Source organism: the organism of the source record quoted next, unplaced genomic scaffold (genome assembly GCF_019419815.1).
Source record: "Pyrus x bretschneideri cultivar Hongxiangsu unplaced genomic scaffold, Pyrus_bretschneideri_v1 Contig9, whole genome shotgun sequence".
NCBI classification, from domain to species: domain Eukaryota; kingdom Viridiplantae; phylum Streptophyta; class Magnoliopsida; order Rosales; family Rosaceae; genus Pyrus; species Pyrus x bretschneideri.
The window spans coordinates 1-69465 of NW_025999831.1; the positions used below are offsets into that span (position 1 = coordinate 1).

The 69465-nt window shown below is 36.1% G+C and overlaps 8 protein-coding genes and 1 non-coding gene across 13 annotated transcripts; 7 read left to right on the top strand and 2 right to left on the bottom strand.

Moving 5' to 3' along the window:
* Window positions 1-73: 73 nt before the first annotated feature.
* Window positions 74-9158, bottom strand: LOC103953992 (mitochondrial Rho GTPase 1-like). Of its 2 annotated transcripts, XM_018649097.2 has the most exons (14): window positions 8819-9158; window positions 8631-8703; window positions 8239-8428; window positions 8024-8109; window positions 7765-7954; window positions 7569-7650; window positions 7189-7397; window positions 6782-6851; window positions 6153-6248; window positions 5970-6026; window positions 5064-5354; window positions 4591-4658; window positions 4173-4328; window positions 2487-3123 (listed from the first exon to the last, which is right to left on the bottom strand). In XM_018649097.2, exons 5-11 carry the CDS (start codon window positions 7812-7814, stop codon window positions 5157-5159), a joined length of 762 nt encoding a protein of 253 aa, XP_018504613.1. In that variant the 5' UTR covers window positions 7815-7954; window positions 8024-8109; window positions 8239-8428; window positions 8631-8703; window positions 8819-9158; the 3' UTR covers window positions 2487-3123; window positions 4173-4328; window positions 4591-4658; window positions 5064-5156. The 2 variants fall into 2 exon arrangements, 1 of the variants encoding a protein (XP_018504613.1); XR_007255423.1 differs by lacking the exons at window positions 4591-4658; window positions 5064-5354; window positions 5970-6026; ... (7 more) ...; window positions 8631-8703; window positions 8819-9158 and adding exons at window positions 74-682; window positions 1370-1434 and having other exon boundaries at window positions 3073-3123; window positions 4173-4580.
* A 164-nt stretch (window positions 9159-9322) lies between these two features.
* LOC103944385 (GPN-loop GTPase QQT2) lies at window positions 9323-12167 on the top strand. 2 transcript variants are annotated; one of them, XM_048576617.1, is made up of 6 exons: window positions 9323-9572; window positions 9694-9835; window positions 9955-10181; window positions 10549-10839; window positions 11379-11584; window positions 11722-12167. In XM_048576617.1, exons 2-6 carry the CDS (start codon window positions 9733-9735, stop codon window positions 11990-11992), a joined length of 1098 nt encoding a protein of 365 aa, XP_048432574.1. In that variant the 5' UTR covers window positions 9323-9572; window positions 9694-9732; the 3' UTR covers window positions 11993-12167. The 2 variants fall into 2 exon arrangements, with proteins under 2 accessions (XP_048432574.1, XP_009353104.1); XM_009354829.3 differs by having other exon boundaries at window positions 9324-9561.
* An 867-nt stretch (window positions 12168-13034) lies between these two features.
* On the top strand, window positions 13035-14097 carry LOC108867028 (15.7 kDa heat shock protein, peroxisomal-like). The gene is made up of 2 exons (XM_018646730.2): window positions 13035-13199; window positions 13527-14097. Exons 1-2 carry the CDS (start codon window positions 13091-13093, stop codon window positions 13907-13909), a joined length of 492 nt encoding a protein of 163 aa, XP_018502246.1. The 5' UTR covers window positions 13035-13090; the 3' UTR covers window positions 13910-14097.
* A 2725-nt stretch (window positions 14098-16822) lies between these two features.
* LOC103944450 lies at window positions 16823-18041 on the top strand. Its single transcript, XM_009354915.3, has 2 exons — window positions 16823-17065; window positions 17149-18041. The coding sequence occupies exons 1-2, from the start codon at window positions 16898-16900 to the stop codon at window positions 17992-17994; spliced, it is 1014 nt and encodes a 337-aa protein (XP_009353190.2). The 5' UTR covers window positions 16823-16897; the 3' UTR covers window positions 17995-18041.
* Window positions 18042-23964: 5923 nt separating this feature from the next.
* Window positions 23965-25245, top strand: LOC108867029. Its single transcript, XM_018646736.2, has 2 exons — window positions 23965-24276; window positions 24359-25245. The coding sequence occupies exons 1-2, from the start codon at window positions 24109-24111 to the stop codon at window positions 25202-25204; spliced, it is 1014 nt and encodes a 337-aa protein (XP_018502252.1). The 5' UTR covers window positions 23965-24108; the 3' UTR covers window positions 25205-25245.
* A 10689-nt stretch (window positions 25246-35934) lies between these two features.
* On the top strand, window positions 35935-36706 carry LOC103944384 (inactive protein RESTRICTED TEV MOVEMENT 2). The gene is made up of 2 exons (XM_009354828.3): window positions 35935-36157; window positions 36235-36706. The coding sequence occupies exons 1-2, from the start codon at window positions 36046-36048 to the stop codon at window positions 36618-36620; spliced, it is 498 nt and encodes a 165-aa protein (XP_009353103.1). The 5' UTR covers window positions 35935-36045; the 3' UTR covers window positions 36621-36706.
* Window positions 36707-37819: 1113 nt separating this feature from the next.
* LOC103944449 lies at window positions 37820-39661 on the top strand. Its single transcript, XM_048576603.1, has 3 exons — window positions 37820-38298; window positions 38381-39101; window positions 39179-39661. The coding sequence occupies exons 2-3, from the start codon at window positions 38489-38491 to the stop codon at window positions 39526-39528; spliced, it is 963 nt and encodes a 320-aa protein (XP_048432560.1). The 5' UTR covers window positions 37820-38298; window positions 38381-38488; the 3' UTR covers window positions 39529-39661.
* An 8718-nt stretch (window positions 39662-48379) lies between these two features.
* Window positions 48380-48486, top strand: LOC125473621. Its single transcript, XR_007255458.1, has one exon. It is a non-coding gene; the product is annotated as a small nucleolar RNA R71 (small nucleolar RNA).
* A 13492-nt stretch (window positions 48487-61978) lies between these two features.
* Window positions 61979-67053, bottom strand: LOC103944383 (5-methyltetrahydropteroyltriglutamate--homocysteine methyltransferase). 3 transcript variants are annotated; one of them, XM_009354826.3, is made up of 11 exons: window positions 66895-67053; window positions 65526-65879; window positions 65342-65429; window positions 64725-64852; window positions 64224-64615; window positions 63974-64137; window positions 63696-63776; window positions 63442-63608; window positions 63233-63338; window positions 62703-63155; window positions 61979-62607 (listed from the first exon to the last, which is right to left on the bottom strand). In XM_009354826.3, exons 2-11 carry the CDS (start codon window positions 65873-65875, stop codon window positions 62239-62241), a joined length of 2298 nt encoding a protein of 765 aa, XP_009353101.1. In that variant the 5' UTR covers window positions 65876-65879; window positions 66895-67053; the 3' UTR covers window positions 61979-62238. The 3 variants fall into 3 exon arrangements, with proteins under 3 accessions (XP_009353101.1, XP_009353102.1, XP_048432420.1); XM_009354827.3 differs by lacking the exon at window positions 66895-67053 and adding an exon at window positions 66682-66814; XM_048576463.1 differs by lacking the exon at window positions 66895-67053 and adding an exon at window positions 66286-66412.
* Window positions 67054-69465: the final 2412 nt, after the last annotated feature.

Genomic DNA, 69465 nt, shown 5'->3' on the forward strand with positions numbered 1-69465 from the left:
TACCTTCCCAACCTAGCCCGCAGCTGATGGTTTTTTTGTAAATAGCGTGAAATCGGGGGGCAAACAATTGACTGTAGCCATGAACAGTGCCAATTCCCCTCCAACTTTAGAATAGACTAGAAAATGTGCCCGCGCGTTGCTGCGGGACTTGAATGTATCACCTTGAACAGCATGAATAAGATAAATTTTACCTGAACAAATTCAACACAATCATGAATGAAGAAAGGGATAGATGAGTGAATGAGGTTAGTAAGATATGCAGCTTCATTTTTATATACATTCAACTGAGCTGACATGAAAAGACATTGTACCATGAACAGGACGAAACTGAACGTTTTGGTTCCCTAATAAACAGAAGTAACATACAGTTCACACAAATCTTGCCCTTGTAGTCAATGTGGCAAAATATATATCATGTAGATTAGGCAACATAAAAACTGTTTCGTTCTTATTCTAGCATCTAAGTTTTCAAGCACAAACGTGCAAAGCAAAAAACATGCAGGACGCCTGTTACCGTAAGAAACAGAAGTAACATGCAGTCCACACATATTTTGCCTTGCAGTTAAGATGGAGTTTCGTTCTTGTTCAAGCAGCTAAGTCTTGAAGCAAAAATGTTGAAAGCCAAAAACATGTAGAACGCCCTGCAGCAGTCGTTCTTGTTCAAGCAGCAAAGTCTTCCGCACTATAGCAAAGAAAATAAATCAGAGTTTAAAAGAATATCACGCGATGGTCCTGTTTAGAATCACAATTTACTCCCCAATTTCCACCTAACTCCGAACAAACAATATTGATAAATCTTTATCATCACCTTTAACAAAACAGATCACAGCGAAAAGAAAAAAAAAAGTTCCTATGCAAACAAATTCTTCTGGATGTCCAACTTAACCCATCTATGAGAAGGCAAGCAATCGGACGTGCATTTAGACCAAGGAAAATAAATTATACAACTAAAAACATCAACCGATTCTCCTGAAGAGAACACACACACATGCCAACATATTATTCACCAGATTCTAAGCTTTCATTTTCGTTCTATACCGTTCGTTATCTAAACTTATAATTATCAAAACAGCAATAGAATAATAGAGCAACCTTCAATCATTTATCAAAACTGAATTAATTAAACTTCTGCTCAGCACTCCGTTAATTTTAATTGCAACTCTCGTTCTAAAAATTAAAAATTTTGCATTTGAATAATCAAACGCACTTACACATTACATTCCTTTTATTGGTTCTTGACACAATACATTTTAGGATTCGATGTTACAATAATATCACTGAAACATGAATCACGATAGATATAGAAACCAAACTTGCACACAAATGTTCGACTGAATTCAGAACCATTTAATTCAACATAACAAATTACCTCACATGCTTGCTCCCCTTCTGCTCTCATATCGTTGGCTGCGCTTCTAAACGGTTAATGAAGTCCTAAAAACAGAACAACAAAAAACGTTTACCTTTCCAACATTTCAACATATGGTTTTGGCAGGTATAACATTTCAACATAAGCATGACATAGAAAGACAGAAATCCACATGTCACTTTGTTTTTTCAGAACCAACAAAAAGGGCAACTATAAGAGAATGTAACCAATTTTAAACAGTAAATCAGTCTCCCAATAAAGGAGAACATAAGCATGACATACAAAGATCGAAAGGCAGATTTAATTTGGTTTCCTCAAAAGCAACGAAAAGGAGGCTGAATCAGATCAAATTAAACAAAGTGAAAACCAGATAGACAAAGATTAGAAATTTGCTTGCATCTCTATCATATCCCGCATTTCCTTTACAAAATAAACAATCATGAATACAAAGCACATGAAAATTAGCAAACCAAAAAAATTGTTAAAATACGTTCTGGAATCGGTCATCTCACAGTATGCTTATCTACCCTGTTTTTGCTTAACTACGTTTTATTTAGAATTATGTTCAGCGCACTTTTGATGCATTATGCTTGGAATCTGTGACTGATTTTATTGTTATATTGGTTATTGTACTGTTCATTTCATTGTAGGGCAGACAGGAAACATTAAAATAGTAATGAAGCTCAGAATATTCGCTAAACACCAAAACCCACATCACATGCCCTCTACCCGACAAAGATAAATTAAAAACTACAATACAATGCTGAAAAACTAAAGTAGCCAGAAACCAAAAGATCTTAGTGACAACTTGCACGGACATTACAAAAATGCAGGACTCAACACACTAAAACGTCTAGAAACTCGAAGTTATCGCTATTTGGTTATGAAGATAGATATATATCACCAGGAAACCCAAAAAATGGCCAGGATTTGCCAAAATTTGTAAATCAAACACATATGCATCAACTCCTTTTCCTCTGTTAGTCTGTTATCATCTCACATGCCACACTATTCGAGACTGGATCAATTCGATCACAGCCAAACTGCCAGTATTAAACTTAAGGAAGTACCAATCAAATGATCTAAACATTGTGTATTACAGATCCAAGGCAAAAGTGGTAATAAATAAGATAATTTCAGCTGTCATTTGCAATTAAAATTGAACAATGCTTATTCCCAAGGAATATCTGACAATGATTGCAGCAATCAAATGTGCGTTCAATTGAATTAGCTATGTATTTGAGGATTTGGGAAAGGTTTTTTGAGAGTAAACAGACGTTAATTATTAGCTATGTATTTGCTTAACAAACAGTAGCTGAAATTGCTATGTATTTTTCAATGGGGAATTTAAAAACCAATCCCAATTTGTCATTGCTCAAACAAATTGGAATTTCAGAACCAATCTCAATGATCAAATTAACGAAATATTTCTTAAGCTAATTTAGAAAGGCAAATTGCAAGATTTTGAAGGAATTTGAAAAATGAGGGAGAAAAAACCAAATTAGAAGGTCGTGCCTTATCTCCCTCACAAAATCAATCGCACAAAAACCATAGCTTTTGATGGAATTTCAAAACCAAACAAATCTCAAAGATAAAGTTGTCATGTAAACATGTCTAACACAAATTTCTCAATTATTAACACTGCTCTTTCTCAATTATTAAAAACATAAAGATCAAAGTCAATTGGGTGTATAATTATATACCTCATCATGCCAAGCAAAGCAACCAACTTCTGCCTCCAACGACCCAAAATTCTGAAAATTCCAAAAAATTTAATTTAAAAAAAAAAAAAAAACATAAGAAAGATAAAACCCAGCATAAGAGAAATCTACAAACCGGATGCCAGATCATCAAAAGATTAAAAACCACTCAGAATCAATTAGCAATTGAGTCTAAATATGAGAATTTGTGAATTTGTTCCATAGGATAGTTAACAGGATACTATGATATCAAAACCAACACTGAATAAAATCAAGCAATGAGATTGCGATGATATAACGTCATTTCCTTAAAGCTTCATATACTAACCTAAAAAAGAAAATATGGGAAGAATAGACTGCCTCCATTGGCCCTCCAAGTCTCCTAACCACCAAACCACCCGTCTAGATGCATTTGCCTGTTCTTTCCCACAATTCTTAGAGATCAAATAGAACCCTCGGATTGACTGGGGACAATATGGAAATCCTTTTTGAAGCCGTAATACAGGAAGACATGAATAATTTTGACATAAAGACACAAATTGTTGAGGGAGGATGTAAAGCTTCTGCACGGAAGGTTTCTACTCTTGTACATCTAAAAAAATTAAATGAAGCAAGAGAAATTCAACAAAAAACTTGATAACCCTCGCCCAAAAGAACTCACTAAATTCAAAGCATACCATCTACACTGAGTCACTAACATACATTGCTCAGTTAGGACTCTGTTATACTTATCATCCTTGATCAATGTAATCATATATTTCATAGCTACACTCCCCATTGACATACACTAACATAGCATCTACCTTTTTGCTGACTTTATTTGCTCAGTTAAGCAATAGCCAACATACACAATCTGACAATCATAGCAGCTACAGCAATCATCCATAAATGGGCAGAAATACAAATACTATTATATTGGGGTTTGGAACAAATAAACCAATCATCCAATTCGAATGTTGTTTGGAACAAATACACTAACCATTCAATTGAAATGGCATTTGGCACAAATACATTTTTCCATTAATTGGATATTCAATCAACTGGGATTAAAAAATGATTACCAAACAAAAGCCAATTTTCTAAAGAAAATTAGTGTTTTATACCTGCCAATTCCAAAGGCCTGTATAAGCCCAAAATTGAGGGATGGTGACATCTCCAATTTGGAGTTGGGGATCTGCATTTCCTGCAATTCCATAGTGTACAACAGCTTTCACCTTGAATAGGGTTTGTAGTAATTGAGTTGAGATGCCTGCATTGAGCTTTTCACAGGTTTCTACATCAATTTTTTTCCAGCAGGTTTCTACAGAAAATACTTCAATAATATTGAATGATACGGGAAATAAATGGTTAAGATTTACACTAAAAGATTTAATAATTGTCGAATCTAACGGATAATACACTTGTAGTATTGAAGCCAGACACTGTTTCTACATCATTTATTAAATACATTATCTATGATATGCACTGACCAACGAAATTAATCAAAGTAAAACAGATGGTCATCTGCATAATTAAACATACCATGCTCAATCCAGTCATAAGAATTATAACCTTTTTGTCTTCCAATCGTCCAATTCGAAACCTTCTTCCTGTCAAATTGAGTATGTAGAATTTGGTCCAAAGTTATTTTTCTTTCAATTACAATATTCTATGTATTTATAAATTTCAGAGCAGAACGTGCAAAGGCAAGAAAAGCAGCAACAACAACAAAACTCATATAGACCATGAGCTATAAAGATAAACATTTTAGCAAATGATACTGATTTCCGCATACTCATTATTCTCCATATACACTCGTGTTTATTTTGGTCATTTGAATTGAATAAAAAAATATAAAAAAATAAAAAAGACAAAAATTCAACAAAGGTGCAGCATAAGAAAATAGTGTGAGAAATCAGTTTCTTTTAGGAAATATATGTACATATCACTCAAAGAACACCCATGTAATTATACAAACTTAATGAATATATATATATATATAATTTTATGCTTACCAGCAAAATCCAAATACGGTAGCCTCTGATCAGCCACAAAGATTGTAGATTGAGGTTATAACCAGAGATATCTTTGAAAAAGGCAGATCAGATTCATGAGGAAATAAAAACTTTATGTTCAAATACGAAAAGCAAATCAAGAAACGCAAAAACTTGAGAACTAATCGAAACCCAATAGAGAAAAACGAAAATCCAGAGAAACCCACTAACCTGTTCGAAGAGTGACAACCATGCAAACATTCCCCATTTTGACAGGAAGAATAGCAGAGTGTGACATAACCATTCTGAAAACTATAATAGCAGGTTTCCAAATCATTGAAGATAATAAATGAATAGCTAGACATTGAGAATCGTTTTCTTCATTAATTAAACAATAGAATGTGTACAGGGCATAAGTCAAGTTTGCTAATATAAATATCCTCATTATAAATATCACTAAAGCGTGCACATACATTGTGAGGTTTGCCAATATTTTCAGCTATTTCCAAGTGTGTGCTGGTTTGTTTTTTTCCTTTCAAATATGCAGTTCTTTTCATTTGAGTGTAGATGTTAATATTTCTACGATTCAAGTGCCATTTTATTTCTTCACTTGGAAAAAGAACTAAGCCTTTTAAAGTGGCCGTGGTGGAAAGTAACTGGATACGGTTGTATAATTTCTTGACTCACTGCACATTTTGTACCTAAAATTTCCACTTGATTATGTTTTAGCCTCTACCTATTCTCTTCCTTAATTTGGTTTTGCCTAACCAAAGTCTTTTCCTGTTTAAGGACGTGCGCCCTATGTTATTTCCTTCTCCACTGCATTCTCATCTTGCTAAAATTTATAACATCAAACCATCAGAATCTCAACCCATAATCAGTTTTACCCGCCCACAATAAATCAGAATCCTCAAGCCAACAACTTACATTTGATTCAGGAAGTAAAGTGACTTGTGCATATACTTCATCAGTGTCTGGTTCAGCCTATAATTCAGCCGAAAGAAACATATTATTCCCTCGCAAAGCCCAATAACTTGAGTACAAAAGAACCAGCTAAACAATTAAATCCAGAATTCTTAATTTTCTTTATAAGAGCAGCCACCACACTACCTTCAATGATACATTGACAACCCGACAAAGAATCTTCGATGCAAGATTATACACTGGCATCTGCTGATCAGCCAGCTGATTAGTCGATGCCTCCACCTATTTTTGAAACCAGAAATCCAATTGACAATTAGTGATAAAACCCAGAAACACAACCTAATATTCATCAGCTACAAAAACCCAAATAAATAAATAAATAAAAGACTCAAATTTCTATGTAAAAGCGAACATATTTTGACCCCAAAACAAAGATGTCATAGATGGAGGAAGAGAGAAGCGACAAAAAGGGAGAGATACTAACTCAACCCCACCATCTCTTTGCAGCCAACACATTCATTCCCTCAACCCTACCCTCAAATCTTGTACCCAATCAACTCTCTTTCTGTCCCCCTAATCGTGCACCCGCCGTCACCTTCTCTCTGCAACCAACCCCCTCTCCTATCTCCCCCAAATCACACCCCCACTCTCTGCAGCCAACCCCCTCTCCTCTCTCCCCCATATCACACCCCCACCCCCTGAAGGCACTGACACCAGACCACCTCCCTAGAAACCGGCCCTAAAAACCCATACCCATACCTCCCTTACCCGTTACCTTTCTCAAAGCAAAAAGTGTTATATATGATAGTACTGACCCCAATCTGGTTAATGACATTAACTGCATAACGCTCACCAGTAGGTATAGTCTCACTCTTTGAGAAAGGCCTGAGGTCAAAATTGGCAACAACAAATTAACAAAGCCAAATGAAAGAATAAATCTACCGTCACCACAAATATTTTCTAAAATGGAAGATAGACCAGAGTCAAACAGGAAAGGGATAGCAGACACAGTGAGCTTTGTCTCAGTTTGAAAAGAAAATTGGGTAGTTTCAGGAGCAAAATAGTTCATTTGTGTAGAACTATAACAGCATCTGAGAGCTAGGAAGTTATCACCCAATAAATTTTGTTATACCAAAGATTCAGAAAATGGGATTAGGTATGGTGGTACCCTTTCTCTTCACATTTATAATATACGGAGTATAGTGAAGGGGGAAAGCCATACCTTCCTATGAATGAATTTAAAAGAGGGGATTTTCCTGCATTTTTAGGACCAAAAACAAAGCAGCTAACATTTCTTTCCGTTTTTTTCCTTTTACGATCTACTGATCTTCTTCTAGTAACATGGATAGCTGAAGCAGGACTGCCATTGTATCCAACATATATCAAATTCGTCAAACTTCGGTTTGGATTTAACAGTGTCATGAGGGCCCACTGGAATCACAAAAAAACAAAGATATAATTACAATTTACAATTGGCTAAGGAGATTCTTTAAACAAAGAAATAAGGGAAACATAAATATCATCCAAAATAAATGGAAAAAAAAATTCATGAAGAGCATATGTAAGCTAATTTAAACAGGGTAGCAATGAAAACGAAGATACCTCAGACAAAAATGCATTAAGAGGTAAATTCCCAGATGCCGTTCTCTCTGCAGCATCCTTATAAGGAGCTTCACTCCAAGGACTGAAATTTCGGTAAACAGCATATTAAAAATCTATTTTTGGAGAATAAAAAGAAACCATGATGGGAACACACATTATTTTATCCACAAATAACAAAGGGGTAAAAGGAACATACATTATTTTACCCTCACCAGTCAGATCCAAGTCAATCCATACCAGGGGCATTTTGTACTCTTCTGGAGGTATCTCCGTAATTTGCTTACTCTGCTTCTCATTTACCAGCTACGACTCATTTCCACATAAAAATAGAAAATCTGGATAACATCAACTAATGCCAAATCCGAATAATGCACAAACCCTAAACCCTGGATTAACATAAATTACATAAATCATGTGAAAATACAGAAATTACAACTTGAATACCAGAGACAGACCTGAAGAGGGGAAGACTGACTTGAAGCTGCTTGACAACTTGTGACCTGGTGACGTACCTAGCGGCATTTCCTTCCTTCTTCTTTCCCTGCAAATTCGACGGACAATCAACGGGAAGTGTGAGAAAATGGTGAAATTAAATATTGGAAGTTGTTCTTTTAATACTGATGTATATAGGAAAGCTTATCGGAGAAGGAGGAGGTGACCTAGAACTCACCGCAGGCCTGTAATGCTTATGCTTCACCGGGGCCTCGATTTGCAGATAGAAGCTCGGCCCGATCGTAACGAAGCACAGCCTCTCTACCCCTTGAAATCTGAAATCCCCACCCAAAAAACCACGCATGGGCCTTCCTGATGCGAACGGTGGAGTAAGATGACATAGGCGAGAGAAGGGATCAGCGAGGGATCTGAGGGAAATTACAAAGTGAGAAAATTTTTCTTGGGATTTTTATTGTGTCATTTGAGTAGCTAAAAGAGGACTATAACAGTCAAATATAGTGAAAGAATAATTAAGGGCAAGCTGATTGTATGATTAAAGAAATCTCAAACCTTCCATAAAAAAATCAAAGCGAAAACCAGAGAAGCGTGAGGATAGGAAGAGATTGATACCTTACCGGACGTTGGGGGTAGCCCAAGTTGACTGAAATCGACGAAACCTTGCTCGACCTCTCTCTCTCTCTCTCTCTCTGTGTCCATATGAGAAAACCACATCACCCAAAAGGTCAGAGATTTCCAAAAACAAAAGGAAATTAAGAGAGAGAAACGGAGGGGAGAGAGAGAGAGAGAGATAGGAGTACCGTTAGTTAAAGCGTGGACGGCTTCGGTTCTCCGACCACTGTAATACCTGAAGATCTCTTCCGCCCGCCGACTCGAGTCCATCTCCCTGCACTTCTCCTTCATCCCACCGAAGCTCTCGAGTTACAAAAATGAAGCCGAGTTTCTGTGGTTTTAGTTTTAGGAAGCAGGTGCCGATGCTATTCTAGAGATGGTGTTGTGGCTGCGAGGGTTTGAGAAAGTGGAAACGAAGCCAGAAAGTTGGCTAAAAGCACTCGAGTGGCAATCTTGTAAATAAACTGAAATGTCTTACAAAACACTGTTCATATGAATAGTGCGATTTCCCCTCCTACTTTAGACTAAAGTAATAATGAGTTCGGGTGGTATATTATAAAAAATTATTGGGTGGTAAATTATCAAAATTTTAATACTTGGGACTTCAGAAGGGCGTTTGTGCAACTCCGTCAAATAATTTCGAGCACCTACGACGTCGTACAGAATGATAAAATGCATAGGATTTCAGAATTTGCGTGAAATACGGGTGAAATAGTTCCCAAATTACAAGACTTTTACTCCATAGCCGAACCTCCCACAGTTCCGCCGCAGCTCACAGCGTCGCGGCTCTACTTCCGACCATCAGAGAAACCCAGCAACTCTCCTTCACCCAATAGAAATTCATTCCGATTCCCAGAAAATCAATATCAAATTGCGGGAAGGAAGTGGCACGCCAGCTCCCATGGACTCGGAAAACTCATCCGCCGTTAAAGTACTCTCTCTGTCTCTCTCTCTCTCTCACTTTCTCTCATTCGCGCACTAGGGTTTTGTTTGTCAAGTTCTTAGCTTTATTGAGTTTTTGCTTGAATTTTGATTAAGCTTTGTTGTGTTTGATTTTGCTCAGAAGAATGAGGGGAAAGAAGATGAGGAGCTTACTAACTCAATGAAGAAACTACAATTTGAGGAATCATCATCCGGTTCAGGGCAGGCATCAGTGTCTAACTTCAAGAGAAAACCGGTTATTGTAATCGTTATCGGCATGGCAGGTAACTTCATTGAATTAGGTTGTTTTACTTTATTCATTTTGGTTCCTAGTTTGGTGAATAATTGTGTTATTATGTGGCTACTCGATTAAGCGATTGAATGTGTTGTGGGTTTCGATTAGGGAGCGGTAAGACAACCTTTATGCATCGGTTGGTTTCGCACACACATGAATCCAACATTCGTGGATACGTGATGAATCTCGACCCAGCTGTGATGACTCTCCCGTTTGGTGCGAACATTGACATACGGGATACTGTTCGGTACAAGGAGGTGATGAAACAGTTCAATCTTGGACCAAATGGTGGGATTTTGACTTCACTCAACTTGTTTGCTACCAAGTTTGATGAGGTAAAAACTTGCTTCTGAATCTTTGCCTCAAATCATTTTGTTCACTTGAGCATTTGGAAAGCATTGTGAATGGTATATGGCGCCCTTTTTTTACTATCAACCCATCTTCACAAGCATTTGGAAGAGTTTTGTATCACATGCGTAGTACATCAGATTGTAATTTTGGTGATTTCATTCAGTAACTTTGTATAATGTATTGCATCATTGGGCTGAGTACTGGTTCTACTTGTTCAATTTGTTTCCAAATACATGGCCATTTTGGTTGAGCTCTTAAGTGGTTCTTGTATCTCATGCTTTGTCTTATTTGCTTCATTCTTTTTTTCTCATTTATTAAGAATGAAATTGTCATCATGATCTTCAATTTCAGGTTGTCTCAGTCATTGAGAAGCGAGCGGATCAGCTTGATTATGTTCTTGTGGATACTCCTGGTCAGATTGAGATATTCACTTGGTCCGCTTCTGGTGCTATCATCACAGAAGCATTTGCTTCAACATTTCCCACTGTAATCGCTTATGTGGTAGATACGCCTCGTTCAGCTAGCCCAGTCACTTTTATGAGCAACATGCTGTATGCTTGTAGTATTCTTTACAAGACAAGGCTGCCCCTTGTGTTGGCATTCAACAAAATTGACGTTGCTCAACATCAATTTGCTTTGGAGGTATGTTTTACTGTTATAGTTGTGTGGGAATGCAGGCACGAGATAGCATGCAGACATAGACTGATTAGACATATACATAAGCACTTTAATGACATACTCACATCGTTTAAGTGCTTGTATATGGTGGGTCTGCAAGCTATTAGGGTAAACCATAAATTAAGCCAGTTGCCCGCTATATAAGCAGTAGATGGTTTCAGGAATATATTGCTCGGCCCTAGTGGTAGAATCTGTCACAAACTCAGGTGGTTTATAGTTATTTGAGTTTAAATATTAAACGAATGTATAGATTGTGGAACCATGCTGTTAGGGGGCAGTCTGTCATGCGAAACTCAGTAGTGACAGGGAGCAGAGCATAAAACAACCTCCAGTATTATATTATGCCATTTTTCTAGTAGAATAGCTCTGTTCAACCTTATTATGATTCAAGTGTTGGAATACCATTTTAATATGCCCCCGATTTTAGTAGCTTGATGGAAATAATTGAAAATTTATATGGAAGAATTGTAGTTCTAGTCCTGAAAACTGCTGTGTTCATGCAGTGGATGGAGGATTTTGAGACATTTCAAGCAGCAGTGAGTGCAGATAGTTCATACTCTTCAAATTTGGCTCAGAGCCTCTCCCTTGTGTTGGATGAATTCTATAAGAACTTGCGGTCTGTTGGAGTGTCTGCGGTTACTGGTGCTGGAATGAAGGATTTCTTTAACGCCATTGAAGCAAGTGCTGACGAGTACATGGAAACCTATAAGTAATGCATGAACTTCACAAACCTACCTTCACTTTATGCTGCAATGCCACAGTGGGAATATGTTTATGATGTAGGTCAAAATTATGTATATATTTGATTTAGTTTTCATAATTAGCCACTTCTTATTGTTTGTGTAGGGCTGATCTGGACAAGAGACGGGCAGAGAAGCAACGATTAGAGGAGGAACACAGAAAGGAGAACATGGAGAAGTTGAGGAAGGATGTGGAGAAATCCAGGGGAGAAACTGTGGTCTTGAGCACTGGTTTGAAGGACAAAGATGAGAGGGGTAATACCGTGATGGATGAGGATGAAGAAGATGAAGTCGAAGAGGAAGATGAGGTTTTTTCTGAAGATGAGGAAGGTATAGATGAAGATGAAGACGAAGAGGTTGGCAGGTTCTCGTTTTAGTGATGTTTCGTTGCTGGCAGATGTTATTTGGATTGTAAGTATTAACTCACTAGTTGGTAGTTACCAAGGGAATGGATGGTATCACTTGGGGTGGACGTTGGTTGAGTATTTTCATCAATTTGTTTGGATGTAAACTTTGTTGGTGAAAATGCAATGAAGTTGGTTGTACAATGCATGTATAGTCCATCTAATTATTTCGCTACGATAATCATGATTATAATTTTAACGAGTTTAATTTCTTGAAAGAACCACTGATCATTTCCTCTTTTTACCTTAAAAAAAAAAGTTAATTAGCTCCCTTTCCTCATTCCAATTGTGTAGTGAATTTTCATCGCACACATCACAAATAGTTAATTTCTTAAATCATAATTTAAAGAGTATCTTCTGCAAAAAATTAACTTAATCATTAAGAATCGTTCATTTACTTGATAATGACTTAATGATCTCTAATTTGATTATATTCTTAAATGGTGACGAGAAAATGAACGACTATGCAACGAAGATTGTTGATGGCAATTAGACGCTTTGCTTCTCTGTTGCCAAAAGTTCATGCAGTTGTGATCGACAGCTAGCAGATATCTAAAGAACCCTTTTCACAGTTCTCTATATATAAAGCCTATAGCTGATGATGTGCTCTGGAAGTATTAGCACATGCTTGATATCCAAGAGAAATTTTTTATCATGACAGGAATACGAATGGTACACCATATGTTTTTATGTAAGTGGTGGGAAATTTTATTTTTTATGTTATTAATTTTTAACATATATCTCACCATTTATATAGTAACACGTGATGTACCACCCGTATACCGGTCACACTGAAAAATCTCTCTATATCTTGAGGTTAAAGAAATTATTACCTCAATCCAGGAACAAGAAAACTTCAACTTGGGAAAAGGGGAAACAAAAAAAATCAAGAGATCGAATCATTCTCTTTAGGAAGGAAACCCAGAAGAGACCTTTTAGGCTAGCTTGTCACCAACCCTTACATCATGTATAAAAATAAGAGAAAGAGAGTCCTTCATATGTTCTTATTACATTGTGTTGAAACTAATCACCGAAAAGAGAAAAAACAAGTAATTAAGCATCTGCTCTACGATGGAAACCAAACCCGTGGCGAAGGATGAGACGAGTTATCAGGATTTCGAACCGTTTTGCCAATGGAACAAGGAGGAAGGATATGACCTTCTTGAAGTTCATCTACCAGGTACTACTAGATCTATTAGATTATGACTAAATATTGAGTCATTCTATCATACATCAATGTATAGTATATATTATCTTTTAAGTGACTCGAATTCACTTGTTAAATTTTCTGAAATATTTCTCAGCGCACATCTCTCTAGCTAGTAATGTATGCTATACATTGTTGTTCTTTAGAATTTTTGCTAAATGTGTAATCTAGATTTACTGTCTAAATATATTCTCTTGTACATGAGACAATTGCCTAACAGCATAAGTTTGGCAAAAGATCGACTTACGTTTCATCTTCTCTTACGTACTCGTTGTTCTACTTGTTGATGCATGCATGTAGGTTTCAAAAGACAAGATATTAGAGTTCAAATCAACAATTGGGGCATCCTAACCATTAGCGGAAAGCAACCTAGGGTTGAAGAAACTACATCTGCTATACCCAGCCGCTTCTGTAAAGAGATCAAAGTTTCTAAACATTGTGCTACGAACGGTATCCGCGCTAAGTTTTCCCGTGGAATTCTTTCCATAACCATTCCAAAGGAAGCTCAGCACGGCGGAGTGAATGCTGCGTGGGCGTCAGTTAATGACTACGTAGTTGGTTTAAGAAGCAAAGTTTTGAAGCCAAGGCTGAGCAAGAAGACGGCTGTGATGGTGGTGGTGGTTGTTCTGGTCATGGCTCTGGGAGTTTATGTAGTATGTAGATATCCAAAGTCAGCTAGCTAGCTACTCTTACAGTTCAAAATTGATCAACAATTTTAGCAAAACATTTTTAATTTTCAGACCATATTACATTTCTATTACCTGGTCATTTCACTTAATTTACTTGGTCTCTTTAGTTTTTCTGTTTCAATTGTATCTTAATTTGTAATTATTCAATTTCAATATATAATAAAGGTTACAAAGCAGAACAAGCTCCCAGATTGCCTTTATAGCAAGTACAGTTGAAAATTTTAATTAATTATATTTTATAACACCATATTAATTAACTGAATAAAGTATTAACCAAATACATAAACCACGCACAATGTTAATGTATATGAATTAAAAAGATAAATCAAGAGTGGTACTTAAGGTGGTCATTGTCGGGGTGAAATAGTGAAGCCTAAGACCATCTCCAACCCTTAAAGTAAAACTCAAATTTTAGGTTATAAATTTACCCCAACTTGCTCCAACCCTTGGGGCAAATATGAGTTTTAACCCAAAACTCTTTTGTGAGGCAAATTTAACCTAGAATTTCCCCGGGTTAGTGGGGGTAGCCCACCATTATATGTGTATTTTTTTTTAGTTTAATATTTATAAATTCATTGAATTCAACAACTAAGATCTCATATGATTAAATCCAATGGTAAAAAAAAAAAAAAAAGATATAACGGTCCAAATTTAAATCCAACGGCTAAAGTGATTAATTTTTTTTTTATGTGTTTCATATTCTTCCATAGAGTTTCACGAGTCTCATGGTATCGGTTTAGTGATTTTTCAATATTTATTGAAATCTACATATTTTTACGTTAAAATGTTCATAAAATTTAATTAGGATAGTGTACAAATTTTTTTTTTTTTTTTAATTTACTTTAAGAAAAAAAATTATCCTAAATTGATTATTTAATAATCTCGGGCTAAAAATTCAACCCAGAAGGGTTGGATGAGAAAATTGTTTCAGGGTTAATACCTCAATTTTTTGGGTTAAATTTTTTAAGTTTTAACTTAAGAGTTGAAGATGTGGTCTAAGTGTGAAATATAAATAATGAAGATTAAAATATGTAGAAAGAAGTTTTGTTAAATAGTAAAACGAAAAACTAAGCAAATAGAGGCAAGGAACTGCTCCACCAAAATGTGAAAGAATAATCTCACTTGAGCCGAGTCTCAACCATCCGGGCTTCTTGCCTCTTATTCAGCATTTTTTCGCCTGCTTTTATAGCTTTCTGTCTTTTATTTCCCTTCCTTTCTCCTCCCTAACTGTGATACTTCATCCCCATTCCACCATGTGTTTGGATCGGCGGACTCTTATAAGAAATTGGATATTAGATCCACTTCCCTCTCTCTCACTTCTCTTCCCCCAACCAGTATGTTAGATCTCCATCGAGGCCAAGTGTTGGGCATTTTACATACCCCTTAGCCTCATCTTCTTCCCATATGTTACTTTGTTTGTATATATTTGCAGGGGTTTGTGAAGGGGACTTGGATCTGGTGTCTACTTTCTCAGTTCGGAGTTTGGCTTCCTTTGAGGATGTGACTGCGGCGGCAATGTGGTCTTTGCTGCAAGAGATTAGTGTTTTTTTATTGTCTGTTTTCTGTTGCCTTTAGGCCTACACTGGTGTGGGCCTCCCATATATCTTGGGTTGTTGTTATCATTTTGTTTGGGTCTTTTACTTTTCATGTAGTTGTTTGCCTGGTCTTTTTTGGGCCCTGTACTAGTTTTTATTGTAATGAAAATTGTCTTTGTGTTGATAATAAAATAAAAATAAATGAAACCATGAACCAGATATGGGTATTAACCAAAACAAAAAGAACCAATAAAGACTAATTGGTTTTGGTTGATGTTGTCGGGATAATAATGTGTTACCAACGAGAAAAAGGTAGTAAATGGTAAAAAAAGTATATTTTACTGGTCTTAATTGGTGAGATTCTCCTTTTGATTTCATATTGTCATATTATCATCGTGATTATGTAAGGTTTCCATACTATCATTTTAGATAAATTATTTTTTGTTGGTCTTATTATATCTTATATTAGTTATTGGAGGGTTTGTTTTGTTATGGTTGCTACCATGGCCAGGTTAGGCTTTATGTCCTCCTTGACTGATTGTAAATTTTTTTTTATAAATAAAGCAACCTCATTGTCACTTCTTATGATAACAATGCTAGAGTTGGATTGACTTTAGAATTTTACCCCAAAAAAAATGCATTAGTCACTATTATGGTGTGCTATTAGGTACTTTTTAGCTTTTGCCATATATCTTTCATTAATAACATCATTTTTACGCCACCAAAAACAATCAAACAACTACTAATCTTGGTAACTGTTGCTCATTTTTCTTGTAGTGGTATTTGCCCATTTGTTGTGAAATAAAAACAATATTTTTATCTTGTTCAAATAATTTTATGAGAATTTAGAACCAAGGGGAAATTTTAAAAATAGAATTAGCTATTTCTTTGGCTCCACTATGCTATGCATCACTTGGTGGTGTTGACTCCATTTGTACCCACACTGATTATTTGTTGTAACAAACCACAATTATCGTTTCATCTATGTATTACCAAGGAGAGCAAGGGGTTTGTAGCTAGCGTTTGAGAGCATATACCTTTGCAGCCAGAGTCTTGTAATACCAAAAAAAGTCTTAAGGAGGAAGTTTAGAAACAGAGCCTGCATTTAACGGACATACATTCTTAGGATTGCAAATACGTACACATTGGAAATAATGATCGAGCCAATTGTCAACTCCCTTGAAGCTGAATACACTTCTGTTGAACTACAAAAAAGTTAGAAAGGCATCAGCTAGCTAAGATTCTGTGCATGCCTTGTTTTAAAGAAATGCAAAGACAGAAATTGAGCAAGATATAAAGGTTAGGATGTTAGACAAAGTAAAGAACATTCTCGATTTTTGTAGATCGACCAAGCCTACAAGAAACCTGTAAATGATCAAGCTATATATCTTATATGGCTATGACAGATCCAAACACCTAGAAAAGCAACTAGCTGACTGATTTTCACATGGATTCTAATGGTGAATATGAGACAGAAGCAGAGACCATGGCTCTTCATCGGGCCAGATCTTCTTTTGAAGAATTAGAATCTTCTGATTCTGAGCCCGAGGGAAGGCCCCAAGCTAGACCAGCTGCAGCAACATATCCTCCTCCCAAAGCACAAGGCCCTTCTCAGGTACAAACATACTCGCAATCTTGTCTTTTTCCTAATTCGGGTCAAGATTGCTCCATTAATTTGTCTTCTCTGCGTTTTAATAGGCCACTAGTGAGGGCTTGGGCAAGTCTCCTCGTCTTCCTCAAGCTTCTGGAGTTATAGGGATTCCAATCCCTTGGCCTCTAAAGGTTGCAGCTGCTGAATCCTTTCCTGTTATTCATGCTGATGTTGCCCATGCTGCCCCTGCTACTCCTGCTTTTGATGGTCCTGGTGTGATGCCTTCTCCTTTGGCTTCTCTTTCAGCCACGACCTCTTTGCCTGAACTAGTTAAAGAGTTTGGGCAAATTGTAACGAAGCTGAGATCCACAAGGCGCCCTTATGAGCCTCAACATCTTCAAGATCAGCGCAGGATCTTCAGAGAATGGATGCAAAGGGACTTTTCTGCCTTCTTTAGCCTTAAGGCTCTTCAAGATGCTGAGATAGCTCTCACTAAATTATACCAAGCCCACCAAATGACTAAGGTGCAATATGAGTCATTCATTTCCTTCTTTGAAAATCTAAGGGCCTTGAGGGATCAACATCTTAAGGCCGAGAGGCAAGCCAACAGGGTGAGGTGCTACAAGGAGAAGCACACTCGGACCTCCACTACTCTGCAACAGCTGGTGGAGGAGGGCTCGTCCATGGAGGATCGGATAATAGTGGTAGTTGCTGAGATCCAAAAACTGGAGGAACAACTTTCTGCTTTGAAAGCTGAGCAGATGACTCTCTCGAGCAAGCTATACAAGAAGATGGAGGAAGTCAAGAAAGTAAACCACGAAGTGGAGGAGTCTGAAGCCCAACTAGCCAACAACAATATAGCTTTAGAAGAGCCGGGTTGTATTTTTACCATCATGCAGACTTATCATTCTAGGATAGCTGCCTTGGCTAAAGATGTAAACTTGTTAATTTAGGGCTTATGTACTGATGAGTCGATATTTTACTTTATATTTTACCATAATCTTAGTATTATCTAGAACATACACCGGAATGTTGCGACAGGAACTGAATGCATCAGGTGTAACTGCATGAATAAGACACAACTACTTGGTTTTCATATAAATTCAATTGAGCTGATATAAAGAGGCAATACAATTTACAAGACGAACTTAAACATTTCAAATCACAAAAGTTGTATGTTTTGCACATAAATTAAGGTAACACAAAAAAAAAACAATGGTACAATTCCAAGTAATAAATTGTCAGGACCAATTATTTCAGAAAACTTATGACCAGAAGTATCATAAGTTTAACATTATAGATCTAGTTATTGTTCACACCCATTATAACACCTTAAACTCTACTTACACCCAACAAATTATTCTTTTTTTTTTTTTCTTTTGCCCCCAACATGTGGTTCAACAACGGGAGAGTTCAAAGTTCGAACCAGGAACCCTTCTCCGCATTGACCAGCCCTGTAACCTCCCATACTTTTGGGCATACATAACAGGACCGGGTGCGAAAAAAAAAAGGGAGTTAAACATGCATACATCGTTTTCACTATGACCCAAACTCATGTTACCACTTTTTAGAATTCTAGCCAAAATGTAAAATATGTCGAATCACAATTTCTTTTAAAAATAAAATATTTAATTTTAACATTTTACTTTTGCACGGGGAAGTCACAGTGAACAATAAAATTTGAGATTCAACATCAATAGAATTAAGAGAAAAAAAAAAAATCTGAGAATTGGAGAATTTGAAATTGACTCACATCAGCAACATATATGTTGTTAGGAAGCTCTTCCTGTAATTCACTCTGAAATCCTCCCTATATAAAATACAACAAAACATTATAAAATAAAATTACAAAATCAATAATATAATTCATTTTTAAACCAGGATAATTCACACAAAAAAAAAAAAAAAAAAGAAGGGTAAATTGCACTCTAAAACTTGACCTGCTTTCTTTGTAATAGAATCCAAGATCTCACGTTTTATTAGCAAGAAAAGCCAAATCCCGCATCAAGCAGTGGGTATAGAAAAGCTCTTCTACGTAGCTTCACCTATTAGCCCCGAACTTTGGTGAACGTCTATGAATACCTTTGGTGTTGACCTTCCTAACTTCGGTGAATGTCCATAGATACCTTGAGTACTGCCCTTTGAAGATTAGAAATGGCTTCATACCTACCCTCCAACTGTTTGATAAAATGTCCAAAAGAAGAGTTAATAAATGGTGATCTTAGTAAATAACAAAGCATCATCATTTTTGGATAAACATATTAATGGGATACAATGATATCAAACATTGTTAGTGTGTTCAAGATAAGTGTGTTTTTTTATTAAGCATTCATACGGGAGCAGCGTTGGAACATGTTAGTTACCTTCGTAAATGAATTATTAACATATGTGTGCATTTCCAAATGACTTCAAGCCAACCAAAACTCGATGAAATAGTGATATGCATACTATTTCTGGTAAAAAAAATTTATACTGACCCCCTAATATTATTTTCTGGATCCGCCACTGATGTTTGGTGCCCAAATAGCAATCTGTGCAAGTTGATCAAGAGTTCACTAATGGGTTTTAGCCAGTTAACCATTTTGCTAAAAAATATTTTGCAAAAAGTGGACCATCTTTAACTTTAAAAGACCATCTCTATCTTGCCTAGACATATTGCATCACCAATGGCTTGCTTCACATTCACAAAAATGAGCAGTGCCCATTGACACATGGGCAAACCTCAACGGTACCAACCGAATCACAACAATCCTCTAAAGAAAAACAAACAATGAAATGACTTCAAGAAAAATCTCTATCATTTCTTCAGTGAAGTGATGTATTTCTTAGCGCACATCTCTCTAGCTAGTAATGTATGCTATACATTGTTGTTCTTTAGAATTTTTGCTAAATGTGTAATCTAGATTTACTGTCTAAATATATTCTCTTGTACATGAGACAATTGCCTAACAGCATAAGTTTGGCAAAAGACCGACTTACGTTTCATCTTCTCTTCCGTACTCGTTGTTCTACTTGTTGATGCGTGCATGTAGGTTTCAAAAGACAAGATATTAGAGTTCAAATCAACAATTGGGGCATCCTAACCATTAGCGGAAAGCAACCTAGGGTTGGAGAAACTACATCTGCTATACCCAGCCGCTTCTGTAAAGAGATCAAAATTTCTAAACATTGTACTACGAACGGTATCCGCGCTAAGTTTTCCCGTGGAATTCTTTCCATAACCATTCCAAAAGAAGCTCAGCACGGCGGAGTGAATGCTGCGTGGGCGTCAGTTAATGACTACGTAGTTGGTTTAAGAAGCAAAGTTTTGAAGCCAAGGCTGAGCAAGAAGACGGCTGTGATGGTGGTGGTGGTGGTTGTTCTGGTCATGGCTCTGGGAGTTTATGTAGTATGTAGATATCCAAAGTCAGCTAGCTAGCTACTCTTACAGTTCAAAATTGATCAACAATTTTAGCAAAACATTTTTAATTTTCAGACCATATTACATTTCTATTACCTGGTCATTTCACTTAATTTACTTGGTCTCTTTAGTTTTTCTGTTTCAATTGTATCTTAATTTGTAATTATTCAATTTCAATATATAATAAAGATTACAAAGCAGAACAGGCTCCCAGAATGCCTTTGTAGCAAGTACAGTTGAAAATTTTAATTAATTATATTTTATAACACCATATTAATTAACTGAATAAAGTATTAACCAAATACATAAACCACGCACAATGTTAATGTATATGAATTAAAAAGATAAATCAAGAGTGGTACTTAAGGTAGTCATTGTCGGGGCGAAATAGTGAAGCCCAAGACCACCTCCAACCCTTAAAGTAAAACTCAAATTTTAGGTTATAAACTTACCCCAACTTGCTCCAACCCTTGGGGCAAATATGAGTTTTAACCCAAAACTCTTTTGTGAGGCAAATTTAGCCTAGAATTTCCTCTGGTTAGTGGGGGTAGCCCACCATTATATGTGTATTTTTTTTAGTTTAATATTTATAAATTCATTGAATTCAACAGCTAAGATCTAATATGATCAAATCCAACGGTAAAAAAAAGAAAGATATAACGGTCCAAATTTAAATCCAACGGCTAAAGTGATTAATTTTTTTATTTTTATGTGTTTCATATTCTTCCATAGAGTTTCACGAGTCTCATGGTATCGGTTTAGTGATTTTTCAATATTTATTGAAATCTAAATATTTTTACATTAAAATGTTCATAAAATTTAATTAGGATAGTGTACAAATTTCTTTTTTTTTTAATTTACTTTAAGAAAAAAAATTATCCTAAATTGATTCTTTAATAATCTCGGGCTAAAAATTCAACCCAGAAGGGTTGGATGAGAAAATTGTTTCAGGGTTAATCCCTCAGTTTTTTGGGTTAAAATTTTTAAGTTTTAACTCAAGAGTTGAAGATGTGGTCTAAGTGTGAAATATAAATAATGAAGATTAAAATATGTAGAAAGAAGTTTTGTTAAATAGTAAAACGAAAAACTAAGCAAATAGAGGCAAAGCACTGCTCCACCAAAATGTGAAAGAATAATCTCACTTGAGCCAAGTCTTAACTATCCGGCCTTCTTGCCTCTTATTCAGCGTTTTTTCGCCTGCTTTTATAGCTTTCTGTCTTTTATTTCCCTTCCTTCCTCCTCCTTAGCTGTGATACTTCATCCCCATCCCACCATGTGTTTGGATCGGCGGGCTCTAATCAGAAATTGGATATTAGATCCACTTCCCTCTCTCTCACTTCCCTTACCCCAACTAGTATGTTGGATCTCCATCGAGGCCAAGTGTTGGGTATTTTACATACCCCTTAGCCTCACCTTCTTCCCATATGTTACTTTGTTTATATATATTTGCAGGGGTTTGTGAAGGGGACTTGGATCTGGTGTCTACTTTCTCAGTTCGGAGTTTGGCTTCCTCCGAGGATGTAACTGTGGCGACAATGTGGTCTTTGCTGCAGGAGATTAGTGTTTTTTTATTGTCTGTTTTCTGTTGCCTTCAGGCCTAAACTTGTGTGGGTCTCCCATTATATCTTGGGTTGCTGTTATCATTTTGTTTGGGCCTTTTACTTTTCATGTAGTTATTTGCCCAGTCTTTTTTGGGCCCTGTACTAGTTTTTATTGTAATGAAAATTGTCTTCGTGATAAAAATAAAATAAAAATAAATGAAACCATGAACCAAATATGGGTATTAACCAAAACAAAAAGAACCAATAAAGACTAATTGGTTTTGGTTAATGTTGTCGGGATAATAATGTGTTACCAACGAGAAAAAGGTAGTCAATGGTAAAAAAAGTATATTTTACTGGTCTTGTTTGGTGAGATTCTCCTTTTGATTTCATATTGTCATATTATCATCGTGATTATGTAAGGTTTCCATACTATCATTTTAGATAAATTATTTTTTGTTGGTCTTATTATATCTTATATTAGTTATTGGAGGGTTTGTTTTGTTATGGTTGCTACCATGGCCAGGTTAGGCTTTATGTCCTCCTTGACTGATTGTAATTTTTTTTTATAAATAAAGCAACTTCATTGTCACTTCTTATGATAGCAATGCTAGAGTTGGATTGACTTTAGGATTTTACCCGAAAAAAAAATGCATTAGTCACTATTATGGTGTGCTATTAGGTACGTTTTAGCTTTTGCCATATATCTTTCATTAATAACATCATTTTTACGCCACCAAAAACAATCAAACAACTACTAATCTTGGTAACTGTTGCTCATTTTTCTTGTAGTGGTATTTCCCCATTTGTTGTGAAATAAAAACAATATTTTTATCTTGTTCAAATAATTTTATGAGAATTTAGAACCAAGGGGAAAGTTTAAAAATAGAATTAACTATTTCTATGCTATGCATCACTTGGTGGTGTTGACTCCATTTGTACCCACACTGATTATGTGTTGTAACAAACCGCAACTATCGTTTCATCTATGTATTACCAAGGAGAGCAAGGGGTTTGTAGCTAGCGTTTGAGAGCATATACCTTTGCAGCCAGTGTCTTGTAATACCAAAAAAGTCTTAAGGAGGAAGTTTAGAAACGGAGCCTGTATTTAACGGACATACATTCTTAGGATTGCAAATACGTACACATTGGAAATAATGGTCGATCCAATTGTCAACTCCCTTGAAGCTGAATACACTTCTATTGAACTACAAAAAAGTTAGAAAGGCATCGGCTAGCTAAGATTCTGTGCATGCCTTTTTTTAAAGAAATGCAAAGACAGAAATTAAGCAACATATAAAGGTTAGGATGTTAGACAAAGTAAAGAACATTCTCGATTTTTTGTAGATCGACCAAGCCTACAAGAAACCTGTAAATGATCAACACTTCAAGGAATTAAGGAAAGGTCATATGAAATTTTGGAAAACTACTATGTACCATAAAATGCCCACGCTATATATGTCATTCCTTTGTAACATATTTTCGTAAAACTAAATATTATAATTATATGGCTATTAATATATATTAAAAATTAGGTAATTTAATTGTTCAAAACAAAACGGAACGATAAATTTCTTATCATAAATCAAGAGTAAAAGCAGAAAAAGGGAGCAATAATAAGATTGATATGTAACCAACCAAAACTGAAAATAATGTAAATTAAACCCATTTAACGGTTTGCAAATAACCAATTTAATAATCGTAATTATTGTGGGATAAAAATATTTAAATTTGCAAAACATGTTTCCTACAATCCCCCACGTATATTGCAAATTAAAAGCAAACAAAAGATAGACAAATACAAGAAATGGCTATATAGCTATTAACAACCATAATTTTTAGGAGGTAAAATGATTTGTAATTTGAATTATTTAAAAAATCTAACAAAAAAAAAGTTAGAAAGGCATCAGCTAGCTAAGATTCTGTGCATGCCTTGTTTTAAAGAAATGCAAAGACAGAAATTGAGCAAGATATAAAGGTTAGGATGTTAGACAAACTAAAGAACATTCTCGATTTTTGTAGATCGACCAAGCCTACAAGAAACCTGTAAATGATCAAGCTATATATTTTATATGCCTATGACAGATCCAAACACCTAGAAAAGCAGCTAGCTGACTGATTTTCACATGGATTCTAATAGTGAATATGAGACAGAAGCAGAGACCATGGTGTTTCGTCGGGCAAGATCTTCTTTTGAAGAATTAGAATCTTCTGATTCTAAGCCCGAGGGGAGGCCCCAAGCCAGGCCAGCTGCAGCAACATATCATCCTCCCAAAGCACAAGGCCTTTCTCAGGTACAAACATACTCGCAATCTTGTCTTTTTCCTAATTCGGGTCAAGATTGCTCCATTAATTTGTCTTCTCTGCGTTTTATAGGCCAGCAGTGATGGCTTGGGCAGGTCTCGTCGACTTCCTCAAGCTTCTGGAGTTTTAGGGATTCCAATCCCTTGGCCTCAAAATGTTGCAGTTGCTGAATCCTTTCCTGTTATTCCTGCTGATGTTGCCCATGCTGCCCCTGCTGCTCCTGCTTTTGATGGTCCTGGCGTGATGCCTTCTCCTTTGGCTTCTCTTTCAGCCACGACCTCTTTGCCTGAACTAGTTAGAGAGTTTGGGCAAATTGTAACGAAGCTGAGATCCACAAGGCGCCCTTCTGAGCCTCAACATCTTCAAGATCAGCGCAGGATCTTCAGAGAATGGATGCAGAGGGACTTTTCTGCCTTCTTTAGCCTTAAGGCTCTTCAAGATGCTGAGATAGCGCTCACTAAATTATACCAAGCCCACCAAATGACTAAGGTGCAATATGAGTCCTTCCTTTCCTTCTTTGAAAATCTAAGGGCCTTAAGGGATCAACATCTTAAGGCCGAGAGGCAAGCCAAAAGGGTCAGGTGCTACAAGGAGAAGCACACTCGGACCTCCACTACTCTGCAACAACTGGTGGAGGAGGGCTCGTCCATGGAGGATCGGATAATAGTGGTAGTTGCTGAGATCCAAGAACTGGAGGAACAACTTTCTGCTCTAAAGGCTGAGCAGATGACTCTCTCGAGCAACCTCTACAAGAAGATAAAGGAAGTCAAGAAAGTAAACCACGAAGTGGAGGAGTCTGAAACCCAACTAGCCAACAGCAATATAGCTTTAGAAGAGCCGGGTTGTATTTTTACCATTATGCAGACTTATCATTCTAGGATAGCTGCCTTGGCTAAAGATGTAAACTTGTTAATTTAAGGCTTATGTATTGATGAGTCGATATGTTACTTTATATTTTACCCTAATCTTAGTATTATCTAGAAAATACGCTGGAATGTTGCAACGGAGTCTTTTAAGATGATTTTTTCAAAGTTTTAGATTTTTCTACCAAGCTATTTGGCCATGGCAATGAAAAAAGGGGTTTTTTGAAATAGGTCCAAAGTAACTAAAAATTGGACCTATTTCAAAAGTCAAAAGTCACTAAAAATTGGACCTATTTCAAAAGGTAGTCCATAAAATTAGACCTATTTCAAATTTTCCCATGAAAATAAATGCCCAGCACACAACTTTTTCAAATTGACGTTTTTGAACATTTTGGGTATTTTAGAGGTCACGATGACATATTTTGAGGAACATTCCTTTTGAGGATTTGTAGGGGACGCCTTTAGCTTTCAAAAGAGTTTTATTGAGGCCAAATCGGAGTTGATTTGGTCAGTCAAAAGTTTGATTTTCTGAGAAGTCCGAATTTCATTTTTAATAGGAAACCTTTTATTTGTTGTTTTATTAATTTATTATGTTTCCTAGTTTTATTCTTAGATCTTTTAGGGCTTTATTTTGTAGTAGTATAAATAATGATATTTAACCATTAGAAAGAGGGGAGGAGACGCACTACTTTAGAAAGCCTTTGACAATTCAAGTTTATTTTCAAGGTGTTTTCTTTACATATTTTTAATAATATTTTGTTTTATGGTTGTTCATAGCTAATTTCTTTTGCTAGGGCAAGGTCATAAGCCTTAGCAAGAATATGTAGTTTCTTTTCAATTTACTTATGATATTATGTATGTATGTTTTGAATTATTAATTATCGTGATTAAACTATCAAAGTGTCTTAGTGATTCGCGACCATTATGATATTTAGAAAAGTAATTTGATGCAATTTTGGTCGAAAGGTTTCCTGAAATTGACCCTGGTTTCTTGTGGTTAATAATTGTAATTTTACTTAAGATGAACACCACGTCTTAAGGGTTGCATGATTTTTCAAAAGGTTTTCATAAAACTTAATGAGTCTTTCATGTTCATATTTGATCCAAACGTCCGGACGGGTTATATGCTAGATATACGTTCTATGTCGGAGGTTCTAAGTAGGATATAAATTAGGAAAACCTAACCTTCAAAACATGCATGGGTAGTTCATAAGTAATTAGAAGAACTACGTAGAATTGTTAAGGTGGCGGCGGAACCCTAGTGCTTTTACAAATAGTATCCCTTTGAATTGATTTTATTTAAATTGATTTCTTAATTTGTTTTTTTATTAAATTCATTTTTATAATTTTAAATTCTAAAATCAACATTTCCAAACTTTGTTTTAAATAATTAATTAAGAGTTTGTTTTAAATACAAATTATTAATTCAATCCATGTGGAAAACGACCTTGCTTGAGCTGTTTATACTACAACTACTATGTTCTTTTGCAAGTATTTTTGTGTGATTTTTAACCTTTTTGTAGGTAATAAAAATTCTATCAAGAAATTGGCGCTGTCACCGGAGATTGTTTTAAATAATTTGTGTTTATCATATTCTTAGTTAATTATTTGTGTGTGTGTGTGTGTGTCTTTTTATTTACTTGTTGATTTTATTTTCATCCTTGTGTTTTTTTATTTACTTGTTGATTTTATTTTCATCCTTTTAGAGAGCAATTCAATGATGGAGCTACCGCCAGGAGGGTTGCCGTTATGAGTTTCTTTAGCAGATAGGTTTTTATGGATTTAAACCTACACTATGTGCCATTTGCTATTTGAAGACTCATGATCTTTTGGAGTGCCGTAAAAAAGAATATTTTCCTGAGTTTGTCCAAAAGCATATCAATATGAGAATCGACTCAAAAAGGCATTGGAACAATTCCTATTCAGAGTTTTACACTTCAAGTTTGAAAAAGCATCTTGAGCACTATTTTGAGCAACCTAATGTGCCACAAGAGCTCTCTGAGTTGTACATTGAAAGAACTAATCAAGGATTTCAAATTTAAGCTTTAAACTATGAGAAAAGCTGTATGATTAAGAGGAAATTGGTGCAGAAACGGAAAAGCCACCTGCAAGCTATTCACTTCCAAGGGAGGAAACAATATATGCTGATCCTGAAATCCTCCCAGAATCTACGGCAACCCAAGTTCATGTGCTGTCAGAATTTTTCCCACAAAGACTGCAGAAAAGCACGGGAATAGATGTGTTGGAGAGGGATGTTCACACAAATTCAGAATCTGGAAAATTAAATGGTCATCTTTTGGACACACTCAAGAATCTAGATACATAGCAGATGACTACTGATACAATTTTTGTTGCTGAATTGGACATTCTAGCAATGCAGCTCTTCAAATTTAAAGACCATCAGGGCTAATCCTACAAGCAGGCTAAGGCATACGAAAAGAAGACGTTTTGTGGCAGCCAATTTCCTCACAAACAAATTCAACCAGTGCACAAATTGTGGGTATTAAATACAAGATTGAAGTCAATTCGACGGATATCAAAACATTGTTGGAATGAACCTTATTTCATTACAAAGATTCATTCTCATAGAATGGTGTATATTAAGGACTCAACCATAGCATTTAAATACGCAGTCAATACACATCAAGTTACTCATTACCTAAAATTTACCTTTGATGTTGTTAAAGATTGGTTGACTCTAAAAGAATAAGTAATGTGATTACCAATCTTCCGCTTTGTCTAGCTATGGACACTAACCAAAGTGTTTATTGGGAAGCAACCTAATTTTTCTAACTCTTTTATTTTTATTTTCTAGCTTTTATTTCAATTACAAAAACACAACGAAACAAAATATCAAAATAAAAATAAATAAATAAATGAAAAAAAATGCAATTTTTAATTCTTGTTATTTTTATTTACTTATCTAATTAGGTTTTTTATTGCAGGTTGCATTCGGAACTGATTTGGCCTAATACCAACTAAAGGAGTGCAATCAAAATTTAGCCTATACCAACTAATTGATAATATGATGAGTAATTTAATTATTTATAAGAACATGTGAGGTTTATTCTTTTTCTGATGTGTGATTCATACTCATAATTGAGTGACGTGGAGTACGTGTGCCTGTTAAGCCTCACATACGGGATAACCTGCTCTTATACCATGAAGAAAATTGATGTTCTACCAAAAACCAATCAATAATGTGGGAATTAGCACAACTACTTATAAACACAAGCAAGATATGTTTCTTTCCTGATGTGAGATTCTCACTCCCAAGTCTCAATAGTAGGAACGGTATGAATAAAAAGACATTGAAACCATGAAGGGGGGCATGGTTGGGGAGAAATAGTGAAGCCTAAGACCATCTCCAACTCTTAGAGTAAAACTCAAATTTTAGGTTCTAAACTTACCCTAACTTGCTCCAACCTTTGGGACAAATATGAGTTTTAACCCAAAACTCTTTTGTGGGGCAAATTTAGCCAAGAATTTCCTTGGGTTAGTGGGGCTGGCCAACCATTATATGTGTATTTTTTTTTTTTTTTAGTTTTAAATTTATAAATTCATTGAATTCAACAGCTAAAATCTAATATGATCAAATCTAACGGTAAAAAAAGAAAGATATAACGGTCCAAATTTAAATCCAATGGCTAAAGTAATTAAAAAAAAATTTATGTGTGTTTTATATTCTTTCATAGTGTTTCACAAGTTTCATGGTATCGATTTAGTGATTTTGCAATATTTATCGGAATCTAAATATTTTTAGGTTGAAAAGTTCATAAAATTTAATTAGGATAGCCCACACACACACACACACACACACACACACACACACACATATATATATATATATTTTTTTTTAAATTTACTTTAAGAAAAAAATTATCCTAAATTCATTCTTTAATAATCTCAGGCTAAAAATTTAACCGAGAAGAGTTGGAGGAGAAAAACTATTTCTGGGTTAAAACCTAAATTTTTGGGGTTAAAATTTTTAAGTTTTAACTAAAGAATTAGAGATGGTCTAAGTGTGAAAAACAAATAATGAAGATTAAAATATGTAGAAAGAAGTTTTGTTAAATCGTAAAACGAAAAACCAAGTAAATAAAGGCCACGAACCGCTCCACCAAAATGTGAAAGTAAATGGGTCGTAATTGAATTTCCCTTCCCTCTAAAAAGTCTCCCCTTTTCTCTCTCTAAAATTCTCTATGTGAAAGAATACCAGCAACTTTGCTACCGGCCCTAGCCTTTGGCTTAGGTGTCGGAGGCATCCTCCCTTCTTTCTTTTCTTCTTTTCCTCCCTCTTCTCATTTTCCTCCTAAGTTTTCTTAGATTCTCTTTCCTTTGCACTTTCCCTCTTTTCTTTTCCCTCATCTCCTCTACTCCTCTCCCTCCCTGCTTTCAATTTGCTCTTCCTTCAACTTTTCCAGTTTTCTCCCTTCCTTTTTAATTCTCAATTCTCCCTTGAGTTTAATCTCAGTTTTCCTTGAGCCGAGTCTCAAGTATTCGGGCTTCTTGCCCCATATTTAGTGTTTTTTCGCCTGCTTTTACTTCTTTCTGTCTTTTATTTCCCTTCCTTCATCATGCCTAGCTGTGATACTTCATCCCCATCCCACCATGTGCTTGGATCAGCAGGCTCTGATCAGAAATTGGATATCATATCTACTTCCTTATCTCTCACTTCCCTTCCTCAACCAGCATGTTGGATCTCCATTGAGGCCAAGTGTTGGGTATTTTACATACCCCTTAGCCTTACCTTCTTCCCATATGTTACTTTGTTTGTATACATTTGTAGGGGTTCGTGAAGGGAACTTGGATCTAGTGTCTACTTTCTCAGTTCGGAGTTTGTCTTCCTCCTAGGATGTGACGGGGGCAGCAATGTGGTCTTTGCTGTTAGAGATTAGTGTTTTTTATTGTCTGTTTTATTCTGCCTTCGGGCCTAAGCTTGTGTGGGCCTCCCATTGTATCTTAGGTTGTTGCTATCATTTTGTTTGGGCCTTTTACTTTTCCTGTAGTTGTTTGCCCGGTCCTTTTTGGGCCCTGTACTAGTTTTTATTGTAATGAAAATTGTCTTCATGATAAAATAAATAAATGAAACCATGAACCAGAAATGGTTATTGACCAAAACAAAAAGAACAAATAAAGACTAATTGGTTGATGTTGTCGGGATAATAATGTGTTACCAACGAGAAAAAGGTAGTCAATGGTTAAAAAAAAAAAAAAAAAAAAAAGTTATATTGTACTGGTCTTGTTTGGTGAGATTCTATTTTTGATTTCGTATTGCCATATTATCATTGCGATTATGTAAGGTTTACATACTATCATTTTAGATAAGTTATTTTTTGTTGATCTTGTTATATTTTATATTAGTTATTGGAGGGTTTGCTTTGTTATGGCTAGGTTAGGCCTTATGTCCTCATTGACTGATTGTAATTTTTTTTTAAAATAAAGCTTTCTTATTGTCACTTCTCATGATAGCAATGCTAGAGTTGGATTGACTTTAGGATTTTACCCGAAAAAATGCATTAGTCACTATTGTGGTGTGCTATTACGTACTTTTGCCACATATCTTTCATTAATAACATCATTTTTACGCCACCAAAAAAAATCAAACAACTATTAATCTTGGTAACTGTTGCTCATTTTTCTTGTAGTGATATTTGCTCATTTGTTGTGAAATAAAAACTATATTTTTATCTTGTTCAAATAATTATATGAGAATTTAGAACAAGGGGGAAGTTTAAAAATAGAATCAGCTATGTCATTGGCTCCGCTATGCTATGCATCACTTGGTGGCGTTGACTGCATTTGTACCCACACTGAGAATTTATTGTAACAAACCGCGACTATCTTTTCATCTATGTATTACTAAGGAGAGCAAGGGTCTTGTAGCTAGCGTTTGAGAGCATATACCTTTGCAGCCAGAGTCTTGTACATACCAAAAAAGTCTTAAGAAGAAGTTTAGAAACAGAGCCTGTATTTAACGAACATACATGCTTAGGATTGCAAATACGTAAACATTTGAAAATAATGACCGATCAAATCGTCAGCTCCCTTGAAGCTGAATATACTTATATTGAACTACAAAAAGGTTAGAAAGGCATCAGCTAGCTAAGAATATGTGCATGCCTTGTTTTAAAGAAATGCAAAGACATAAATTAAGCAAGGTATAAAGGTTAGGATGTTAGACAAAGTAAGAACATTCTCGATTTTTGTAGATCGACCAAGCTTACAAGAAACCTGTAAATGATCAAGCTATATATTTTATATGCCTATGATAGAGCCAAAAACCTAGAAAAGCAGCTAGCTAACTGATTTTCACATGGATTCCAATGGTGAATATGAGACAGAAGCTGAGACCATGGCTCTTCGTCAGTCAAGATCTTTTGATTCTGTTCCTGCTGAGGTTGCCACTGCTGTTGCTACTTCTTGTTGCGCTGGTGTGATGCCTCCTCCTTTGGTTTTTCTTCCAGCCACAACCTATTTGCCTGAACTAGTTAGAGAGTTCAGGCAAATTATGACAAAGCTAAGATCCACAAGGCGCCCTTCTGAGCCTCAACATCTTCAAGATCAGCGCATGATCTTCAGAGAATGGATGCAGAGGGACTTTTCTGCCTTCTTTAGCCTTAAGGCTCTTCAAGACGTTGAGATAGCTCTCACTAAATTATACCAAGCCCAGCAGATGACTAAGGTGCAATATGAGTCCTTCGTTTCCTTTTTTGAAAATCTCAGGGCCTTGAGGGATCAACATCTTAAGGCCGAGAGGCAAGCCAACAGGGTGAGGTGCTACAAGGAGAAGCACACTCGGACCTCCACTGCTCTGCAGCAGTTGGTGGATGAGGGCTCGTCCATGGAGGATCGGATAATAGTGGTAGCTGTCGAGATCCAGAAATTGGAGGAACAACTTTCTGCTCTAAAGGCTGAGCAGATGACTCTCTCGAGCAAGCTATACAAGAAGCTCGAGAAAGTGAAGAAAGTAAACCACGAAGTGGAGGAGTCTGAAACCCAGCTAGCCAACAACAATATAGCTTTAGAAGAGCCAGGTCGCATTTTTACCATCATGCAGACTTATCATTCTATGATAGCTGCCTTGGCTAAAGATGTAAACTTGTTAATTTAGGGCTTATGTAAAGATGAGTCAATATGTTACTATATATTTTACCCTAATCTTAGTATTAACTAGGGATTTAGCCAGCGTGTTGCCGCGGAATGTCAAACGAAATATAAGTATTGTATATAAGTCTTCAATACAGGACTAAATGTATTATAAAAAGTATTTACATAATGTTGTTACAAATCAATAGTTGGACAGAATAACATGATAAACTTTATTTTGATCAAGTACGTGAAAAACTATCTAGCACACAATTTGTCAAGAGATGTAAGTTCTCTATATACATATACATATATATATATATATATATATATATTTATATCAAATTGTCGTACTTCATAAAACTAAAGGGATGGGCAATTTAGGGAACCTTGGCTGCCATTTGTCATATCCGGCAGCTGCTTCAGCCACCCCCATTGGAATTCATGGTTGAGTGCATTTCATTCAAAAATCCGTCACTCTGAAAAATGAAAACAAAAACTCAATTCAAACCCAACATATCCAACAACCCAAATATTATAATAATCTTATCAGACAATAAACAATTAGAGACGAAGTTCTATTACCATAAAGAAATCAGGGGTTATCTGGTAAAAGCTAGCTGAAGCTTCATCAAATATATAGAGGATTATCAAACAATCAGAGACTAATCTCAATTACCGGAAAGAATTTGGGGCTTGTTTGGTAGAACTAATTGAAGCTTCTTCCAATATATAAAGGATGACCCAAGAAGTTAAAGAAGTGGTAATATGTTGTTATAATTGAATCACAATTCAAGTCTTACTCCAAGATGGATGGCGTGGCAAGTTTAATTCATGAAATTAGGAATATATAGAAGTCAAATAAAATTGGATAAACTAAAATTCTTGATAGATCAACTATGAGGGCTATATATAGTCATGTCAAGGTTTGGATTTATATGTAGAGCAGTGAGAACCAAAATTTATGAATTCAACAGTTAAAATCTAATATGATCAAATCTAACGATAAAAAAAAAAAAGATACATAACGGTCCAAATTTAAATACATTGGCTAAAGTAATTAATTTTTTTTATGTGTGTTTCATATTATTTCATAGTGTTTCACGAGTTTTATGAAATCGGTTTAGTGATTTTTCAATATTTATCGGAATCTAAATATTTTTAGGTTAAAATGTTCATAAAATTTAGGGAACTTTAACGAAAAACTTCTGGTATTGTTCACTTTAATGGAAAACCATATTTTTGCACTAAAAAGTCAATCATAGTACTATTCACTTTACCCTTTATTCTGTCCTTATCGTTAAAACTAAAAGTTTTCAAACCATTTTCATTAGCTTTCCTTAAAATTTAATTAGGATAGTCTACACATTTTTTTTTAAATTTACTTTAAGAAAAAAATTATCCTAAATTCGTTCTTTAATAATTTCGGGCTAAAAATTTAACCCATAAAAGTTGGAGGAGAAAAACTGTTTCTAGGTTAAAACCTAAATTTTTTAAAATTTTTAAGTTTTAACTCAAGTGTTGGAGATGATATAAGTGTGAAAATCAAATAATGAAGATTAAAATATGTAGAAATACGTTTTGTTAAATCGTAAAACGATAAACTGAGCAAATAGAGATCAAGAACCACTCCACCAAAATGTGAAAGTAAATGGGTAGTAATGAATTTCTCTTCTCTCTAAAAAGTCTCCCCTTTTCTATGTCCCTAAAATTCTCTATGTGAAAGAACCCCAGCAACTTCGTTGCCGGCCCTAGCCTTTGGCTTAGGAGGCATCCTCCCTTCATTCTTTTCTTCTTTTCCTCCTTCTCATTTTCCTCCTGATTTTTCTTAGGTTCTCTTTCCTTCGCACTTTCCCTCTTTTCCTTCCCCTCATCTCATATGTCTTCCCCTTCCCTGCTTCCCTCCTCCTCTTCCTTTATCTTTTCCAGTGTTCTCCATTCCTTTTTAATTCTCGGTTCTCCCTTGAGTTTAATCTCAGTTTTTCTTGAGCTGAGTCTCAACTATCCAAGCGTTTTTTCACCTGTTTTATTTCCCTTCCTCCATCCTCCCTAGCTATGATACTTCATCCCCATCCCACCATGTGCTTAGATCGGTAGGTTCTGATCAGAAATTGGATATCAGATTTACTTCCTCCTCTCTCACTTCCCTTCCCCCAACTAGCATGTTGGATCTCCATTGAGGCTAAGTGTTGGGTATTTTACATACCCCTTAGCCTCACCTTCTTCCCATATGTTACTTTCTTTGTATATATTTGTAGGGGTTTGTGAAGGGGACTTGGATCTGGTGTCTACTTTCTCAATTCGGAGTTTGGCTTCCTCCGAGGATGTGACAGCCATGGCAATGTGATCTTTGCTGCTGGAGATTAGTGTTTTTTATTGTCTGCTTTCTGTTGCCTTCGAGCCTAAGCTTGTGTGAGCCTCCGATTGTATCTTGGGTTGATGCTCTCATTTTGTTTGGGCCTTATACTTTTCCTGTAGTTGTTTGCCCGGTCCTTTTTGGGCCATGTACTATTTTTTATTGTAATGAAAGCTGTCTTCGTGATCAAAATAATAAAAAATAAAAAAATAAATGAAACCGGGAACCAGATATGATTATTAACCAAAGCAAAAAGAACCAATAAAGACTAATTAGTCAATGTTGTCGGGATAATAATGTGTTACCAACGAGAAAAAGGTAGTCAATGGTAAAAAGAAGTATATTTTACTGGTCTTGTTTGGTGAGATTCTCTTTTTGCTTTCGTATTGCCATATTATCATCACGATTATGTAAGGCTTCCATATTATCATTTAGATAAGTTATTTTTTGTTGGTCTTGTTATATCTTATATTAGTTATTGGAGGGTTTGTTTTGTTATGGCTGGTACCATGGCCAAGTTAGGCTCTATGTCCTCCTTGATTGATTGTAATTTTTTTTTTTTTTAAATAAAGCTACCTCATTGTCACTTCTCATTGATAACAATGCTAGAGTTAGATTGACTTTAAGATTTTACCCGAAAAAAATGCATCACTATTGTGGTGTGCTATTACGTACTTTTTAGCTTTTGCCACATATCTTTCATTAATAACATCATTTTTACGCCACCAAAACCAATCAAACAACTACTAATCTTGGTAACTGTTGCTCATTTTTCTTGCAGTGGTATTTGCTCATTTGTTGTGAAATAAAAACTATACTTTTATCTTGTTCAAATAATTATATGAGAATTTAGAACAAAGGGGGAAGTTTAAAAATAGAATTAGCTAGGTCTTTGGCTCCGCTATGCTATGCATCACTTGGTGGTGTTGACTCCATTTGTACCCACACTGAGAATTTATGGTAACAAACCGCGATTATCTTTTCATCTATGTATTACTAAGGAGAGCAAGGGGCATGTAGCTAGCGTTTGAGAGCATATACCTTTGCAGCCAAAGTCTCGTATATACCAAAAAAGTCTTAAGGAGGAATTTTATAAATAGAGCCTGTAATGAACGGACATACATGCTTAGGATTGCAAATACGTACACATTGGAAATAATGATCGATCCAATTGTCAGCTCCCTTGAAGCTGAATACACTTCTATTGAACTACAAAAAAGTTAGAAAGGCATCAGCTGGCTAAGATTCTGTGCATGCCTTGTTTTAAAGAAATGCAAAGACAGAAATTAAGCAAGATATAAAGGTTAGGATGTTAGACAAAGTGAAGAACATTCTTGATTTTTGTAGATCGACCAAGCCTACAAGAAACCTGTAACTGATCAAGCTATATATTTTGTATGCCTATGACAGAGCCAAAAACCTAGAAAAGCAGCTAGCTGACTGATTATCACATGGATTCCAACGGTGAACTGGTTAACATTATACGTTCTTACGAGGATTTTATGCCTTATTGCAAGTTCCTAAAAGAGGAACGATTCGACATTTACCAGATTCCTCTCCATGGTATTCTCCTTTTTCATGTTCTTTGTTTTGTGATTTTTTTTTACATATTTTCTTTTCCTTTTTTTTTTTGTTGGTAGGTTTCAAGATGGAACAATTCAAGCTATTTGTGAACGACAACAAAGGAACAATAAAGATTGAAGGCCAACGTCCTAAGGGTGGAAGTAGATGGAGCCGCTTCCGCCAAAAATTCAAACTTCCTTGCAATGTTTATAACACTAAGGATATTCATGCAAGTTTTGGCAATGGTGTCCTTACCATAAGACTGCCAAAAAGGGAACCATTGATGATTTCGAATTCCGATGACAAGTCTGATCTATTTGTCTACAACGGCAAGCTTTTCAGGCTGAAAATCAGCAAAAGAGGAATCCTCGGATCAATTGCACTTGTTGCTGTGGGCTTGGCTGTTGGAGGTTATGTAATCCAAAAACACTTGCCATCTACGCATGTTGCTGAGAAGCATTAATTAAAAGTCACTTGTAGTTTGAATTTGTTCTAAGGTTTGTTAAGATTGAACTTACTCATGTGTATACAAATGCGCTCATTCCTATTCTTCTCTTTTATTTGTGCCCATATTCAATTAACCTATGGGACTGCTAATGTTACGAGAAATTCTAAAGTCCGACAACCAGATCATGTGTCCGTGCAGATCCAGATACAAAAAACACAACTTACTCTAGTCTCTCTGATTTGTCATGCTACACCGACCCATTTTTTGTCTCTCCCCCTTTCACAATCCTCTAACCCAGTTTCCTTACCCAATAACCTCTCGAATGTTAGGTAAAAAGCAGAATAAGTCGGCTATATGTTTTTATACTCATCATTGCTACTTTCCGTAAAAAATAATCACAATGTACTTTCACAATGTGTGTATCTCCGACGACGAACTCTTTTGCCATGGACAGTGTAGGAAGAAGAAGCACAAGAATGGAAATTAGGGTGACAAATTTCGAACCCATTGGCTCTTTGACAATATATCTTGTCAACAAATCTTTGTTATATTAGCTTTCAGTGGGTATACTGATGATACCACTGCGGTATGCTGAGGATCTATTTATAATATAGTTTTTGTTGTAAAGTTCATCCAAAGCCTTGAAGTAGAGGCAAATTTGAAGACCGACTACGGTCGGCTTACCATATTGTGTTAACATTAAAAGTATATTTGGTCGGCTTATTATAATTTATGCTTTCACGTGTATAGTCTTAGAGAAGGAAACGAATGAGCTTGGGAAATGATGTTTTGGTTTATTCTTGACTTGATCAACTTCTAACAACGACCTTTGGATATTAGAGGTCATGTTTTTCTCAGTTGCTCCTTCTTCCAACCCATAATACTTTCTTGGTTAGAGGCGGTGAATTTAATTGTGGTTGCTTCAAGTGATATGTCAATGAATAGTTCTCACGATTAAGGTTTGTGGTTGCTTTACGCGGGGTAAGAACTTAGCCTCAACATAGTCTTGTCGGCATGAACATGTGCAAGAATTTTAAGATGCTTACAATGCGGAATTTTAAGATGCTTACAATGCGGGGCAAAAATGTCACAAAAATAAGCTTCTTATGAGGAAAATATTAGAGAGACCACATTAATGTACCATTTGATGTGGCAATGATGGGTATATGTACCATTCTAACGGACATAGATGCTTAGGATTGTAAATACGTACACATTGGAAATAATGATCGATCCAATCGTCAGCTCCCTTGAAGCTGAATACACTTTTATTGAACTAAAAAAAAGTTAGAAAGGCATCAACTAGCTAAGATTCTGTGCATGCCTTGTTTTAAAGAAATGCAAAGACAGAAATTAAGCAAGATATAAGGGTTAGGATGTTAGACAAACTAAAGAAAATTCTGGATTTTTGTAGATTGACCAAGCCTACAAGAAACCTGTAAATGATCAAGCTACATATTTTATATGCCTATGACAGAGCCAAAAACCTAGAAAAGCAGCTAGCTGACTGATTATCACATGGATTCCAACGGTGAATATGAGTCAGAAGCAAAGACCATGTCGAGCAAGATCTTCTCTTCGTCGGCCAAGATCTTTTGTTGTAGAATCTTCTGATTCTGAGCCCGAGGGGAGGTCCCAACCTAGACCAGCTACATCAACACATCCTTCTCCCAAAGTACAAGGCCCTTCTTAGGTACAAACATACTCGCAATCTTGTCTTTTCCTAATTCGGGTCAATATTGCTCCATTAATTTGTCTTCTCTGCGTTTTAACAGGCCACTGGTGAGGGCTCGAGCAGGTTTTCTCAGCCTGTTGCTGAATCCTCTCATTCTGTTCCTACTGAGGTTGCCACTGCTGCTGCTGCTTCTGGTGGCGCTGGCGTGATGCCTTCTCTTATGGCTTCTCTTCCAGCCACGACCTCTTTGCCTGAACTAGTTAGAGAGTTCGGGCAAATTAGGATGAAGTTACGATCCCCAAGGCGTCCTTCTGAGCCTCAACATCTTCAAGATCAGCGCAGGATCTTCAAAGAATTTATGCAGAAGGACTTTTCTGCCTCATTTAGCCTTAAGGCTCTTCAAGATGCTGAGAGAGCTCTCACTGAATTATACCAAACCCAGCAGATGACTAAGGTGCAATATGAGTCCTTCATTTCCTTCTTTGAAAATCTAAGGGCCTTGAGGGATCAACATCTTAAAGCCGAAAGGCAAGCCAACAGGGTGAGATGCTACAAGGAGAAGCACACTCGGACCTCCACTAATCTGCAGCAGCTGGTGGAGGAGGGCTTGGCCATGAAGGATTGGATAATAGTGATAGCTGCCGAGATCCAGAAACTGGAGGAACAACTTTATGATCTGAAGGCTGAGCAGATTACTCTCTCAAGCAAGCTATACAAGAAGATCGAGAAAGTGAACATTATACGTTCTTACGAGGATTTTATGCCTTATTGCAAGTTCCTAAAAGAGGAACGATTCGACATTTACCAGATACCTCTCCATGGTATTCTTCTTTTTCATGTTCTTTGCTTTGTGATTTTTTTTTTACATATTTTCTTTTCTTTTTTGTTTTGTTGGTAGGTTTCAAGATGGAACAATTCAAGCTATTCTTGAACGACAACAAGGGATCAATAAAGATTGAAGGCCAACGTCCTAAGTGTGGAAGTAGATGGAGCCGCTTCCGCCAAAAATTCAAACTTCCTTGCAATGTTTATAACACTAGGGATATTCATGCAAGTTTTGGCAATGGTGTCCTTACCATAAGACTGCCAAAAAGGGAACCATTGATGATTTCCAATTCCGACGACAAGTCTGAGCTATTTGTATACAACGGTAAGCTTTTCGGGCTGAAAATCAGCAAAAGAGGAATCCTCGGATCAATTGCACTTGTTGCTGTGGGCGTGGCTGTTGGAGGTTATGTAATCCTGTAACACTTGCCATCTACGCATGTTGCTGAGAAGCATTAATTAAAAGTCACTTGTAATTTGAATTTGTTCTAGGGTGTGTTAAGATTGAACTTACTCATGTGTATACAAATGAGCTCATTCCTATTCTTCTCTTTTATTTGCGTCCATATTCACTTAACCTATGGGACTGCTAATGTTACGAGAAATTCTGGAATCCGACAACCAGATCATGTGTCCGTGCAGATCTAGACACAAAAAACACAACTTATACTCTAATCTCTCTAATTTGTCATGCTACACTGACCCATTTTTGGTTTCTCCTCCTTTCACAATCCTCTAACCCAGTTTCCTTACTCAAGAACCTCTCGAATGTTAGGTATAAAGCAGAATTAGTTGGATATATGTTTTTATACTCATCATCGCCACTTTCCGTAAAAAATAATCACAATGTACTTTCACAATGTGTGTATCTCAGACGACAAACTCTTTTGCCATGGACAGTGTAGGAAGAAGAATCACAAGAATGGAAATTAGGACAGATTTCGAACCCATTGGATCTTTGACAATATATCTTTTCAACAAATCTTTGTTATATTAGCTTTCAGTGGGTATACTGTGTTGGATTTAGTGGCAAATGCCCTTCGGCTAGAAAGAAATATTAAAAATAAAATACAAACATAATGATGATGTTTGTTGAAAAGATAAAAAGGGTAATGATGATGTTTGCAGAAAAAAGGGAAGGCTGGTTTTGTTGTTGGCAGAGAATTCGGTTTTGGCTCCCACACTTGTTGCCTTTGGTGAAAATGGATACCGAGGGAGAGTTGAGAGAGCACTAGAAAAGAGAGAGCATTTTCTGATTGCAGATGCAGAGAGCAGCAGAGCATCAGAGAAGAAGGGGTGCCGCATCCCCCATTTGAAAAGAGCTCCTCTCTTTGGTTAGTAATCATCCCCCAAAGTAGTAGTTGCTGTAATAGCTTTAAGTTATACGTATAAAGAAGAAATTATTCATTATATTTCCTTCTTTATTTGTGAGGTTGATTTCTGCAAGCATTATGTCTTGGGAAAGCAAATTAAAGTGAAGTTTGGTACTGCAGTACATCAGACAAAGGCCATTCTTGATTATGTGCATTCGAATGTTTGGGGTCCTACAAAGACTTCCTCTTTGAGTGATAGACATTGGTTTGTAACCCTTTTATTGTTATCGCCATCTTTATTATTATCGCTCCCTCTTTATTATTATCGCCCTCCCTATTTAAATCCCCCTAATGTATATTTAAGAGAGACTCCAATCATCCACACTCCGGATCAGATCAGGAGACACAATAAATGTCAATTAAAATTGACTTCCTAATTTAAATGGGCAAACAGAACGTGCCCTGCCTCCATACATTTAGTAGACCAAATGTCCTTAGATTTCAATGAATGAGATGTCCTTAGAAAGCTTGAAACGTCTGCTTTAAAAGCTAAGAAAGAAGTTTCCTGAATTTAGGCTTTAATTATGTACTTATCTCTCGTGCAACCTTCAGAAGTCCAAACTGTCCCGGCAGCACGTTGACCTATCTTCGTTCTTAAACTGGGAACAATTGGTTGGGAATTTTGAGCCGAAAATTTGGTACAATCATCTTCAATCTCTTATGAATCAGCTCCAACTGGAATCACTCAAAAATTCCACCGTTTGCATATTTTTCCACCAAACTCAATCATGCTGCTCCTAGAAACACAATATGGCAAAAGTATCACAAATACTTAAAACTTCCAACTAAACTAGACAAGAAAAGAAATATAAAAGGCAAAATATATAGTATAGATATTGGTCCATCAAAAAACCCCCAAACTTAAATTTTTGTTGGTCCTCTAGCAAAACAAAACACAGAACAAAACAAAACAAAACTACTCAACTAAGACTTGACTCAACAACTTAGTAGCTGACTTCTCGATTTCGATCTCAGAGATAAGTGCCAACCATGAAATAAACAGCCAAGAACTTAGCAACAAGAGCTCAAAGCATCATCAAATAGTTAACCAAATTTCCTTCAAACAAAACTTGAAATGTCATGTGTGAGCTAATCATGTCAATGCAATTCCAAGCTCCCTTAAATCATCATATGCAAACATGTGAGCTTCTCACAAGATATACGCTCATTCACTCGTATGTTTTGGTTAATGTGTTTCACTCAAGTGTTCTCATTGTACATGCCGCCATATACATGCTTGTCCTCCTAGCTCGATATCAATAACAAGTAACTACTCAGATCAAAGGTCTTTAATAAGGTTGTAATGAGGTTGAGGGTTATGTGGCTAAACAATGAAGGGCATGGAAAATAAAGTCCAAATAACTTGTAGAGCTTTACAATCATATTCGAGAGATTAATAACTTTAAACCCATGAAGCACATCAAAATTTGAACTTTATTTCACTCGATTGATCTTGGAAACCTCTCCTTTTTTTTTCTTCTGTTTACAGTAAACAACCACCTTTTTTTTTCACTTTTTTTTCTTTTTCTTTTTCTACAATATTTGGCTCTAACAACTTTGAACTCTCTCCTTTTATTGAATTACTCTACAAGCTCTTTAGAAAAGAAAAGAAAAGGGTAGGAATATTTAATACAAGGCTAGGTAGAGAAAATTTAGGTTGAAGAACGAGAAGGCTTATATAGAGGCTCAAAAGGCTAACTAAGGGACAAATAATAGAAAGGATGGCTTGAAAGGCTCAAACGAAAGAAAGAAATGCCGATATCACTTCCAAGTCAGTTGCATGAATTGATAAATGATCAAGAGATATAAAGCATGTTCTAGAGATACATGTACAATGAGATCACAAGAACAAATGAGATTGATGCATAATGGTTCAATCATGTATAGGCTCAAAAAACTCACAAGGTTTACATAAGCTCACATGATTCACATATAAAACGTTAAATAATGCTCAAGTTTCACATTGACAAGACTAGGCACATTTATTTTTCAAGGATGATTGCTGGAAAGTACAGTTAACAAAAAGACAATGAAAAGAACTATTGTTATGCTTAGACTTCTCGGATGTAAGAAGGAAATTAAGATCAATTCCCATCATTGAATTGAGAAGTAGCTACAAACAACAAAAAATGCAAGAAAAAATGAGGTTTTTTTTTTTTTCTTCAAAATAATTAAGAGGTAAACTAACGAAATATGTAATTCCACCCCAAAACTTAATTCTAGCATTGTCCCCAATGATAATGAAAGGAATTTCGAACAATGAGAAACAAGAATGGAACGACAGAAATATAAAACGAAATAAAGGTAAATAAAGAAAAGGAAAGAACACACAAGTTCGTGTAGGCAAGGTAGCAGCAGCAAAAATTGCATTTTGGTTCCATGGTATAATCCCAAATCACCCCAAAATACATTTCAAAAACCGTGAGACCCCCAAACTTACTTCAACACGTCTCATTATCCATAACAATTGTGTGAGTGACCCGTGGCATTAAGATACTTTGCTGGAAGTTGTGGTAGATCGACTTCAAAAGTATTACCCACATCAGGGGATCAAAAGTAGGACTTAAACACACAAACCATAAAACAAGAGAAAAACAGAACAAGAAAATTGAAAATTCTTCAAACTAAAAAGGAAAGATAGAAAACTTGGGTTACCTCCCCAAAAGAGCTTTAGTTAGCATCTAGAGCTAGACACATGTTGGCAATTTGACTCAAATAACAGGTTCCTTCAAAGTGATGGAATCCTTAGCAAGATCATATGGAGACTCCCTGTATAACTTCAAGCGATGTCCATTAACCTTGAAGACAAACCTAGTTTGCATATTTTGGATATCCACAGCCCCATGAAGATGGACCGGTATGACATGATATGGACCATTCCAATGCGATTTGAGCTTTCCTAGGAATAGTTTCAATCTCGAATTAAAAAGCAAAACCTTCTAACCCAGATGGAACTCTTTCCGAAATGTGAGCATCATGAAATTTCTTGGTCTTATCCTTGTAAATCTTTGCATTCTCGTAAGCATCATTCCTTATTTCTTCCAGTTCATTCAACTACAGCTTCCGCTTCTCTCGTGCTGCTTGGTAGTCAAAATTAAGGTGCTTAATAGCCCAATATGCCTTGTGCTCAAGTTCCATAGGCAGATGGCAAGCTTTCCCATACACCAAACGAAAGGAGACTTCACAATTGATGTCTTATAAGCTGTTCTATATGCCCACAAAGCATCAGAAAGCTTTAAACTCCAATCTTTTCGAGATGAACTTACAGTTTTCTCAAGAATTCTCTTGAGCTCACAATTAGATACTTCAACTTGTCCAGATGTCTGTGGATGGTATGGAGTGGCTATGGGATAGTGAATATGATACTTGGTAAAAAGGGCAACTATGGTGCGGTTTAAGAAATGCGCCATTTGGTCACTGATAATAGCACGAGATACTCCAAGGCGGGGAAAAATAGTATTTTGCAAGAAACTTAACACCACAGAACCTTTGCACGTGGGAGAAGCTATTGCCTCCACCCACATAGAGACATAATCAACTACCACCAAGATGTAAAGATTGCCATGTGAAGAAGGGAAAGGTCCCATGAAGTTTATACCCCAGACATCAAATAGTTCAATTACCAAAATACTTTGTTAATGACGAGAGTATTGAATCCACCACCAATCTCTCCACCACATCTGCTGTCAAAACATGATCCCACCATTCTCTCCATATTGTTTATGTAAATAATCAAGGGTTATTAGTTACCTTTTATGTTGCATAAAGTCAACTATAGGCTTGTATATATCTTGTATCAATATGTTAAGCAGATCAAGAATTTCATTAGTAAACAAACTGCTTCTCCCTACTCTTCTCTATACGGTATCATCCTTTCTCACGAGCTAACGCCTCCCAACGTTCGATCCTCTACACGCCCCACCACCCCAATCGATTATTTACATAAACAATATGGAGAGAATAGTGGGATCATGTTTTGACAGCAGATGTGGTGGAGAGATTGGTGGTGGATTCAATACTCTCGTCAGGTAAGGCATCTCATTTCTCTAAGAAAGATTGCCAACTCTTTGACACTTATCACAAGCCTAGCACCATAGGTATGCATCTTTGAATAAAGATGGCCAAAAGAAACCACTCTGTAAGATCTTGGCCGCTGTCCTTCTTGGTCCAAAATGACTATCACATGCACAGTGGTGAGCAAACTTCAAAATGCTTTCTTGTTCTCCTGAGGGAACACACCGACAAAAGATTTGATCTTGGCAATGCTTGAAAAAGTATGGCTCATCCCAAAAGTAGTGTTTTATAGTGGAAAGGAACTTTTTCCTTTGTTGGTAATTGAACTTTGACGGTATTTCTCCAAATGCCAAATAATTTGCGATGTCAGCATACCATGGTACTTGATGAGTAACCGTTAGAAGTTGTTCGTCTGAAAAGCTCTCTTGTAGAGGCAATGAATCTGCCTCATCAGTGCTCACGTTTACTAATCTTGAGAGATGATCCACCACAACATTCTCATGTCCTTTTTTTATCTTGGATCGCCAAATCAAACTCTTGCAAGAGAATGACCATCGAATCAATCGTGGTTTAGCCTCCTTTTTAGACAGTAAGTACTTGAGAGCAGAATGATCAGAATACACAATGACCTTAGCACCAATTAAGTACGATCGAAACTTTTCAAGAGAAAATACCACTGCAAGTAATTCTTTTTCCGTAGTGGCATAATTTAGTTGAGCATCATTCAAATTGCAGCTGGCATAATATATAACATGAGGAAGCTTGTCTCGTCCCTGACCAAGGACAACACCACAACGTAATCAGAAGCATCGCACATGAGCTCAAAAGGAAGGGTCCAATCTGGAGCTGTTATAATAGAGGCTGATGTGAGAAGATCCTTCAATTTGTTGAAAGTTTCATGACAAGCTGCATCAAAATCAAAACTAGCATCTTTAGCAAGTAAATTACAAAAAAGACGACTAATTTTAGAAAAATCCTTGATGAATCTTTGATAGAAACCAGCATGTTCCAAGAAAGATCTCACACTTTTCACAGAAGTGGGTGGTGGCAAATTGGCTATCACATCAATCTTTGTCAACTTCTATTCCTTTGCTTGAAATTAGATGTCCTAGTACAATGCGATGCTTAGTCTCCCTGCACCTTTCCAAAACCAAGGACAAGTTATCTAAACATATATCAAAAGAATCACTGCAAACAGAAAAATCATCCATAAAAAACTCAACAATCTTTTTAACTATTCCAAAAAAAATACTCACCGTGTATCGTTGGAAAGTGGCAGAGGCATTGCACAATCCAAATGGCATCCGTCTATATGCAAACTTACCAAAGGGGCATGTAAACCTTGTCTTTTCTTGATTTTCAGGGGCAATTGGAATTTGATTGTACCCTGAATAACCATCGAGGAAACAATAGAAAGAATGACCGACTAGTTTCTCGAGCATCTGATCAATGAATGGCAGCAAAAAATAATCCTTTCTAGTGCTATGATTGGGCTTTGCATAGCCAACACACATTCGCCATCTGGTGGTCATCCTTGTAGGCACAAGCTCATTGTTATCATTCTTGATCACAGTAATACCAATTTTCTTTGGAACCAGCTGAGTCGGGCTCACCCATTTGCTATCCAAGATTGGATAAATGATACCTGCAACAAGTAACTTCATCACCTCAACTCTTACAACCTCCTTCAGGATAGGATTAAGATGTCTTTGAGCTACAACAATTGGTTTAGTCCCAGCCTCCATAAAAATTCTATGCATACATAAAGCTAGATTAATGCCCTTAATGTCAGCAAGTGTCCACCCTAGAGCATCTTGATACTTGCAAAGAAGTCTTAGTAATTTGTCTTCCTCTGTATCACTAAGATCAACGGCAACAATAACAGGCAAGGTCCCATTCACCCCGAGATGAGCATACTTGAGGTGGCTCGGCAATGGCTTGAGCTCTAACTTGAGAGCTTGCTCACTTGAAGGAAGAAGTGGCTGCTTAGGCACTCCAAGGCTTTCATAAACATGTCGCCACTTTGGATTTTGAACTAGTGTACTAACTAATGTAGCAATGAGGTCCACCATATTTTCTTCAATATATAAAGAAGCATCATGGATGGTGAGGCAAGTTAACAGCTCATCGTTAGACGATCGTGAGGCAAAGTTTGCATGCACTATCCCATCCAAAACATCAACACAAAAACACTCTTCTGGTGCGAGAGAACGCTTGACAACTTCAAAGAGTTTGAACACAACTGACTCTCCTTGCACTCTTAAGGTTAAAGTACCTGCTTCCACATCAAAAAATGCCCGGGCAGTGGCCAAGAACGGTCGGCCTAATATGAGAAGCACTTCCTTGTCTTCCTCCATCTCAAGTACAATGAAATCAGGTGGAAGATAGAATTGATCCACTTTAATAATCACATCTTCCAGAATACCCAAAGGATAGGTTAGGGACCTATCTGCCAATTGAAGACTCACAGATGTGGGCTTGAGTTCTCCTTTACCTAATTTTTGAAACACAGAATAGGGCATAAGCTTAACATTTGCACCTAAATCAATCAATACTTTATGAAAATTAAGACTACCAATAGTACAAGAGATAGTCAAACTCCATGGATGTTTCTTCTTTAGTGGTAGCTTATGTAAGAGGATAGCACTGCATTGCTCAGTTAAAAACTTAAAATCACCTTCTCGTATTCCAAGAACTTTTTCTTATTAGAACATGGCTCATTCAGAAATTTGGCATATGATGGGATCTGTTTAATAGCATGTAATAGAGGCAAATTGATTTGAACCTTAGCCAACGTCTTCATGAATTCAATGGCTTGTTGATCCTTGGAACGTTGTTGTTGTCGTTGCGGAAATGGCAAAGGTGTAGTGTACGATGGCCTGTCAGAAGGAGCAAATAAACTGCCAAGACCCGTTTCCTTGTTTGCATCAAAGTTGGGTTAAGATTGCACTTTGTCACTTGCGCTAGGATCTGGAATACCCGCTGCAGAAACAACCCCTCACCGAGACTTTGCAGCCAACGGTACACTTTTAGTAAAGTCTTATTCTTCCTCTTCAGCCTCATGATGCACCATTTCTCTGTTGTCATAGCTATTGCCACTTCTCAATGTCCATATGACTTTGCAATGCTTCATCCCTCTTAGATTTTGCTCAGGTTAGCTCGGGAACCTTCATTTCTCTCTTTCATTGAACTTGGTAGCAAGCTGTCCAACTTGAGTCTCTAAATTCCCCACTGATGTCGTGAGATTCTGAATGCTAGTTTGTGTGGATTGGACAAAATTGTTGGTGCTATTAGAGATAGTGGAAATATGTTGAGCTAGTTGTGACATTTGGTATTCAACAGATGATTTCTTTATCTCACTAGTTGAATGGTAAGACTGTTGGTATTGATATGGCTGTTGGTTGCCACCCCAACTAAGATTGGGATGGTTCTTCCACCCAGGATTATATGTGTTGGAATGAAGGACATTCCTGGGTCTATTATAATTATTCACCATATTCACATGCTCTTGCACAAGATCAGGGTAGCTATCCTTGTTGGGGCATTGAGTAATTTCATGAGTTGTCTCGCTACAAATGATACAAACTTCTAGGGCATTGGGCATGGAAGAGAGTTGCATTAAGGCAGCAAACTTGGCATTGAAATTCTTCTCCAGTTTAGCAATTTGAGCAGAAACATTTGGAGAACTCTGAGAAATCTCCAAAACTCCCCTCTTTTGTGTTTGTTCTTCTGTCCATTGCTGGGATTCAGACACCGTCATATCATATAACTCAAATGCTTCCCTTGCTGATTTCGACATTAGTGACCCTCCAGCAGATGCATTCACTTGACTCTTGGTGGTGGCTTTGAGACCATCATAAAAGATGTTCACTTGAAAGTCAAAATCAAACCCAGCATGAGGACATTTTATGTACATCTCATTATACCGTTCCCAAGCTTCATGTTAAGACTTGTTTGCCTTTTGAGCAAAAGCCAATATCTCTTTCTTGAGTGCAAGAGTCTTGGAAGAGGGAAAAAACTTACTGAGAAATATTTCTTGCAATTCTGTCCATAATGTAATGCTATTGGCAGGGAGATAATGCAGCCACGCCTTGGCTTTGTCCTTCAAAGAGAAGGGGAACAAGCGTAACTTGATAGCTTCAGGAGAGAAACCTCTGATTATGGTGTTGTCACATGCCTCAAAAAAATCAGTCAAATGCATGTTGGGGTCACTGTTTGGCAACCCATGAAAGTACGGCAATATGTTGAGGATGTGAGGTTTGATTTCAAAGGTTGTCCCATCTTCCACATCTAGATATACAATGCACCATGGCACTGCATTGATTCTCGCTGCCAATGAATTCCTTAAAGGTTGATCTACTGCAGGTAAGGCTAGGGCCATGTTTGCAACTGGGGCCAAAGGTTGGAACATAGATGTGCTGCTCTCATGATCACGAAACAGCTCCCTAAGAAAAATATCGCAAGGGTTGGAATCTTGTGCTAAATATCTTTCTCTAGCTAACTTCCTTGCAGTTCTCTCTGGTTCAGGGTCATAAGGAGCAAGAACTTGATTCTTGGACATTGTTCCAATCACCATATACTACCTATAACCTGAACAAACAACCAAAATATTATGCCACAACAAAAATAAAAATAAAAGATAAAATTTATAATGAAACTAACTAAACAACAAATTTCTGTCTTTTTTTATATATAAAAAATAACAACTAATAAAAATAAGACATAATCATAAGCATAAGCAAAATAAACACAAAACCTCGAGAACTAATGGCGCAGTCCCCAGCAACGGCGCCAATTTCTTGATAGAAATTTTACCACCAGTAAAAGAAAGGTTAAACCAAAGAAAATTCTTGCAAGAGAACAAGTTTTTGTAGTATAGAATGGCTCAAGCAAGGTTGATCTCCTCAAGGACTAGTATAAACAATTTACAAGTTTTGGAATATTTAACTTAGTTAACTCTAAGAACTACACTATTGAGAAAACTAAAACCTACTGTACGTGACTTAAACAAATATCTAAAATGGGAATTAGCTTATAGAAATAGTGATCCAATTAAACAAAACAAGTAAATGTAGCAACATAAGATAAAAAAAAAAATAACTGAAGAAAATTAGAATGACAAGGCACTAGAGTTCAACCTTTACCAACAACACTCCTACGTAGATCTTGCAATTGCTTAAGTAATCAAAAACACACATGCTTTGAAGGTTGGGTTTTTCCCTGTGTAGTTTACTTGTGACATTCAAGCTAAAACGAATACCACAACATGCAATTTATCCATGACATTTGGATATCCCTAAAAGTATGATATTAACCTTAGAAGAAATTACAATCCTCAATCACAAGAAGAATAACCAATTTTAATGTGATATTCATTCAAAATTGCATCCAATGACTTTTCTAAGCATCCTAATGGTGATCAAAGATCAAGATACATAGATAGTTTAATTCAATGAATTTTGAAAATGTCAATGCAATTATGTAACAACACTTAAGCAATTAAAAGAGAAATCTACGTAATCATGTTAAGGCTCACGGCCTCACTCTAGCAAAAGGAAATTAGTTATACATACTTGTCTAAATAAATACGGAATTATCCATGAAGAATCAAAGAAAAAGAACAACCCTTTTTTACAAGAATTCTTCCTAAGCTCTCTGATCGCCTCCTCTGAAAACAGCCCCCTCTTTATTATTATCGCCCTACCTATTTAAATCCCCCTAATGCATACTTAAAAGAGACTCCAATCATCCACACTCCAGATCAGATCAGGAGACACAAAATAAATGTCAATTAAAATTGACTTCCTAATTTAAATGGGCAAACAGAACGTGCCCTGCCTCGATACGTTTAGTATACCAAAAGTCCTTAGATTTCAATGAATGAGATGTCCTTAGAAAGCTTGAAACATCTACTTTAAAAGCTAAGAAGAAAGTTTCCGAATTTAGGCTTTAATTATGTACTTATCTCTCATGCAACCTTCAGAGGTCCAAATTGTCCCATCAACACACTGACCTGTTTTCGTTCTTAAACTAGGAACAATTGGTTGGGAATTTTAAGCTGAAAACTTGAGATGATTATCTTCGATATCTTGTGAATCAGCTCCAACGGGAATCATTGAAAAATTCCACCATTTGCATACTTTTTCACCAAACTCGATCCTGATGCTCCTAGAAACACCATATGGCAAAAGTATCACAAATACTTCTAACTTCTAACTAAACTAGACAAGAAAAGAAATATAAAAGGGAAAAATATATAGTATAGATATTGGTTCATCAATAGAGAAGAAATTATTCATTATATTTCCTTCTCTATTTGTGAGCTTGATTTAGGCATTATGTCTTGGGGAAGCAAACTAGAGTGAAGTTTGGTACTGCAATACATCAGACAAAGGCCATTCTTGATTATGTGCATTCAAATGTTTAGGGTCATACAAAGACTTCCTCTTTGAGTGGTAGACATATGTTTGTGACCTTTGTTGATAATTATTCAAGAAGGTCTTGGGTTTACACAATGAAGCACAAGAGTGAGGTGTTGAGCATTTTCTTGGGTTGGAAGAAAATGGTTAAGAACCAGACTAGGAGGAAGATAAAAATTTTGCGATCGGATAATAGCGGAGAATACACATCCAACCCTTTCTTTAAAGTTGGCAAAGAGGAAAGGATTGTGAGACATTTCAGTGTCCGGGGAACTCCACAACAAAATGGAGTTATGTTGTGGAGTTACATAAAGATTGAATCGAACCTTGCTTAAGAAGGTAAGATGCATGTTGTTTCAGTTGGGTTTGAGCAAGTCGTTTTGGGTAGAGGCAGTTACTTATGCATGTCACATCATCAATCGATTACCCTCAACTGATGTTCAGGATAAGACACCAATGGAGGTATGGACTAGAAAATCTTCTTCTGATTATGACTATATTCGTATTTTTGGTTCACCTGCTTATTTTCATGCAACTGAAAATAAACTTGATCCTAGAGCCAAAAAGGCTATCTTTTGTGATTTTAGTAGTGGTGTCAAAGGTTACAAGTTGTGGTGTCTGAAGAAACTTGTAATCAGCAAAGATGTGACATTTGACGAAGAAAGTATGTTCAGAGACTCTGAGAAGAATGTGAAAGATGTCCAACATGTGGAGCTTAAGAAACTTGCCTCTAGTACTTCAAATCCTATGTTCGCTAATGTCGAAGCCACTACAAGTGAAGAAGTGGAAGACCATGAGGATGTTGAAGAAGTTGAACTTGAAGATTTCATTCAAGATGAAGAGCAAGTTTCACCTCAAGAGTCTATTGCCAAAAACAAAGGAAAAAGACATATTACCAAGCCAGCTCAGTATAATGACTATGCCGCTTTTACTCTTCCTATTATCACTGATGAGATTCCATCCAATTTTGAGAAAGCCATTGAGAGTGAGAAAAAGGAGAAGTGGTGCAATGCCATGGGTGATGAGATGAATTCTCTCTTGAAGAACAAGACTTGGGAGTTAGCTAAATTGTCTAACGATAAGAAAGCTATGGTGTATGCCAAGAAGGAAGGTGTTGATGAGAAAAGCAATGTGAGATTCAAAGCAAGATTAGTTGCTAAAGGGTATGCACAAAAGGAGGGCATTGAATACAATGAAATCTTTTCTCCTATTATGAAGCACTCCTCAATTCGTATTATGTTAGCTCTTGTTGCACAATATGATCTTGAGCTTGTGCAACTTGATGTGAAGACGGCTTTCCTACATGGTGATTTGAATGAAGAGATCTATATGTGTCAACCGGATAGGTATAAAGTAAAAGGGAAGGAGAATTTGTTTTGCAAGTTGAAGAAATCACTTTATGACTTAAAGCAATCTCCAAGACAATGGTAATTGAGGTTTGATAAATTTATGAGGAGCCAAAATTATTCTAGAAGTCAATATGATCATTGTGTGTACTTCAAGAAGTTGCAAGATGGGTCTTTCGTTTATTTGTTGATATATGTTGATGATATGTTGATTGCCTCAAAGAATGTCGAAGAGATTGAAATATTGAAGAAGCAAATGAAAAATGAGTTTGAGATGAAGGATCTTGGTGAAGCAAAGAAGATCATTGGCATGGAGATCACTAGAGATAGAGAGAAGGGTTTGGTATGCTTGAATCAAAGACAATACCTGGAGAAGTTGATTCAAAAGTTTGGAGTTCATGATTCAACAAACCGATTAGTACCCTTTTGGCTTCTCATTTTAAATTGAGTTCTATACAATGTCTTAAAATTGATCAAGAGAAGCTACAAATGAAAAATATACCATATGAAAATTTGGTTGGCAGTTTGATGTACGCAATGGTATGCTCTAGACCGGATATTACTTATGCAGTTGGTATGGTGGGTCGATATAGGCATAATCCTGGAAGAGAGCATTGGCATGCAGCTAAGTGGATATTGAGGTATCTCCATGGTACTCGAGATGTTGGTTTATGCTTTGAGAGGGATGACTCTCGTATTGGTCACTTTGCAGTTGGTTATGTTGATTTAGATTATGTGGGTGATTTGAATAAAAGGAAGTCTACTACAAGCTATGTGTTTACTATGGCTAAAGGGCTAGTTTGTTGGAGGTTTATTTCGCAGTCGTCTATTGCCTTGTCCACTACAAAGACTGAATAGATGGCAGTTGCTGAAGTTATAAAGGAGGCCATTTTGATACATGGACTGATTAGAGATTTAGGGGTTGATCAGAAGCAGGTGGAGGTGCACTGTGATGGTCAGAGTGCCATTTATTTGGCTAAGTATCAGGTTCATCATACGAGGACCAAGCACATAGGTGTGCGTTATCACTTCATGCGTGAAGTCGTTGGTGAAAGAGAGATAATTCTCCAGAAGATTCCAACTAAAGACAACCCCGCTGATATGTTGACTAAGGTTGTTGGTGTAGCCAAGTTTATTCATTGCTTGAACTTGACTCATTTTGCCTATATAAAGAAAACGTTAAGCAGTACGAGTTTTGGAGCATTTAGCTTGGCATGAGTTGTTCTCCTGCTAGTATTTGGGAGTGTTTTTATATTGATTGTTAATTATGTTGGTTTGGCTCGTCATGACGCTTTCGAAACTTGACTAAGGTGGAGATTATTGGATTTAGTGACCAAGTGACAAATGCCTTTCGGCTAGAAAGAAATAATAAATACAAAAATACAAAAGTTAAATCATAATGATGATGTTTGTTGAAAAGATAAAAAGGCCATGATGATGTTTGTAGAAAAAAAGGAAGGCTGGTTTTGTTGTTAGCAGAGAATTCGGTTTTGGCTCTCACACTTGTTGCCTTTGGTGAAAATAGATACCGAGGGAGAGTTGAGAGAGCAGCAGCAAAGAGAGCATTTTCTGATTGCAGATGCAGAGAGCAGAAGGGGTGCCGCATCCCCCATTTGAAAAAGAGCTCCTCTCTTTGGTTAGTAATCATCCATCAAAGTAGTTGTTGTAATAGCTTTGAGCTATATGTATAGAGAAGAAATTATTCATCATATTTCTTTTTCTATTTGTTTCTTTGATGTGTAAGAGCTATTGGGTGTATTAGATTTTTGGATTGTGAGCTTGTCAATATTTTGTAAACTCTCATTTGGTTGATAGTGGATTATTGAGTGAGCTCCTACTGCTCCGAGAACGTACTCCAGTTATACTAACTGTTAAGGAACCTTGTTAAAATCGTGGTATCCTTTATATTTTGTTCTTGCATTCTATTTGATATATTTCCTGTGAGTTAGCTTGAGTTCCTTCCAATAGTTTAGTTGTATCCTAGCACAACATAGTGATGATACCATTGAGGTATGCTTAGGGTCTATTTATAATATAGTTTTTGTTGTAAAGTTCATCCAAAGCCTCGAATTAGAGACAAATTTGAAGATCGATTACGGTCGGCTTACCATACTATGTTAACATTAGGAGTATATTTGGTGGGCTTATTATAATTTATGCTTCACATGTATCGTCTTCGAGAAGGAAACGAATGAGCTTGGAAAATGATGTTTTGGTTTATTCTTGACTTGATCAACTTCTAACAACGATCGTTGGATATTAGAGATCATGTTTTTCTCAGTTGCTCCTTCTTCCAACCCATAATACTTTCTTGGTTAGAGGCGTTGAATTTAATTGTGGTTGCTTCAAGTGATATGTCAATGAATAGTTCTCATGATTAAGGTTTGTGGTTGCTTTACGCGGGGTAAGAACTTAGCCTCAACATAGTCTTGTCGGCATGAACATGTCCGGAATGTCTTGCAGGAATTTTAAGATCCTTACAATGCGGGTCAAAAATATCACAAAAATAAGCTTTTTATGAGGAAAATATTAGAGAGACCACATTAGTATACCATTTGATGTGCCAAATGTTGGGTATATGTCATGTTAATCGGTGAGTTTATCTCATTAAATGTTAGTTGTATACATCATTTGTTAAATTACATGGTACACCAATGTATATAAATAAATGGTAAGACCGCTTCTAAATGTCTTATCATATTTTTTAGTCGAGGATACAAAACATTTTGTGTAAACTCCAAAATTGCATTTATCACAAAAATTGTGTGGCATTACCTACAATTTTTAATTCGATATGTTTATGTTGGCAGATAACTAGCAAGATACGTAACTGTAGTTAGTTTAGTGGTATTTAGTATTAAGTTGGTTGGTGGTAGTCACCTGTTCGATTCACGTGAATGTGAGGACAACTTATTTATTTTTAGAGAGGTTGATATTAAGTTGTTCTCCCTTTGTAGTTTTGTTATGGGAGAGTTGATAGCTTAGTCAACCAAAGTTAAATAGTTTTGTTCTTGTTAGAGTAATTTTTTTATTGGGAGATTCTACGGTACTTTATTCAAAAATAAAGTATTGGTATTATTTAAGATGGACTATGATGATTTAAAATTACATTTCAAGATTACATAATAATGATGCAGCTTAAGTTGAAAACAAAAAATTACGAGATTATTACTATATTAACGTTTATTGTTATATGAATGACGTACTATTACTATATAAACTTATGATATTACTAGAGAACATTATGCACTTACACCAGATCATTATCGTGTTGCAATATGACGTTAACCTATTAAGTTTAAGGTATGGTTATACCGTAATTGTTCAAATATACACTCCAAAAAGTTACATTATTATCTTAAAGTTATTTTTAATAATGCAAAATGACGTTGGTATTAATATACCAAGGTCGCCCTTTACAGTGTGCACATTAAGTTACATCGTGTAATCGTTTAAATTTATCGGATCATTTATTTTTTATTATATAATTGTGAAATGAGGAATATTTTGTTTTATTTCCTTACTATTATTCCCAACAGGATCCTCTCCAGATCCTTTTGATGAGAATCTTGGAAATTCATGAATCGTATTTGTTCATCGTACATCATGCGGTCAATTTTTATGTGGTACTGTTTGTGTTTACTTTTAAATAAAAATATTTAAAAATAATTTCTGACCACAAGATATACGATAAACAAATATGATTCACGAATTTTTGAATCCTCACAAAAAGAATCTGAATAGGAGCTGGATTCCCATTATTCGCCTTGAAGCATTTAGGCTTTGAGAAAAGTACGTTGTAGGTGTTAGCAGTGGGCCAGTGGCAATCTTGAGATGATGAATATGATTTATCCACGAAGTTCAGTACGTACGAATGCGTAGACCAAAACAAGTAACACCAATACGAATTTAACCAGCGCAGATGCAAAAATGTTATTAAATTTTAATCAATAATAAATTTGGAATGATGATAGAAGAGCAGACTCTCTGTGATTGAGCAATTGCATCAACATGCTAGCTTCTAATACAGAATTAAATTCTCTTATTGTATGTCGCACAAAATTAAAATTAGAAGAACAACACACGTGTTATACTTATTCATGTCTTTTGGTGTATTTATGCATATTGTATGTGTTGATCGATATGTTCATCAGGCTGCAATAGCAAGGAAGACTCCGACGACAGCGGCGGCGAAGACTTGGTATCCAGAAATGATGATCCCGCGAACGGCGGAGGATGGAGCAGATGCAGGCGCGGTGTCCATAACAGTAATAACAAGCTTCTGGCCCAAATCACAGTGATTGGCAGCTGCACAAATGTACCATTTGTTTCCCGGAGTCTTTAGCTCTATTCTGTCGTTTCCAGAGGTAAGTGGTGGTTGATCATTTCCTGTTGGTTTAACACATGCCTTGAACCCAGTTCCGTTCACTTTGAACACATTGTGGGGTGGGTTCGAGTACTTGAACACTGCATGAACGTACAAATTTGCATGATACGTTGTTATAAATTAATCATTTGTTTATGTGTACGGTAACAATAATGTTCTTTTGCCGGACTTATATATGATTTGTCAGATTGTGAATCTCGCATATATATATATATATATATATATATATATGTTGTGTGTATATTACCTAGTGCGTCACCAACATGAAACATTTTGTCCTTGGCCCACGCTGAATAATTAACACCAGTGTTCCAGCCGCTATCACCTCCGACGACATAGTCCGTTGCCATGGCGATTGTAGGAAGAAGGACCACAAGAAGGGTAACTAGGGTGACAAATTTGTTGGAAGCCATTGGAGCTAATTGATTTGATAATACAGATATTAATCTTTGTATTAGCTCTCACTTGGGTGTACTAATCTGTATTCTGGTGTGAGAATGCATGTGTCTGGTCTATTTATAAGATTTTGAATGGTTGAATATACATCGAAACCCTCGACTTAAAAGATAAAAATATGGAAGACCTCCTTTGGTCGGCTCACCAGACTATGTGCTAATAAAATAGGTTATGGCATGGTCGGCTTTATTATGCCTTTTCCCTACTAAGGTTAAAGGACGGACGGAAAAGGCGGGGAAGATAATGCGTGTAGTTTGTTTTTTGTGGGGCAATTTGGATTGGGTCAACTGAATTCGTATATGCTTAATTTGATTTTAAATTCGACTAGGCATTTTAGAATGAAATAAAAATCCGCTTAAACCCAACATGATCACAACTTGACTATTTGTTGGGTCGAGTTAATGGCTTGCCCGTCACTGTCAACTTAAGCCTAACCAAATTTCTAGCCCTAATTCTCTCATGCACATATGACCCATCCTGCTTCATATTATATAACTAGGTAAGTTTTGGATACTGTAATTGCACAATGAATGATAATGTTGCATTTACGTTTTATTTAGTCAGAACTTTGATATTTTCTTTTAATTTTATTTCACCTTCGTATGGTTCATGTATTAGAAATGGTCTATACATTATTTGTTTTAACTACTTTATGGATGATGATACGTAAAATTGAATTTTAACTAGTATTGATGTTGTTTGATTCAAAATTTTAAAAAGTCTTGCAAAATAAAATGTTACAAGATTGAACTCGATTAAGTTGGGCAAACTTAAACCCAAACCCATATAAACATATATCAACTTGAACTCAACCCAAATCCGAATTGTGACTGTTACAGATTAGGGTTGGGTTGACATTTAAAAAAAAAAAAAAGAAAAGAAAAAAAAGATAATACTGTATTTTTCCTTTGGGGGACGAACTCATTCCCCCACTTGCAAATAACATATCTTTGTCGTGGAAATCATAATCGGAACTATCCAAATTCTTAATTTTCTTTTGAAGGAGAAAATAATTTTGTCATCCAATTGTACCAAATAAATCAAGGATGTAGGTGTCAAGTAGCATATTGATGATGAACTGTCCATTTATGATACATTGGATAACTAAACACTTCTAATGATTTTTTTTAGAGATGATCTTCAAATGGAGATTTAGGAGTTGGACTGTTCTGATACGACAAAGATACGTAATTTGCAATGAGGGAATGAGCTCAACCTGAAAGGGGAAAATGCAAGTATTATTCTTTTTTTAACTTTTGATTCTTTTGTCACCTAGAACTACAACTTAGTGTTATTTCTTCACTTATTTTTAATCAACTCGGTTACAAGTCTCTTACAAATTTTTCTTTATAAAAGTTAAATGAAATGAGAATATCGTCTCATTCAACAACCCAATACAAGGTTGAATATATAGTATTCATCTTATGCATACTAGCCTTCATGGACGTGCTCATGCGTGTGCAGAAGGCATTTTTGAATCACGACGTGCTACGTGAGATTTACACGTTTTAAATGTATTTATATGCATAAATTGACAAAGGAAAAGTCAAATATTTGAAGTAAATGAATAATCTTCGATCATGCTAGAAGAAACCCCTCTTACACCAATTAAAACAGCTAAATTCGCATAATAAAATCGGTCTCTATAGAATTTACATTAAGAATAGAGAAAATAATATTTAATAAACAATTGATTGAATCACATTATTGCTAGCCCATTGTGAGGCTAAGCCCACCCCCTCCCCCTTAGTGTAGATAATATCGTTTGTTAAAAAAAACAATCATTTGACAACTAATTTAATCACATTATTATCCGTGTGCGAAATATCTTTTTATAACCGGCTTTACATACCTTTTAAGATGTTTTGAACGTGTTTAAAAATAAAGAAAATAATATTTAATAAACAACTAATTGAATCACATTATTGCTAGCACATTATAAAGCTAAGCCCACCCCCTCCCCCTTACTGTAGATAATATCGTTTGTTAAAAACAAAAACACACAATCATTTGATAATTAATTTAATCACATTATTATCCGCATGTGGAAGACCTTTTTTATAATCGGCATTACACGCTTCTTAAGATGTTTTGAACGTGTTTAAAAATAGAGAAATTGAATCACATTATTGGCAGCCTATTGTGAGGTACTAATTATAAAATTAAACAAACAAACAAACCACAAAAAAATAATAATAATAAATAAATAAAATACTATTAAAATGACAAAAATGCCCTTGCCTTATTTGATGCATTATTTTGGGATGCCTTTGAAGTTTTTTTGTCTTGGGGACATTTTTGTCCAAATATTTTTGTTGAAGCTTGGTGACACCAAAATCACTATTGACATTTTCTATTCTCACACTTCTAATGATTTTTTGTAGAGATAATCTTCAAATGGAGATTTAGGAGTTGAACTGTTCCGATACAGCGAAGATAAGTAATTTGCAATGGGGGAATGAGCTCAACCTAAAAGGGGAAAATGCAAGTATTATTCTTTTTTTAAGTTTTGATTCTTTTGTCATCTAGAACTACAACTTAGTGTTATTTCTTCACTTATGTTTAATCAACTCGGTTACAAGTCTATTACAAATTTAATATCGTCTCATTCAACAACCCAATACAAGGTCGAATATATAGTATTCATCTTATGCATATATCTCATGACAATCAACTAATTTTTCTTAAGTGTCACTTCGTACAATAGTCGAGAGATATTTTTATATAAGACAACCATCAAGATAAGTTACAACCATTGTAATTCTCTATTTTATTTTATGTTTCCCTAGAACCCAAAACGGCCACCAAAAAACGCCATAGGGAGAAACAACCCGTGAAACGATCCTAATCATAAGGTCTCACGCAGAGAACAAGAAGATCAATGCTTTTCTTTGCAAATTCAAAGACATGCCGGCTTTGTTAATTGGGAGCTTTAATGAAAAGCTTCCGTTACTATTCACTTTAATGAAAAACTATATTTTTACACTAAAAAAATCAATCATGGTAATATTCCCTATACCTTTTATTTTGTCTTTATCGTTAAAACTTAAAGTTTTCAAGTCATTTTAATTAGTTTTTCTTTGTTAATTAACACTTGGTCAAAGCATAAAAAAATTTTATTTTTTATTTTAAATTTTTTAGGTAATTATGTTTTGTTTTTGTTCCAAATGCGTTTGTGTGGCGGCGCAGTGAGAAAATGTGTATTACTGAGGGCATTTGGAAATTAGATGAGAGTTAACAAATTATTAACCTCTGCCAAGTTCATGGACATGAGCCATGCATGCCCGAAGACCTTTTTAGCCCAAAACAAAGCCATAACAACAACCGATCATAACAACTATCTGTTGGAATCTATTAGTTTATTTAAGAAATTAATTCGAGAGTTGATTTTGTATTAGATTATTTTTGGTATTTACGTATTAGGGTGTTTTAGGTTTATGTCGTTATAAATATAGCTTATATTTTACCATGAGAATTAAGTCAATCACAATGTAGTTTTTACGAGTTACGTAGTTGTCTTGACAAATTTGTAAAGGTCTCTTCCATTTAGTTAACTGAGTAATCTATTCGTTTGTAATCCATTTGTTCACTCGTTCTTTATGCGTACTCTGATTCTCAAGCCTATGGAGTCGAGCTACATGCCCGTAGGTTGTTATTCCCATTACGTGATTGGTTGTCCAAAGATCATGGCTAATTAATCATTCAAACCATATAACTACCACAAGTCAAACAGTTGATACAAATAAGCGCGCACAACGATCAGCAGATTTGGAAAAAGATGTTGTGCAGAGTTTTGTAACCAAGGTTCGTAACTAAGTGGAGCAAGATTTTATGAAGGATGCAAGAGATTTGAAATCAGATTAAGCACAACAAAATAGGGTAAACCACATAAGTCGTGAGATGATATCCAAATTTATAAAGTTTTCATTTTTTAGTCTGCCCCATTCGAATTTGCACGGTTTAGTCTAAATTGTGTGGATGACGAGTTCAATATCAAAATTTATTTGAGTAAATCTATTGTGTGGTTTAGTCAAATTATTCACAAAATCATGCCCATTCAGGGTAGTTATGCAATTTTAAATGATAATGAAGGCAAGTCTATTGTGTGGTTTGTTGAATCAGTAGAAATTTCATTATCTCACATTGCTCAAATTGAAAAGGTTTTTCGCAATTTATAACATTTGGTCAATTTCTCTAAGTAATTAGAAAAATGGACTATGGAGAGCAAAACAATGGGCTTAAACCTTCAGATTGGATTTTGGGGTGATAATTATATATGTAAATAAAATATTATATATATTTTTTTACAGACGCGATGGAGAATTTCATTAATTAAAACAAACACATACAACTAACGTTATATCGAGGTGCCAAGTGGTTATTATACTCCAATGACCAAATATTCTAATTTGGAGACAAATCCACACAAATTCGCAAATTTGGTGTTAATGTTACATGTTTGGTCCTCTAACTAAATTGGACAGCTTCAGAAAAAAAAAAAAAAAAAAAAAAAAAAAAATTCATGTGGTGGAGAGATTTTACCTTACAACTATGTTACATAGTGATACTTTAAAAAATGTCGTGATATGTAAATACACTTATGGTTACTAATCACAAGAATTTTGCAAGTTGTAGATTGTTTTAGTGGATTCTTCAACGTATTTTGCATTCCAAGTTCAATCCTTCCACCGCTTAAATAAACACTTGTAATAGTTGAAGTACCAATGTGATCAAATTACTTTTGTTTATTTCTAGAAAGTCTATATAATGCAGGTGGGAATACCATAATTAATCTAGTAAAATGTGACATTTTGCATTTATATTGTTTTGTTAAATAATCTATACTAAATAAGTCTACTACAGAAAAAGAAGTTCAAATTGGTAAATGACCATTTCTTCATTTATCATTGACTGAAAATAACAGGATGCACTGCCTCAAAAATACAAAATATAAAAGACGGAAAAAAAACAAACAAAAAATATAAGAATAAACGATAAAATGCCCTCAAGAGCACATTAAAAACCCTACTAAATATTCCATCATCACACAGTTATTAATCCAATAAAAAACCATGATCTTTCAACCATTTGAACGCAAAAGAAAGTGTGGATTAAACCCTCCATTCCTCTCAAATCATTCACTTGGCACTGGCGAGCTGGGTGCGGAGGAGCTTGGCGGCGGCAACCATGTTGCTGAGGGCCGGCTTCACTTCTGTGTACTTGCGGGTCTTCAGCCCACAGTCGGGGTTCACCCACAAGATGTTGGTCTCCAGCACCGCAAGCATCTTATTGATCCTGTCAGCAATCTCGTCGGTTGATGGTATTCTTGGAGAGTGGATGTCATACACACCGGGGCCAATTCCAGCACCATACTTTACTCCCTCACGGAAAACTGACAGAAGCTTCTCATCAGAACGAGAGTTCTCAATGGTGATCACATCAGCGTCCATGTCGATGATTGAGTGGATAATGTCATTGAAGTTGGAGTAGCACATGTGAGTGTGAATCTGCGGGTTTAAAAACAAAACCAGTTAAGAAAATTGCACAAGTGAAAAGAAAAATAAACATAATGAGTAGAGCAAATATTGAAGCGGAAACATACCTGGGTAGTGTCCTGTACACCACTGTTGGTGATCCTGAAGGAGTGCACAGCCCAATCCAAGTAGAAAGCATGTTCAGATTTCCTAAGAGGCAATCCCTCTCTCAAAGCAGCCTCATCGATCTGAATAACACTGATACCGGCCTTCTCAAGGTCCTCCACTTCATCCTTGATGGCCAAAGCAATCTGGTAGGTGGTCTCGAATCTGGGCTGGTCATTTCTGACGAAAGACCAGTTCAGGATGGTAACGGGGCCAGTAAGCATACCCTTCATTGGGCGGGCAGTCATGCTCTGAGCAGCAGATGACCAGAACACAGTCATAGGCTTGGGGCGGCTCACGTCACCGTAGATGATTGGTGGCTTCACACATCGAGATCCATATGATTGCACCCACCCATTGGCAGTAAAGGCAAAGCCAGACAATTGCTCTCCGAAGTACTCAACCATATCGTTCCTCTGCCATGAGAATAGCCGATAATGAATTGATGGCACAAGTATAAAGGACAAATGAGTTCTTATATATGAAAGCTTACCTCAGGCTCTCCGTGAACAAGGACATCAATGTCAAGCTCTTCCTGAAGTTTAACAACCTTGTTAATTTCTTCCTTGATGGCCTTGACATATTCCTCCTCGGAAATCCTGTGAAAAGAACCATCAGCACGTTTACTCATGCATTATTAATAAAATTGTGATAATTTCACATTTTTTTTACAAACACAAAGGAACAATTAACTTCACTCACTTCTTGGCCTTGTACTCACGACGGACCCTCCTGAGTTCAATGGTCTGAGGGAACGATCCAATGGTGGTGGTTGGGAGAATTGGAAGGTTAAGCTTCTTCTGTTGAGCATCAAGTCTAGCACTAACATTGGTAGCACGACGGTGGTCAGAATCCTTCAAAGCAGCGGCCTGAAAAGAAAAAGAAAAGGTCAACTAAAATTACAAAACCACTTTAGCCACATGTCACTTTGAAAGGCACATGAATTGAGCACTCACAGCCTTCTGGACAGCCTCATTGGTAACCCTTGGGGAGGACTTCCTTGAAGCCAAGGCAGCGGCATTAGCAGAGAAAAATGCCTGATGACAAAAACCGAAAGGGTGAGTTCTTATTATGTTATAATACCAAACAACAAGAAAAAAGAAACTAATAGAAACTGTGAGAAACCAATGCTGAACCGAATACACTCTACTCCAAAATGCTGCTCATGTTAAACTGCCTACCACGCCAACATTATGACTGACCCATAACAGAATAAAAAAATCAAAGGTTTTACCTCATCCTTGTGACCAGCCAAGGCCTTGGCCAAAGCATTAACTTCAACAATTTTCTGGGCAGCAAAAGCCAACCATGACTTAATTTCCTGGTCGAGCTTGGTCTCGTTGACAAGGTCAACAGCAGTGTGAAGAAGAGAGCTGGAGGTGGAGACGACAAGTTTCTCTGCACGGACAAACAACTGATGATATACAAGTTTGAAAAAAAAAAACAAAATTACTTCACAAAAATCTGCAGAAAAAACTGAATACCTTTTCCAACAATGCCTTCAAGGGTCTCCAAAGTGCTTAGAGAGGCAGAAAGGTCATTAGCCCAGATGTTCCTTCCATCAACCAAACCTGCAAACAGGTACTTTCCCTTGGGGAACTCGCTCTTAATCAAATCCAGTGTCTTGGTACCACGGACCAAATCAAAACCATATGCGGTGACACCCTTCAAGCTAGTGAGGGTCTTGAATGCCGCAGCAGGAACATCAGCAAAGTAGGTCTCAATAAGAGCATTCAAGCCAGATAGAGTTGACTCCAGTTCAGAGTAGGCATCAGTGAATGCTTGCAACTTGTCGGATTCAAGATCCAAAACAAGTGTAGGCTCATCAAATTGAATCCATGAAGCTCCAGCTGCCTTAAGCTCAGATACAACTTCCCTGAAGAAACAATCACAGTTGGAACAATAATGTGAATACTTCAAATTAACAAAACCAAAAGGAAATATTACATATATATGATATATAAAAAGAAGCTAAACTATCTTACTTGTAGATGGGAAGAATTTTGGGAAGAAGAGAGAGAAGAGAAAAGGTCTTCTCAACACCCTTTGCTGGCTTGGACAGCAACAAGTATGACACTGGGCCAACAAGGACTGGAACAGTATCCACTCCAAGCTGCATAAGAGTAATTGCTTGAATAAAGATCAGCAAGTAGGATAAGTTGCATCATTGCTAATCGGGTCCCCAAGTGAGAATTGCCCTTTCAGATATACATGTGTGTGTTCCGTGTTATTCTCTGCCTATGTGTGTGTGTGTATATACATAATAACAAAATTGTGGAATCATACTTGTGGGGTCCATTAAGTAGGATTTCCCTTTAGATATGTGTACATATAGATATAGTGAAGCAAAACCACCGTGGCCAACAAGCTTTAGCTCAATTGGCACGGGGTGAAATGTATATTCTGCGTTTCAATTCTGTGATAAAATAAACACAAAACCAATACGACAGTAACATACAAACACGAGCATGTAAATTAGTTCAGTAAAATAATGTCACAGCCAAGATGTCAATTCTATGATGCTCCTTTTGCAGTTCTAATTAACATTCAACTCAATCAATAATGCATAAAAATTAAACAGAGAATAAAAACAAATACATACCGCCTTAGCCTCCTTGTATTCCTCAACAGCCTTGTGAGAAGCATAAGAGAAGTTAACATCAGGGCCCAACTCAGGGACAATGAAATGGCTGTATTAGTACATAGTTAAAGTTAGTACAAGACTATAACAATTGATAATATTTGGAAACTTTTAATCCACAGAATGCTGAGAGGGGTCCACTTACTAGTTGGTATCAAACCACTTGGTCATTTCCATAGCAGGGACAGAGGCATTTCCTCTGGCCATGGAGAAGTATGTATCAAATCCTATCTCACCGCCATTCCACCCATATCTTGGTGGGACAGCCCCGAGCAATGCGGTGGTGTCGAGCACCTGATCATAGTATGAGAAGGTGTTGCTGGGAATGTGCTTGATCCCGGCATCAGTCATCTGCTTCCAGATGGAAGATCTGAGATCAGCAGACACCTTCTGCAAGTCCTCAGCACTGCTCTTCCCATCCCAGAAAGATTCAAGAGCAAATTTTAGCTCTCTCTTAGGGCCCATACGGGGATATCCAACAATGTGAGACGCCATTTCTCTGTTCGAACAGATCAAGATGCAACAAAGTTTAGCTGACTTAATCCACAACTAGAACAACATAGTAAGTGTAAAAGCACTGAGATTTATCCACGATGACCAATAACAATACATTTCGACTTGAATTCAGGTGCCTTTGGACAATTCGAACTCATAACTCATTGATCTAAAGTTGACCCATACAAATCATTCAACAAAGCACAATTAAGCAAAAATGAAACACAACACTGTTTAATTGAAGTATTTAAACCCCATAAAATTTGAAATCACAACAGATTCACAAAAAGTGTAATTATTTAGGATTACGTAACTAAATCACAACAGAAATTACATAAAATTTGAGACAATAAAAGCTTAGAGAATAACTATCTTTATCAAATCCAATCATAGATCAGAGAAAGCATGACCTTAAACACAAAATTTTGGTACTTATAGACCTAATGTTTAAAGCAGGCAATTTCATCTTCAAATCGCAGTAAAGTATAACAATAGTTCAAAGAGAAATGCTCTCACTTATAGATCTAATCCTAAAAGAATGGAATTTATTCTAGCCACTTAACAAAATCTATATTTTTTTTGTCCTTATCCTTCTAGAAAATCTTAACCACTCAAAAAACAGAGATATACTGCAAAACCCAAAAACCCAATTACAGATCAACGAATTCCAAAACCGCAACACACTCAGATCTGCAACCCAAAATCCCAATGCCACCAATTTGTTCATTCATTCAAACCAAAAGGGTATCCAAAAAATCAAAATTTTAAGCCAAACCCACCAGAGAATCACAGAAATGGACACTAACCAGTACAGATCTCAGCCTAAAACAAGAAGAAAAATTTCAAATCTTTGAAAATATGGAAAGAAAGTGCGAAATGGGTCGGGAGACGAGGGTTGTAGATCACATTGGCATGGCAAAACAATTGGAAATCTGGTGAGAGAAAGCAACACGGGACTCGCAGAGAGGGAGAGACAGAATAGGAGAAGGAGGGAGAAAACGAAAGAACGGTACTCGCACCTGTCGGAGGGATAGAGAAGACTTGAACGGTTCTTTTTTTCGGGGTTCGCTTCTTCTTCCCTATCAGTAGTTGTTAGCGATGAAGAGAGCGGAGCGAGTTCGAATGCCTCACTCTCGCCGTATTTATGGTAAACCACTGCTAGATCTGGGTTCTCCTTTTTCTTTTTTAATTTCTGATTTTATTTTATTTTATAGAACTTTATTTAGTTATGGCACTACCAAGTTGGCCCGTTTCAAGAGCAAAGACCATTACTATTTACAAATTTTTATTTTTTTATACCTTATAAGCGTGTTTGGAAATAAAGTATACTATTAAAACTTACACAATAATTAAAAATAAAAAGCGAATAAATGTAGATGGTTGGTATATATATCTAACTAGCATATGGGCACACACAAAGTGTGTGAGAAATTTTTTTATTTTTGTTTTTGAAGTAGAAGGAGAGAGGAAGAGAGTAATAGAGAATGTGGAAGTCGGAAGTTTTGTGTTTTTTTTTTTTTTTTAATTAGAGATATGTTAAAATTACTTGTAAATGATGCTTTGAAAAAGAAAAGCAAAATTTGGTTGTGTGAAATTACATTTTTGCCCCATATTTCTTATTCATGTTCTGTTTTAATTAGAGGGTTAAATTGGTAATTTTATAGGATTTTGGTTGATAATCAATGTTTTATTAATTAGTAGAGATAAGAGATAAACTAATTTTCCTTTTTTATCATTTTTTTAACAATTATTAATATTTTACATTTATTTTTCTTATTATTGAATTTGACACTCCAGAACGTGCCGCATCATTAACCGCTAGGCTTTTTTCTGGAGCAGCAATAGCTAGGCCCACGACAGCAGAAGTTGTCAAACCACTCGCCATGATGTGCGTGTATTACATGTGCCAGACACAAAAAAAAAAAAAAAATTGAGAATGTGGCTAACGTCAACTTTACCTGCAAGAGCAAAGTCGGACTTAAACTGCTCAAGCATTTGGGCAGGCTGTCTTCAATTTGGCCCGTTGGAGATGCATCTTGAGGTTGAAGGCAATTTCCAAGCCATTGTCCTTGCCCTTTGGCAATGGGTGGACGAGCTAATGCGAGTAACCTCCTCATTTGTATTTTCTCATTTTATATTTTCGGTTGTATTTTCAAATTTTTTTTAGTCATGCACGATGATTCCAACGTATATTCTTTAGGTTACTTGTTAAACATCTATTGGGTAAAATTAAAGTAAATTTCAAACTATTTAGTGATCCAACGTTATTGAATAAGACAAACCATGTTTCTTATTTAAGTACTAAAATTTTGATTTGTTTAACCAAATGATTAAACAATTTATAAATTAATTGACTTTTTACAAAATTAGATTTTTATCAAATTACTTAAATATTAGACGGTCCAAATCATTAAGTAACATTCTAGGATGAAAATATAAGATAAAAAGGTAAAATGAGGAAAAAATTGCTAATAATATTTTTTTATTTTTTTATTTATGGTAAGACACTGAATCTGTGGCGGTTTCTTTACTATTTTGCAGATGAAGCGCTTGTTGTGGTGGGTGAATGCCTATGGTGGGGCCCACCCTGATGTTTGGGGGAGTGGGTGGAGAGTCTGGAGACTGGAAATAGTTTTTTATTAGATTTGAGACTGGAGGAGGATGAGTTAAACTTATTTTGCGTGGGTTATCTTGATATGCTCGTAATACAAAGCAAAATATTACGTGTTATAATACAATTATAGAAACACTTGAAAGAAAAAAAAAAAAAAATCTTTTTATCATCTGTTAGGCCTTTTGCTTTGAATGAACTCAAATTTTATGACCGTATTTAGGAGAACATTCATGGCCGAAAATGAAAGGAAACTTACTTTGTTTGTTTAATTACCGGAGATGGGTGAGATGATCCAAATTAAATCATACTCACCCATAAATGTATTATTTGATTGGTATAATTATCATTTGCAAGAAAAAGAAGAGAAAGTTTTACAAAATTATTTATTTAAATTTTTGGCTTTCTTCTTAATTTTCGACCGTCGAATCGAATGAATTAAAAAAGATCTAATGACAAAATTTAATAAATAATGTGTGAGAAATAATCTTTATCAAACCCCATATGTAGTACATATGATAGAGAAAACTATTCGTACCCAATTGTGAATATCAAGAGATAGAACATCTTTAAAAAAGACACGTGACCTAATTAATAACACGAGACATACAATACCATAGAGATGGAAAATATTAAAACTCTTAACTATATACATAAGAAACAGAGAAACAGAGAGTTGGCAGGCTAGGAGTAAGCAAGAATAGGATATCGAGGAGAAATGCTTTTCGTTTGTTAGAAACACGGTGCATACATCACATGTAATATAAAATTAGTTGAAATATTTTTAAAAGTTTTTAACCAACATGCTTTGTGTCCTTAATTATAATTCCGGTACACTAAAAAATCTATCGATATCTTGATCACCTACTCAAATGATGACGACAAGTGTAAACCGTCCATGATTGGTGCTGTATTGAAAAATACGGTACGCGCCACAAAAGCATTTGGTGGGAACATCCACAAATATTAGTTAAAGTAT

Bases quoted from the DNA above. Each gene is read 5' to 3' on its own strand.
- LOC103953992 (XM_018649097.2), bottom strand. From the start codon at position 7,814: ATGCCCCTGGTATGGATTGACTTGGATCTGACTGGTGAGGGTAAAATA. The intron at 7,398-7,568 runs GTATCTTCGTTT...TTGTGATTCCAG, and splicing joins TTAATGCATTTTTGTCTGAG to TGGGCCCTCATGACACTGTT. The intron at 6,249-6,781 runs GTCAGTACTATC...TTTCAAAAATAG, and splicing joins ATGTCATTAACCAGATTGGG to GTGGAGGCATCGACTAATCA.
- LOC108867029 (XM_018646736.2), top strand. From the start codon at position 24,109: ATGGATTCTAATAGTGAATATGAGACAGAAGCAGAGACCATGGTGTTT. The intron at 24,277-24,358 runs GTACAAACATAC...TGCGTTTTATAG, and splicing joins AAGCACAAGGCCTTTCTCAG to GCCAGCAGTGATGGCTTGGG.
- LOC108867028 (XM_018646730.2), top strand. From the start codon at position 13,091: ATGGAAACCAAACCCGTGGCGAAGGATGAGACGAGTTATCAGGATTTC. The intron at 13,200-13,526 runs GTACTACTAGAT...GCATGCATGTAG, and splicing joins TCTTGAAGTTCATCTACCAG to GTTTCAAAAGACAAGATATT.
- LOC103944385 (XM_009354829.3), top strand. From the start codon at position 9,532: ATGGACTCGGAAAACTCATCCGCCGTTAAA. The intron at 10,182-10,548 runs GTAAAAACTTGC...CTTCAATTTCAG, and splicing joins TTGCTACCAAGTTTGATGAG to GTTGTCTCAGTCATTGAGAA. The intron at 10,840-11,378 runs GTATGTTTTACT...GTGTTCATGCAG, and splicing joins AACATCAATTTGCTTTGGAG to TGGATGGAGGATTTTGAGAC.
- LOC103944450 (XM_009354915.3), top strand. From the start codon at position 16,898: ATGGATTCTAATGGTGAATATGAGACAGAAGCAGAGACCATGGCTCTT. The intron at 17,066-17,148 runs GTACAAACATAC...GCGTTTTAATAG, and splicing joins AAGCACAAGGCCCTTCTCAG to GCCACTAGTGAGGGCTTGGG.
- LOC103944384 (XM_009354828.3), top strand. From the start codon at position 36,046: ATGGATTCCAACGGTGAACTGGTTAACATTATACGTTCTTACGAGGAT. The intron at 36,158-36,234 runs GTATTCTCCTTT...TTTTGTTGGTAG, and splicing joins TTACCAGATTCCTCTCCATG to GTTTCAAGATGGAACAATTC.
- LOC103944383 (XM_048576463.1), bottom strand. From the start codon at position 66,341: ATGAAATTGCCTGCTTTAAACATTAGGTCTATAAGTACCAAAATTTTG. The intron at 64,616-64,724 runs GTAAGATAGTTT...TTGTTTCTTCAG, and splicing joins AAAATTCTTCCCATCTACAA to GGAAGTTGTATCTGAGCTTA. The intron at 64,138-64,223 runs GTATTCAGTTTT...TTGTCCGTGCAG, and splicing joins TGAAGGCATTGTTGGAAAAG to AGAAACTTGTCGTCTCCACC.
- LOC103944449 (XM_048576603.1), top strand. From the start codon at position 38,489: ATGCCTTCTCTTATGGCTTCTCTTCCAGCCACGACCTCTTTGCCTGAA. The intron at 39,102-39,178 runs GTATTCTTCTTT...TTTTGTTGGTAG, and splicing joins TTACCAGATACCTCTCCATG to GTTTCAAGATGGAACAATTC.